This window comes from Thalassophryne amazonica, chromosome 9 (assembly GCF_902500255.1).
Source record: "Thalassophryne amazonica chromosome 9, fThaAma1.1, whole genome shotgun sequence".
Lineage (NCBI taxonomy): Eukaryota > Metazoa > Chordata > Actinopteri > Batrachoidiformes > Batrachoididae > Thalassophryne > Thalassophryne amazonica.
Window position 1 is genome coordinate 22,221,039 of NC_047111.1, and position 72,089 is coordinate 22,293,127.

The 72,089-nt window shown below is 40.0% G+C and overlaps 2 protein-coding genes across 2 annotated transcripts in view; both read left to right on the forward strand.

Annotated features, from left to right (window-relative positions):
- Nucleotides 1-18,873: 18,873 nt before the first annotated feature.
- On the forward strand, nucleotides 18,874-44,236 carry tmem248 (transmembrane protein 248). Its single transcript, XM_034177758.1, has 7 exons — nucleotides 18,874-19,203; nucleotides 30,459-30,617; nucleotides 30,789-31,077; nucleotides 37,664-37,814; nucleotides 38,792-38,975; nucleotides 39,330-39,470; nucleotides 43,093-44,236. The coding sequence occupies exons 1-7, from the start codon at nucleotides 19,201-19,203 to the stop codon at nucleotides 43,111-43,113; spliced, it is 948 nt and encodes a 315-aa protein (XP_034033649.1). The 5' UTR covers nucleotides 18,874-19,200; the 3' UTR covers nucleotides 43,114-44,236.
- Nucleotides 44,237-70,922: 26,686 nt separating this feature from the next.
- doc2b (double C2-like domains, beta) overlaps nucleotides 70,923-72,089 on the forward strand; it is a 327,887-nt gene continuing 326,720 nt past the window's right edge. The window contains exon 1 of the mRNA XM_034179040.1: nucleotides 70,923-71,514. Coding sequence (XP_034034931.1) covers nucleotides 71,178-71,514 — 337 coding nt within the window. The 5' untranslated portion in view covers nucleotides 70,923-71,177. The remainder of the gene's footprint in view (nucleotides 71,515-72,089) is intronic.

A 72,089-nucleotide genomic window follows, 5' to 3' on the forward strand; every position in this document is an offset into this window, starting at 1 on the left:
AGTCACTATTAATAATTTCTTATGTGTCCAAACTCGTAGGTTGATCGTTAAAATTAAATTCGTTAGTTCTAAAAGCCATCATAATTATTTGTAGGAAAACGTTGTATTTTTATTTCTCAAAAAAATGTTTGGGCCTGAAAACAGGTTGGTCTTATTTTTCTACTAAGCTTTGAACTTTGAGAGTGTTTACACACAAGAGAAAAGTGAGAAAATGTTAATGCCTGCTTGAGAAAAGTGTATAAAGTGTGTAGTGAGGGGTTTTACAGCCTTAAAACGTCTATAATAATTGTAAAACAATAACGCTGACTACTTCGCGGATTTCTCTTATTGCGGGCTATTTTTTGAACGTAACTCCCGCGATAAATGATGGACCACTGTATAAGCTTTTTTGTTTTTTTATTAATTTTGTTTTAACTTCTGTTTTAGGACTTTGGTGGCAACCCTTCATTTTAATGAAAATGCAGGGAGACAACAAAAGCAGACAAAGCAAGGGAGACCAAGGTTCAGAATATACTTTTCTTAGCGTAAAAGAGGAGGATTCACAGTGAGAAAGTTAGCCACATATCCTACATGTGGTATGTGGAAAATGAAAAAAAAAAAAAAAAAAGATTATTTGTATATTTTTATATGGCATGATAAAATGAATAAAAATACAATTTCACATGTTTAACATTGTTTCATTCAAATGAGAAGTGTTTTACAATTTGTTAAAAAACATTTTATTCAGTCTATATGAGTGACTTAGCAAAAGAGGTTCTTCAGATCTGCAAAACACCAAACCGACCAGAAATCCTCACCAATGATCCTCCTCCAATGAGCAGCCAACGTGAACGGACAAAGCTGAGGCTGATGCTGCCAAGCGGACCAGGTACCACCGATGAGCCCAACCACTCACTCCAGAGGAGGAAACTGGAAGCCAGTGTAGTCGGATGATGGTGATGGAAAAGTACTCATTTTGAATACAACACAAGCTGGTAGTGGCAACCTTCTGTGCCTTCCCAAATGTCCCCAGCACAACCGCACAAATTGCCGATGCGATATGAATGATACTTTCTGCAACAAAAAAATATCATGGATTTATGTTCAAAACAACAGTTCATTCTTTTTGTATTTGAATATTTTTTACCTTTTTCTATAAACCATGTAAATGAAACTTTCTAGCTATTTCATGTGCTTACTCGTACTGTGGAGCACCATGTAGGCATAGTGTGCCACTCTGAGGACATCTGCATCCAAACACACAATCGAGAAACTAGCCAGCTGTGTGACACATTGAGGATTTTCGCCACCGCGTTGCATCTCCACCAAGACTGCAGAAATTTCCCTGCAACAGCGAGACTCGATCACGAGTGGCATCGGCTGACTGTGTTCACATGAGCACCTGAAGAAAAAAAAAAAGGAAAAAAAAAAAAAAACATTGACATTTTTGTGTTTTCCAAATATACATATGCATGTAAACTGAACAGCCTGTTTTTGTTCAGACTGTTCATTCAAAGTAGATTAGATGTGATTATTTGATTACAGATGTTCTTTCTGTATGTGTATTTTAGACAGGAAAGTCTCCATTTAGCATAAACATTTTTCTACAATATTATGCCAGATAAAATTTGACAACAGATATAGAAGTAAAATTTTCTTTTATTTAGAAATCTTTTTTTCCCCCATCTCATGTGGGTCTACAGCTTTTCAGATAAAGATTTGCAATCATTTGCTTTGAATAAAATGTGAATAATTAGCAATCACAAGAAACTGACTTATAAATGATTAAATATATACAGAATGTACAGAAACTTTATTTTCAGTGATTTTAGAACAAACTCCTGAATTTAAGCACGCTGTGCTGCTGAAAACTTTTTTCATACACATACAAACACACCGCAGTCCAGGTCCAAATTGATCAAAATGCAGGTGGAACTGCCAGGAATAAATGATCATTAATAAGAAAAGGTGGTGAGTGAACAAACCATTCTGTGTTCTGAAAGCGGTTTATATCCTCCTCCACAGTGCCTTCGTTGTTGTTGTCATCCCGACAGCTGCGCTTCATCCTCGTCTTCTGTCGCATATAGCTCAAACATATATGACCGGAGCGCCTCATTATTTTCACCGTCGCTTCGTTCATAAGAAACATCCTCATCTTCTTCAAAAACAATTGATATGTCACTTAAATCTTCGCTATACAGTGGTCCCTCGTTTATTGCGGGAGTTACGTTCTAAAAATAACCCGCAATAAGCGAAATCCGTGAAGTAGCCAGCGCTATTTTTTGCAATTGTTATAGATGTTTTAAGGCTGTAAAACCCCTCACTACACACTTTTCTCAAACAGGTATTAACATTTTCTTACTTTTCTTTCCTGTGTAAACACTCTTTTTCTTCTGGGCGAGAAGATTATAAACACATGCAGAACTCTCCCTTCGCTCACTGCCTCCGGAGGTATGGATGAGGGACCCACAAAAAATCCAAGTCCTCTCTCGGTGGCCACGGAGCTCTGCGGCTGCGGTCAACATCCGCATCAAAACAGCGAGCGTAGTCTCTGGACCTGTTGCCAGATTTGGCACAGCTCCACACAGCAGATGGGAGGGCAGTGTGAGTGGCCCGCTGCTGCATTTACCGAGCCTGCAGAAAGCGCATTGGAGGCAGTGAGAACAATCGCGGTGATGCCGACCAGTGCCGCGACCGGCCCGCCTGATAAGGACGCAGAACACAATGCGCTATTTAAAAAAAAAAAAAAAAAAAAAGCATGCAAAATTGCACTAAAAAAAAATCTGTGAAACTGCGAGGCCGCGAAAGGTGAACCGCATTATAGCGAGGGACCACGGTAATCGCTCACTATGCCTTCGCTGTCCATGTCTGCCGGACTGGTAAACAGAGCATCGCTTTGACACATTTACTCGGCTGACGTCACATCCGTCACAGCGATAAAGTAGGTCAACTCGGAGGCGGAAAATACAAATTCTCAGATGGGTAACGAAACGTCTAAATCCTTGTTCAGTGTAATTTTATGGTAAAAAAACAAAACAAAGACAACGTGGAAAAAGCTTTTTTTATTCTTCAAGAATATGTAAAAATGTCATGGCATGGCAGGGACTCTTTAAATTCAAAACTATTAAAATTAACAGAGATAGTAAAATTCCAAACAGCACAAATCTTGTACAAAGCAAAAAATAACCTTTTACCAAAAACATACAGAAATTGTTCAGGGATAGAGAGGAGGGATATCAATTAAGAGGGAAAAACAACTTCAAAATTAATAAAATCTATACAAACAAGATTCTGCATTTCATTTTCTGGGGTGAGACTGTGGAATGGTGTGGGTGAGGAGTTAAAGCAGCATCCAAACCAGTGTAAGAGTCACTAGGTGTTCACAGGAAACGGTTATTTATTTCTATATTTATTTATGTTTACTGTTAGTTGGTTTTATCTTTTCTGTTGTGTTTTGTTTTATCAGTTCAGACATGCGTGAGTAATCAAACAGTAACAGACTGAATTCACATGAGTTGTTGCTTTGTAGCATCTGTTGGGACTAGTTTTCAGTGGTGCTCAACCACCTGGTACAGCAGTTGTTGCTGCTCGTCACTTTTAGTCAGGATTTCATTGAAATCAGCTGCACCTTTTGTAGAACCCTGAAAGAACAGTTAGCAAATGTTTTAGATTATTACAATAAACACAAGTGATTATATACTAAGAATATTATTATAATAATTTGTACTTCACACTAACATTCCGAAGCATTGAGCACTTTAGTAGTGTTCAATGATTAAGTATGATATTAAATAAAATATGATTTTCATGTCCATACCTGCATACTGCTTTGTTATGTGTGACCTCTGAATGTCTATGCTTTCTTCATGAAAAAGACTGTGGTTGCAATATCAAGCATGGATCTCTTCAGATGGGTAGGATACACGGTGCACTTCAGCTGGGAGGTTGGATTCCATGGAGAGTCAGCATGAGCTCTCACGCTGTGCATGTGTGTGTGTGGTCCGGCTGATCACCTACCGAACTGTTCCAAATCTTTTATGCTTGAGACTGGATCTCTTGAAGTGTATTTGAGCTTTACATTGAGCTTTTGAGAGATGATTTTGCATCAGTTTGTAATTGATAATTTACAGACCTAAACTGACCTTTTGTGATAGTTTTGGACAAAGGCTTCATATGCGCCAAATCCTTAAAATTTCACAGGCATTGTTTTTTTTTCAATGATTCTCACAAAATAGGGGGTGTGCGATATCAAATTAAAAAAAAAAAAATTCCTATACATTTTCTGGCCACCCTAGCACACATTTACCAGACGCACAAAAAGGTCCCGTAACGTCGTGGTGAAATGTCAACAGGACGTTGGCCATTTTGAGGTAATTTTTGACATTTTTGGCCATTTCCTCTACTTACATATGAACGAACTCGTCCTAGCGATTTCATCCAATCATCTTCAAATTTGGTACACATCATCATGACCCCATGCTGATCAAAAGTTACCAAAAGAATTTCTGTAGGTCAAAAGGCGAGACTGGTACAGTTCATCAAACTTTGGCGAGTGTTTCGGAACATGCCGTTTCACTTCAAACAGCTGTCACGGCCACATACTTCATCGTAGATCCTTCAAACTTGCTGGACATGATGAGGGCTCCGCCCTGAACATCCCCATATATTAACTTCCCACCTAACTCATAGCGCCCCCCAGTGGTAACAGGAAATGTCTGATTTATACTTTAACAAGTACAAATGTCACATAGTTAACTCCATCAACTTCATTCCACTTCTAAAACATCCAGAACAAGTTGGTGAACTGTACATGATGATCGCTGTGAAGCTACAGTGACGAAAATAAGTATTTGAACACCCTGCGGTTTTGCAAGTTCTCCCACTTAGAAATCATGGAGGGGTCTGAAATTTTTATCTTAGGTGCATGTCCACTGTGACAGACATAATCTTAAAGAAAAAAAAAATCCGGAAATCACAATGTATGATTTTTTTTTTTTAATAATGTATTTGTATGTTACTGCTGCAAATAAGTATTTGAACCCTTACCAACCAGCAAGAATTCTGGCTCTCACAGACAGACCTGTTAATTTTTCTTTAAGAAGCCCTCTTATTCTGCTCTCTTTACCTGTATTAATTGCACCTGTTTGAACTTGTTACCTGTATTAATTGCACCTGTTTGAACTTGTTACCTGTATAAAAGGCACCTGTTCACACACACACACAATCAATCACACTCCAACATGTCCACCATAGCCAAGACCAAACAGCTGTCTAAGGACACCAGGGACAAAACTGTAGACCTGCACAAGGCTGGGATGGACTACTGGACAACAGGCAAGCAGCTTGGTGAGAAGACAACAACTGTTATGATTATTTATTAGAAAGTGGAAGAAACACAAGATGACTGTCAGTCTCCCTCGGTCTGGGATTCCATGCAAGCTCTCACTTTGTGGGGTAAGGATGATTCTGAGAAAGCTCAGAACTACACAGGAGGACCTGGTCAATGACCTGAAGAGAGCTGGGACCACAGTCACAAAGATTACATTAGTAATACATGATGCTGTCATGGTTTAAAATCCTGCAGGGCAGCAAGGTCCCCCTGCTCAAGCCAGCACATGTCCAGGCCTGTTTGAAGTTCATTAGTGACCATCTGGATGATCCAGAGGAGGCATGGGAGAAGGTCATGTGGTCAGATGAGACCAGAATAGAGCTTTTTGGAATCAACTTCACTTACCATGTTTAGAGGATAAGAACAACCCCAAGAAAACCATCCCAACCATGAAGCATGGGGGTGGAAACATCATACTCTGGGGGTGCTCTTCTGCAAAGGGGACAGGACGACTGCACCATATTGAAGGGAGGATGGATGGGGTCATGTATTGCGAGATTTTGGCAAACAACCTCCTTCCCTCAGTAAAAGCATTAAAGATGGGTCGTGGCTGGGTCTTCCAGCATGACAATGACCCCAAACACAGCCAGGGCAACTAAGGGGGGCTCCATAAGAAGCATTTAAAGGTCCTGGACTGGCCTGGCCAGTCTCCAGACCTGAACTCAATAGAAAATCTTTGGAGGGAGCTGAAACTCCAAACCTGAAAGATCTAGAGAAGATCTGTATGGAGGAGTGGACCAATATCCCTGCTGCAGTGTGTGAAAACGTGGTCAAGAACTACAGGAAACGTTTGACCTCTGTAATTGCAAACAAAGGCTACTGTACCAAGTATTAATATTGATTTTCACAGGTGTTCAAATACTTATTTGCAGCAGTAACATACAAATAAATTATTTTAAAAAAATCATACATTGTGATTTCTGGATTTTTTTTTTTTTTTTTTTTAGATTGTGTCTCTCACAGTGGACATGCACCTAAGATGAAAATAACAGACCCCTCCATGATTTCTAAGTGGGAGAACTTGCAAAATCGCAGGGTGTTCAAATACTTATTTTCCTCACTGTACGAGTAATGGCGTCCGTGTGGCGGCAAGCCGAATATCGGTCCTTCGCCATTAAATTATGTTATTCTTTTGATGGCTTTAATTTTGTCATATTATCATGAAAACTGATACACAGGTCAAGCATAACAACCTCTTACAGGTGATAGGTGCGTTGCCCTTGGGCGGAGCAAACTGCCTCTATAGCACCCCCTTAAAACTTTCAAAAAACCCTCTCCATAGGGTTATCTTGCAATAGGGAGATGAAAATTGGTACACGTGACTTGCATAGACGTATAAAAAGTCTCTTGCACCATTATATGCTTATCCTTACATATGCTATCCACCACGATATGCTTTTCCTTTTTTATCAATCTGTGGTGGTCAGTGCTGTATTGTTTGCTGTTGTGTGTTGGGGGAACAGCATGTCTGTCAGGGACAGTAACTGACTGGACAAATTTGTCAGGAAGTGTGTGTCAGTGATGGGGAGGAAGGCGGTCTCTGTGGATAAACTGACATGGATGAGGTGTATTATGAATTCTATTATTAACAACAAATCTCATCCTCTACACGAAACTGGTTGCTCAGAAAAGCAACCGCATTGACAGACTCCTCTCCATGAAATGCAGGAGTGAGAGGTATAGAAGATCATTTGTCCCGGCCGCGATGAGATTGTTTAACGCCTCTTGTTAATGTACGAGGTCTGTTAGAAAAGTATCCGACCTTTTTAATTTTTTCAAAAACCATATGGATTTGAATCACGTGTGATTGCATCAGCCAAGCTTGAACCTTCGTGCGCATGCGTGAGTTTTTTCACGCCTGTCGGTTGCGTCATTCGCCTGTGAGCAGGCTTTGTGTGAGCACTGGTCCACTCCTCTCGTCGTTTTTTTATTGCGAATAAATGTCTGAACGATTTGGAGCTTTGCTGCATCAATTTTTTTTCCAGAAACTGTGACAGACCTCCAGGTGGACGCTGTTTGGAAAATTAATATGGCTTTCAGGGACGATTTTATGGGGATTACACAGATTAAGGAGTGATCCAGATGGTTTAAAGACCGCCCACAACTGATGAGAGCGCGCTGCGCTCTGAGCGCCGATCGACAGGCTCAAACCCCGCTGAAACAACCAGATAATTTCCAACGTGAAGGCTTTGTTGATCTGGGACGTCGTCTGACTTTCACAAAAAGGCAGAAGGCGTGGACATCAGCACTTTTCGGCACATTCCACTGTTACAGGAGTTTTTTTCATGGAAAGAAAAGCGGAGGGACGCGCCACGGAGCCGTTCATTACGCGGCACAAAACCACCTCCGTGTTGGTCTCACAGGACGGCTTTCAGGTGGATTTCAGACGGCTGTCGGTTGCTTTTCAGTCATGTGATTATCCGAGAAATTGAGCATGAGCTGGACATGCCCCAACATGTCCTGTGAAGCTTCATCACGGTGTTGCTTTACGCCATGCGGCTCCACCGCGATGCGCGGAACTCCGCTCCTCTTTCCATGACAAAAACTCCTGTAACAGTGGAATGTGCCGAAAAGTGCTGATGTCCACGTCTTTTCACAATTCCTGTGCTAGTCAGACAACATACCAGATCAAGACAGCGTCCAGTTTAGAAATGAATGGCACATTCATTTCATATATATATATATATATATATATATATATATATATATATATTTACGACCATTTCATTTCTAAACGGATGGCTGTCTGGATCCGTGACCATCGTGTGCCATTTCTCTGGTTATCACAAGAGCTGGACATCAACCATTTTCCGGCAGATTTCACTTTTAACAAGAGATTTTGTCATGGAAAGCCTAGCGGAGGCTTCGCGCGTCACGATGGATTCGCTACTGGAGCGAGACAAAACCACCTCCGTTTTGGTCTCACAGGACGGCTTTGAGATGGCGTTCAGACAGCTGTCGAGTGATTATCCGAGAAATTGTGGATGTGCCTGGACATGCCAGAACATGTCCCGTGAGGCTTCATCACGGCGTTGCTGTGCGCCATGCGGCACAGCCGTGACGCGTGAAGCCTCCGCTCCTCTTTCCATGACAAAAACTCCTGTAACAGTGGAATGTGCCATTAATTTCCAAACTGGACGCTGTGTTTTATCCGGGACGCCGTCGGACTAGCACAGGAATTGTGAAAAGACGTGGACATCAGCACTTTTTTCAGCACATTGAGACAGACGTGCGGAGGAATTCCACGCGTTGCGGCGGTGCCGCATGGCGCACAGCAATGCCGTGATGAAGCCTCACAGGACATGTTCTGGCATGTCCAGGCACATCCACAATTTCTCGGATAATCACTCGATGGAAAAACCACCGACAGCAGTCTGAACGCCATCTCAAAGCCGTCCTGTGAGACCAAAACGGAGGTGGTTTTGTCTCGCTCCAGTAGCGAATCCATCGTGATGCGTGAAGCCTCCGCTAGGCTTTCCATGACAAAATCTCTTGTTAAAAGTGAAATCTGCCGGAAAATGGTTGATGTCCAGCTCTTGTGATAACCAGAGAAATGGCACACGATGGTCACGGATCCAGACAGCCATCCGTTTAGAAATGAAATGGTCGTTCAGCCTGTCGATGACGGCTTCGGAGCGCGGCGCGCCCCACAGCCGCTGGGGGCCGTCCTTAAAGTGACAGTAACACTCCTTATTCTCTACCAAGACTGTAACATTTTCACCGAAAGCCAGATACATTTTTCTAATGGTTTCCAGCTGCCAGTCTCTAACAGTTTCTGAAAAAATTCTGATGGAAAAAAAAGCCCAAATCATTCCGCCATTTCCTGACAATGAAAATCCGACGGGGGGCTAGGACCACTCCTCACTCAAAGCCTGCTCACAGGCGAATGACGCAACCAACAGGCGTGGAAAAACTCACGCATGCGCACGAGGGTTCAAGCTTGTCTGACGCAATCACACGTGATTCAAATCCATATGGTTTTCGAAAAAAATAAGGTCGGATACTTTTCTAATAGACCTCGTATACATATATATACACTCAACAAAAATATAAATGTAACACTTTTGGTTTTGCTCCCATTTTGTATGAGATGAACTCAAAGATCTAAAACTTTTTCCACGTACACAATATCACCATTTCCCTCAAATATTGTTCACAAACCAGTGTAAATCTGTGATAGTGAGCACTTCTCCTTTGCTGAGATAATCCATCCCACCTCACAGGTGTGCCATACCAAGATGCTGATTAGACACCATGATTAGTGCACAGGTGTGCCTTAGAATGTCCACAATAAAAGGCCACTCTGAAAGGTGCAGTTTTGTTTTATTGGGGGGGGGATACCAGTCAGTAGCTGGTGTGACCACCATTTGCCTCATGCAGTGCAACACATCTCCTTCGCATAGAGTTGATCAGGTTGTCAATTGTGGCCTGTGGAATGTTGGTCCACTCCTCTTCAATGGCTGTGCGAAGTTGCTGGATATTGGCAGGAACTGGTACATGCTGTCGTATACGCCGGTCCAGAGCATCCCAAACATGCTCAATGGATGACATGTCCGGTGAGTATGCCGGCCATGCAAGAACTGGGACATTTTCAGCTTCCAAGAATTGTGTACAGATCCTTGCAACATGGGGCCGTGCATTATCCTGCTGCAACATGAGGTGATGTTCTTGGATGTATGGCACAACAATGGGCCTCAGGCTCTCGTCACGGTATCTCTGTGCATTCAAAATGCCATCAATAAAATGCACCTGTGTTGTTCGTCCATAACAGACGCCTGCCCATACCATAACCCCACCGCCACCATGGGCCACTTGATCCACAACAGTGACATCAGAAAACCGCTCAACCACACGACGCCGCACACGCTGTCTGCCATCTGCCCTGGACAGTGTGAACCGGGATTCATCCGTGAAGAGAACACCTCTCCAACATGCCAAACGCCAGCGAATGTGAGCATTTGCCCACTCAAGTCGGTTACGACGACGAACTGGAGTCAGGTCGAGACCCCGATGAGGACGACGAGCATGCAGATGAGCTTCCCTGAGACGGTTTCTGACAGTTTGTGCAGAAATTGTTTGGTTATGCAAACCGGTTGTTTCAGCAGCTGTCCGAGTGGCTGGTCTCAGACGATCTTGGAGGTGAACATGCTGGATGTGGAGGTCCTGGGCTGGTGTGGTTACACGTGGTCTGCGGTTGTGAGGCTGGTTGGATGTACTGCCAAATTCTCTCAAACGCCTTTGGAGATGGCTTATGGTAGAGAAATGAACATTCAATACACGAGCAACAGCTCTGGTTGACATTCCTGCTGTCAGCATGCCAATTGCACGCTCCCTCAAATCTTGCGACATCTGTGGCATTGTGCTGTGTGATAAAACTGCACCTTTCAGAGTGGCCTTTTATCGTGGGCAGTCTAAGGCACACCTGTGCACTAATCATGGTGTCTAATCAGCATCTTGATATGGCACACCTGTGAGGTGTGAGGTGGGATGGATTATCTCAGCAAAGGAGAAGTGCTCACTATCACAGATTTAGACTGGTTTGTGAACAACATTTGAGGGAAATGGTGATATTGTGTATGTGGAAAAAGTTTTAGATCTTTGAGTTCATCTCATACAAAATGGGAGCAAATCCAAAAGTGTTGCGTTTATATTTTTGTTGAGTGTATATATATATATATGTGTGTGTGTGTGTTCAGTTATGTTTATTATAGATGTAACATCTCTTCATAATCTAATTTCAGGTTCAGATTATGACACGTTGACACACAGTGTTTTCGAATAGGCTGCACAATGCTCATGACGAGTTCACGCATGAAATTTGTAGCATGAAAATTGAAAAGTGGCATGAAATTATGCATGCCAGAAACTGTGAACAATTGAAAATTTTCTTTGTGCACTGTCACACAGCTGCACACCGTTTACAACAGTTTACGGCGAGTTTACTCAATGCCACACAATCTTGCGTGGCAGTGCAGGGATCAAATTTGTGCCAGTGTCAAGGTGCCTTAAGATCATATATTACAGGGGCCAAAACAGCTTGTTTGTTCCCCTCATCCCACAATGCACTCCTATGATGCAACGCGGTCAAAACAAATATGGTGGTTGGAAAATGGAAACCACACATGGACACAGGCAGAAGTCTATATTTAAAAAAAAAAAAAAAAAAACGATGACTGTACGAGTGTAGGGCTAATTGAAACTACAATTTAAATGTTCACTTGTCGCTCGTCAGGCTAGTAAGTCATCTGTAAGAATATATATTTTGATTTGCAACTGCGAAACCACAAAAAAACAACTTTACGACAACAAAGGTGAAACGAGAGTAAATGAAATATAAAAAAAAAAAAAAAAAAAAAAAAAACTTACCGTCTAGCTCGTACTGCCCTTTGCCCAGAGCCTTCCTCAACACCCTCTTCTGGTTTTTACTAAAACCAGCGGGGTAAGCGCCGTCCGACAAGTACAGTTTAATCGCCTCCATCTGTTCATTCTGATCACGAGCACTCTTTCCGTCGTCCACGGCAACCTTCAAAGCTCTCTTTGCAGTGGCATCCATGTTCACTATATATCGAAAGCAGATTACTCCGGCAGCAAGACGAGAAGTGATTGATTTTACCGGAAGTAAACACTACGCCTTACCATTATTGCGCGCATGCGCACTATGCGAGAGAGAACTGATCAGACAGGGGAACCGCTCCCACCGCAACACCGTTTTAACCACTTCCAAATTGGCGACAACGCAGCCTCACGCGCGCCACTAGCTCGGGCAGCGGCAGTGGACTCTCTCGTTTTGGCCGAACAACGATATACCGTTTCTGTATATTCTGTGTTAGTACGCGACCGCGGCCGACATGCTTGATGAATTCCTGCGCAAAAAGTAGTTCCCAGATAATTGTGAGATATTCCTATGAGTTAATGAGTATGTCTCATCTAAATCAATTCTAAAATTTACCAGTAATAAAATTAGAAAGATTACTGAAGTTTTAAGAGTGTCCGTAATAAATATTTACGAAACTTAAAGTTTTGGAGCAATTGACACAATGGAATTTGATGCGGAAGAGTTCAGAAATATACGATTGGAATGGTTTGGTTACCATTTACAGTTGGCGATGAAATACTTGGGTGTTAAAGTAGACCTGCACTGAAATAAATGCAGTCAGATCTTTGGACCAAAAAATGACTTATATTTACACATAAGATCCTTCTGAATGTAGTAAAGTAAATCTGCAAGCCCAGATCTGTCATTCAACGGAGAAATCTTCATTTAAAAATGAGAAATTTACAACTAAAATTTAGCCCTCCGCAAAACTGTCAGCACATCCGGGACGCTGCCGAGACGTCAGGGAGAAGACCCTCTCCCAGCATGCATTGCGCGCGCCAACTGTAATTTGTGGATTTACATCAGTTTGCATCTGCACCTTTTTATTGTCTTATACGGAAGGATCTACTTTTTTAAAACTTCATATTGTCTTGCCGTACGCTTGGCGAGTTCACACTTCTTTTATTTGTGCTTGAAAATTATTGTTGGGGACTTTTTCATACACCCGTTTGATTGAGTGGTGTCGCATTGAAAATCTACTGTCTTTCGCCTCCGGTGTTACCGTCGCGGGGTATGGAGGCAGGACCAGCAAAGAATTCAAGTCATTAAAAAGATTTAAACCTCTCTCAGCGGCCATGGAGCTCTGCGGCTCCGATTACCGAGACGTGCGGCACTGCGGATTTTGCTGCAAGAAGTCTGTCCTTGCGAGCAACAGGTGTCACCGGCCGCTCCGCATCAAAACGGCGAGCGTAGTCTCTGGACTTGTGCCAAGTTGGCTGCACCTCCATTCAGTAGACAGAGCCGTGTCTGCGGCTGCACAGCAGACACGGGGGTGTGAGTGGCCCGCGGCAGCATTTAACGAGCGCATGCACTCAGTAAGCACATCGGAGACAGTGAAAGCGAGGCGTCGGGGAAGAACGGCGCCCGCTGTCGAAGCCGCCGCTGATCTGAGCATGCAGAGCTGTATCTCACATTCATTGCAGCTTACTTTTGGATGTTGAAACCAGGATGTGTATAACAGTAACATTACTAACAGATAAAATCAATTTCAATGCGGGATCGGACTGAAGGCGGGAGCGCGTCATCTTGTCCCCGACGTCATGGAAATGACCCGGATGTACAAACTGTTTTCGCAGAGGGCTAAATTTTAGCTGCAAATTTGTCATTTTTAAACAAAGATTTCTCCGCTGAATTACAAATTTGGGCTTACAGATTTACTTTGCTGCATTCACAAGGGTCTTATAAATACATATCAGCTATTTCTTTCTGAAATCTGACCACATTTATTTCAGTGCAGGCCTACTTTAACTTCTGTGTTAAAGTCAGGACAAGAAGCTGCACTGAAAGAGCTCTGTCTGAGAAGGGACACATCCTGCATGTTACCCAGAAGGCATTTGCTTCGATTTGATTTAATTTTCACCAGGAAAATCCTAATCATATGTGTAATACATACACTACTGCAATGATACGTAACCAGTTTTCTTGCATTGGGCTTTGTGAAAGTTATCGCTGGAGTGGGTTCGGCGAAAGTAGTCCGGCCAGCTATCCCACAATGCCAAAATAGCAGTGATGTCGCTCCCAAATCTGTGGACGCTCCAACAAGAGCACCACGCTGAGCGTTAATGAACAAATAAGTCTGATGCAGAAATTCTGCAAACTTTCATGGGCCTTTTTCCCTCAAATATCAGAGACAGATTTGTTTTCAAATATTTACTGCCCCCCCACCCCATCCCCGAAAACCCCCCTAATGAAAATGCTTTTAATATATAATGGGGATGTGTTGGGATGTCATCGGTTTCCACGCATCAGATTTACACAGTGGTTAAATAGCACTGACCCCTGTGACCACACTGCCATCTGCTGTGCTGGAGGAATTAAAAAGAAAACTTTGCTGAATCTGAAGAGAATTAAACTTGGACATACGTACAATGAAACTGCTTGCAGCAGCATTGGTCCAGAGTCATGTAGAATTTGTTGCAGGCTAGCAAGAACAAACTACAAGTATGTCCAAACAAACTTATCAGAACTGTACTCCATCTTCCTGCCAGAACTAACTTTGCTCAACTTGATTGGTTACCAGTAGAGAAACGTGTAACTCAGTTTAATTTAAGTAATGTTTATCAAATTGTTCATAGTAACTGTCCTAAATATTTCCAGAACTATTTTTGTTATGCCTCTGAGGTACACAACAACAGAACTTGATCGAGTCACTCATCATTATTTTATCAGTTGTGATCATCTTAACTGTTTAAAGAGAATAGTAAAGTCATTTTGTTCAACAGTGTTTTAGAAAGCCAGTCGAGCCAATTTGTGCAAATTTGTCTTATTTTAATTGCTTCCCTGTTTTTTAGTTTTTGTTGCATTTATTTTACTCTTTTATTGTATATTCATTTTTTAGTTTATCTAGATTTTATTCACCTTTGCTGCCTATTGTTTTTTTTTGTAGTTGGTTTATGTAAGGACCAGAAAGGAAATAAGTCTTTTGACTTTTTTGTGTTACCCTTGAAATTCCATGATAAATGTATTGTAGCGATCGCCGGGCCGGTCGCTGAATCTGAGCACTGTAATGCCACAGAGCATCATGGGAGTACAGGGTTTGGGGGTTTTAAAGCACTGTTTTTGTCTTTCATAGTTAGTTTAATAGTGTGGTTGGAGTTATTGATTTAGTGTGTTCAACTGCCCAGTTAGGTTAGTCAAGTTTAGTTAAGTGTTCTGTTGTCACCATAAGCAAAAAGTGTATTACATTTGATGTTTTCCTCTATTTCCATGTTGTGAGTTGAACAAAAATAAAGCAGCACTTTCTGCAGGCAGAGTGCAGCTGAAGTGCCAAGAGACTCATTCTTCCACACTGCTTGCCACATTGGTGTCAGAAGTGGGATTACCACTTGCCACTGGTTTTATGGTCTTACCGGTCCGCTGTCCAGGAATGTAGCCAGTGTACACCTGCTGCTTTCATGTTTGGGAGAGAGCTCTGAACACCAGGGTTTGGTGCCCTGCCGGAACCTGAGGTTGCAGGGGGGAAGGAGATGGACTACTTTTGCAGACTGAGAGAGCGTCTGCATGCAGTGCATGACTGCACCCGCCAGGTCCAAGCAAACTCCGGAATCCAGCAGAAGAGAGCCTACGACACCCATTGCAGAGGACGGGCCTTTGCACCAGGAGACAAGGTGTGGGTGTACTGTCCTGTCCGCAAAAAGGGGATTTCCCCCAAGCTTCGCAGCAACTGGCAGGGGCCAGGTGAGGTGGTGGACCGCTTATCCGAAGTGGTGTATCGAGTACGGATGCCTGGCAAGGGATGCCTAGTGGTGCTGCACCAGGACAGGCTCTCCCCGTACCATCCCCTTGTGCCGCCCACCATGAATAAGGAGGATGATGGCAGAACTCCATGCCCTGACCAATGTGACCCCTCACCAGTCGCGATTATGCATGGACCTGGCCAGCCCGCTCGCCGTCGGAGGTGGCCTGGACACTTGTGGGACTTCGTATTGGGTGATGGGGTCGCCGAGGACGACTGACCCCTCAGGTGGGGGCAGTGTAGCGATTGCCAGGCCAGTCGCTGAATCTGAGCACTGTAATTCCGCAGAGCATCATGGGAGTACCGGGTTTGGGGGTTTTAAAGCACTGTTTTTGTCTTTTATAGTTAGTTTAATAGTGTGGTTGGAGTTATTGATTTAGTGTGTTCAATTGCCCAGTTAGGTTAGTCAAGTTTAGTTAAGTGTTCTGTTGTCACCATAATCAAAAAGTGTATTACGTTTGTTTTCCTCTATTTCCATGTTGTGAGTTGAACAACAATAAAGCAGCACCTCCTGGTGGCAGGATCCAGCTAAAGCTTCAAGAGTCTTGTTCTTCCACACTGCTTGCCACAGTATTACACATGGTATTTTGCTGTACCCAAGGTTGGGTAGGATTACTTTGAAAGAATACATGTGGATTACATGTATGTATGTATGTACATACATTTGGATTACTTGTAATCTGATTACTTTTGGATTACATTTCAAAGTAATCCTACCCAGCCTTGTGTACATCTTACAAGGAATTTCTAAATTAATCAGTTGATCAATCAATCAAATGAAGTCTAAATACTCACTAACTCAACTGTGCTCAAACTAGAGGAAAAAGTGCAAGCATTTATAAAGAGCATCTAATGAAAATCAGTGTTGTATAGTAACGAAGTAAAAATACTTTACTGTACTTAAGTACGTTTTGGGAGACTTTGTACTTTACTTGAGTTTTTAAAATTCAGCTTACTTTCACTTTTACTTCACTACATTTCCGACCTTAATTGCATACTTCTACTCCGATACATTTTCTATGCGCCATGCCGTTACTCGTTACAAAAAAACACACACGAAAAAAGTTGTGTTTTCACCCAGAGACACCACTGATTACTAGTGACTGCAACGAAGTCAGGCCGATTTGTCATGAGGCATGTCTGGTAGGCTTTTTTGCAGTTGTGCACTTGGGGCGTGTTTGTCAGGAAAATGATAATTTCTCTACATTGATTACAGACCTGCAGCGGGTCTGTAATCAACTTTTCTGCAGCGCGGCTTTGCTTTGAACCTTGAACCAATCGAAGCAGTGATTCGCAGGTCGAAGCAGTGCTTCGATCTACGATTCATGGATTTTATTTCGCTTTATATAAATTTTTTCCCGCTAAAACCCTGAAGACCATATGTCTGTGAGTAATATTTAATATTTTTATGTTAAACCGACCTGTTATGGTCTTCTGAAACAGTTTATAGATGTATTTTACAACTTAAAAATGGGACCGATGCTAACGCATTAGCATGTCTATGGCATTTTCAATGTTAAAGGTAGCATTAAGCTGTTCGCATCAGCACGTTTGTGTTGATTTGTGTTTGTTGTAAAAGAGTCGCATTGTAATTTTTTTAAATTTATTTTTATTCATATATTATAGCAACAACAATAATAGTCTACATAGTAGACAATAATAGTCAATAATAATAGACTAATGTTACAATACAATTTTAGACAGACAAAAAAGAACCTAGTGAAACAAAATGCAACAGAAAAAATAAAACCATGTAACAATGAAAATAAATAAATACATACAGAAATAAATAACTGTTTCCTGTGAACACGTAGTGAGTAGCCTACGCTCGTTTAGGTTTTGAAACCTTGTTTCTGAAGTGTTTTTGTGTGATGTGCACAATTTTCAGTGTTTTGACTAATACTACCAGTCATTTACAAGCCTAGATAAACTTTTATAAAAAAAAAAAAAAAATCAGTCCATCTTTGATTATTAACATTTACTTGTAATTTTACTTTCAATACTTGAGTACATTTAGTTGTACATTACTTGTCATACTTAAGTACAATAAATACTAGATACTTTAAGACTTTTACTTGAGTAGCATTTCAATTGGTTACTTGAACTTCTACCAAAGTCATTTTTTAATGGGTATCTGTACTTTTACTTAAGTGCGATTTTCCGGTACTTTATACAACACTAATGAAAATTTTAAAAGACAATTTGTCCATTTATTTATTTGTGATCCTCACTGCAGTTGTGAGGAAAATGCTGCTTTAATATGAATGATAATGACTTTATTCATATTTCATCTTTGCATTCTGAAATGCATCTAAACATTCTCCAAGTTGGGCTAAACATACTTAAAATGGCTTTGTTTTACAGTGACTAAAAGAAGTCTTGTTTTGATTTATTAGCTAAATCAACTCACAGAGATTTTAACCCCGTAACGCCTATCGTCGCATATATGCTACAATATTTGACTCAAATATGCAACATACCAAATTGACCAGTATGCCTGTTGTCGCAAATTTGCAACATACCATTATTATTATTATTATAACATTATAACATAAAGTCATTACCAAAATACCAAAATTACTATTTATTTTTTGTGCAAAAGTGAAATTAATAATCTCAACATTATTTACCATCTACTTAAAGGCAAAAACACACACAAAACATTTTTTTATATACAGCTATATAAATTCAGGCGTTAAGGGGTTAATATCGTTTATGTGGAGTGAAACATCTTGTCCACATGGTTTATCTTCGGTGTGGTATCGCTGCTGTTGGTCATCCTGCTCAGCGTGCCGCTCTCGTTGGCATTGTGGGATAGCTGGTCCACAGATTGAGCTCGCCGGACTACTTTCGCGCTTGACCCGGTTTCTGGTTGTTTGCAAAATGGTGCTAATTTGCCGACATGAGAAGATGCTGCTGGATGAGTGTGAGTATTGACTTACGATCATTTAGGCATAAAAACACACAAGATACACAAGTTCCTGTGTGAAATATCACAATTATCTGGGAACTACTTTTTGCGCAAAAATTCATCAAGCACGTCGGCCGCGGGCACATACTAATACAGAATACCCAGAAACTGGCTAGAAGTTCGGCCAAAACGAGAGTGTCCACTTTTAGCTTGCCATAAGTTAAGCTAGTGGCGCTCATGAAAGTTTGGGTGTAAACAGCAGCAGATGAGAAGAAGAAGAAGAAGAAGAAGAAGAAGTGGGAGGACTCGGATAGATGACGGATGTTTATTCCAGCCTGTTCAAAGGAGAAGTTTATACTTTAAACAGCTCAGAATTAAAAGCAGAGAATGGGAAAAAGGATTGACGGTGGTTGTTACGCTGAAACCCGGACTATCTCCACCGAACACCGACTTTTGTGTGTCAGCGGGACATTCGGCACGGACTAGCAAACGGATTAGCATACGGGCTAGCTCGTTGCTGTTTGTGGCCCTCAGTAAAAAAAGGAAATTAACTGTCCCATATCATCTGGTGTTCATGAACCCAAAGAAAAATGGTAAGAAAAAAAAATCTGATTTAAACATGTTGTGGCTATATATGACATTTATGTGGCAGGTTACTGGATTTAGTTCTGTGACGGCCAGGAAGCTAATGTTAGCTTGATTTTCTTAGCATCTGTCACCTGGCTGTGAGACAAACATTTGACTAATTGAACTCTCTCGCTCTCTCTCTCTCTCTCTCTCTCTCTCTCTTTATCTATCTATCTATCTATCTATATATATATATATATATATATATATATATATATATATATATATATATATATATTAGGGTTAACTCCTGTTTTTATGGAAGTGACTAACCTGCTTATCAACAGAAAAAGGTTCACTATAATAAATGATTCAGTAATTTATTAAATGTCAAATACTAAGCTTTGGTCTAGGCTTCTCAAATACGAGTGTTTACTGTTACTCTCTGTTGTAGTTAATTTTTAACCTGGTGTTATAGCAGTGATTTATAACATTTGCAGTTGTTGAGTTGTTGAAATGGTATTGAAGCTTTATGTTTTACAGTATAAACTTGAACTTTTATTATAAAGTGCTAAAAATATAACCAACATACAACCACTGTATGCCACGCTGCCTTCACCAAGATTGGCAGTCGATGTGTCAGATCACTCAGCATTTGCATATAATGGACTTCTTGTGTATTTTGGCGCTATCTATGTGGCGGCATAGCAGCCATTTGTCTTATCACTGTAGAACACCCACTCTGATTGAAAACAATCAATCAATTTTATTTATATAGCGCCAAATCACAACAAACAGTTGCCCCAAGGTGCTTTATATTGTAAGGCAAGGCCATACAATAATTATGTAAAAACCCCAACGGTCAAAACGACCCCCTGTGAGCAAGCACTTGGCGACAGTGGGAAGGAAAAACTGCTGGGACTGGTTGGGGCTGAGGGAGAGAACCAGGAAAAAGACATGCTGTGGAGGGGAGCAGAGATCAATCACTAATGATTAAATGCAGAGTGGTGCATACAGAGCAAAAAGAGAAAGAAACACTCAGTGCATCATGGGAACCCCCCAGCAGTCTAAGTCTATAGCAACATAACTAAGGGATGGTTCAGGGTCACCTGATCCAGCCCTAACTATAAGCTTTAGCAAAAAGGAAAGTTTTAAGCCTAATCTTAAAAGTAGAGAGGGTGTCTGTCTCCCTGATCCGAATTGGGAGCTGGTTCCACAGGAGAGGAGCCTGAAAGCTGAAGGCTCTGCCTCCCATTCTACTCTTACAAACCCTAGGAACTACAAGTAAGCCTGCAGTCTGAGAGCGAAGCGCTCTATTGGGGTGATATGGTACTATGAGGTCCCTAAGATAAGAAGGGACCTGATTATTCAAAACCTTATAAGTAAGAAGAAGAATTTTAAATTCTATTCTAGAATTAACAGGAAGCCAATGAAGAGAGGCCAGTATGGGTGAGATATGCTCTCTCCTTCTAGTCCCCGTCAGTACTCTAGCTGCAGCATTTTGAATTAACTGAAGGCTTTTCAGGGAACTTTTAGGACAACCTGATAATAATGAATTACAATAGTCCAGCCTAGAGGAAATAAATGCATGAATTAATTTTTCAGCATCACTCTGAGACAAGACCTTTCTAATTTTAGAGATATTGCGTAAATGCAAAAAAGCAGTCCTACATATTTGTTTAATATGCGCTTTGAATGACATATCCTGATCAAAAATGACTCCAAGATTTCTCACAGTATTATTAGAGGTCAGGGTAATGCCATCCAGAGTAAGGATCTGGTTAGACACCATGTTTCTAAGATTTGTGGGGCCAAGTACAATAACTTCAGTTTTATCTGAGTTTAAAAGCAGGAAATTAGAGGTCATCCATGTCCTTATGTCTGTAAGGCAGTCCTGCAGTTTAGCTAATTGGTGTGTGTCCTCTGGCTTCATGGATAGATAAAGCTGGGTATCATCTGCGTAACAATGAAAATTTAAGCAATGCCGTCTAATAATACTGCCTAAGGGAAGCATGTATAAAGTGAATAAAATTGGTCCTAGCACAGAACCTTGTGGAACTCCATAATTAACCTTAGTCTGTGAAGAAGATTCCCCATTTACATGAACAAATTGTAATCTATTAGATAAATATGATTCAAACCACCGCAACGCAGTGCCTTTAATACCTATGGCATGCTCTAATCTCTGTAATAAAAATTTATGGTCAACAGTATCAAAGCAGCACTGAGGTCTAACAGAACAAGCACAGAGATGAGTCCACTGTCTGAGGCCATAAGAAGATCATTTGTAACCTTCACTAATGCTGTTTCTGTACTATGATGAATTCTAAAACCTGACTGAAACTCTTCAAATAGACCATTCCTCTGCAGATGATCAGTTTGCTGTTTTACAACTACCCTTTCAAGAATTTTTGAGAGAAAAGGAAGGTTGGAGATTGGCCTATAATTAGCTAAGATAGCTGGGTCAAGTGATGGCTTTTTAAGTAATGGTTTAATTACTGCCACCTTAAAAGCCTGTGGTACATAGCCAACTAATAAAGACAGATTGATTGTATTTAAGATCGAAGCGTTAAATAATGGTAGGGCTTCCTTGAGCAGCCTGGTAGGAGTATTTAAGATCGAAGCATTAAATAATGGTAGGGCTTCCTTGAGCAGCCTGGTAGGAATGGGGTCTAATAGACATGTTGATGGTTTGGATGAAGTAACTAATGAAAATAACTCACACAGAACAATCTGAGAGAAAGAGTCTAACCAAATACCGGCATCACTGAAAGTAGCCAAAGATAACGATACGTCTTTGGGATGGTTATGAGTAATTTTTTCTCTAATAGTTAAAATTTTATTAGCAAAGAAAGTCATGAAGTCATTACTAGTTAAAGTTAAAGGAATAGTCCGCTCAATAGAGCTCTGACTCTTTGTCAGCCTGGCTACAGTGCTGAAAAGAAATCTGGGGTTGTTCTTATTTTCTTCAATTAGTGATGAGTAGTAAGATGTCCTAGCTTTACGGAGGGCTTTTTTATAGAGCAACAGACTCTTTTTCCAGGCTAAGTGAAGATCTTCTAAATTAGTGAGACGCCTTTTCCTCTCCAACTTACGGGTTATCTGCTTTAAGCTGCGAGTTTGTGAGTTATACCACGGAGTCAGGCACTTCTGATTTAAAGTTCTCTTTTTCAGAGGAGCTACAGCATCCAAAGTTGTCTTCAATGAGGATGTAAAACTATTGACGAGATACTCTATCTCACTTACAGAGTTTAGGTAGCTACTCTGCACTGTGTTGGTATATGGCATTAGGGAACATAAAGAAGGAAACATATCCTTAAACCTAGTTACAGCGCTTTCTGAAAGACGTCTAGTGTAATGAAACTTATTCCCCACTGCTGGGTAGTCCATCAGAGTAAATGTAAATGTTATTAAAAAATGATCAGACAGAAGGGAGTTTTCAGGGAATACTGTTAAGTCTTCAGTTTCCATACCATAAGTCAGAACAAGATCTAAGATATAATTAAAGTGGTGGGTGGACTCATTTACATTTTGAGCAAAGCCAATTGAGTCTAATAATAGATTAAATGCAGTGTTGAGGCTGTCATTCTCAGCATCTGTGTGGATGTTAAAATCGCCCACTATAATTATCTGAGCTAAGCACTAAGTCAGACAAAAGTTCTGAAAATTCACAGAGAAACTCACAGTAACGACCAGGTGGACGATAGATAATAACAAATAAAACTGGTTTTTGGGACTTCCAATTTGGATGGACAAGACTAAGAGTCAAGCTTTCAAATGAATTAAAGCTCTGTCTGGGTTTTTGATTAATTAATAAGATGGAATGGAAGATTGCTGCTAATCCTCCGCCTCGGCCCGTGCTACGAGCATTCTGGCAGTTAGTGTGACTCGGGGGTGTTGACTCATTTAAACTAACATATTCATCCTGCTGTAACCAGGTTTCTGTAAGGCAGAATAAATAAATATGTTGCTCAATTATAAGGCCAGTAGAGAACATATCTCTACTGGCCTCTACTGGTGGTTGGCTCTCACTGCGGTATTGTATCACTTCCTGTTCCGGAGCACAGCGGTGTTTTTCTGTATCTGTTAGCTGTTTAATCTGCGCAGTTAGATTGATCTAGTTATCTAGATTACGATTTGTTTCCCAGTGTAATCTTTGCGTGCCTTAACTAAAGCACTCCTTCTGCTGAATCACCTCTAAATTATTTACACATTATTCACTTTGCGTGTTTTTAGGAATCCGCTAGCTTAGCGCAGATACTAGCTCTTAGCCGATTTAGCATGGCGGCTTCTCCTGTCTCGCCCGCACTTTTCTGCTCTGGGTGTGAAATGTTTAGTTATTCCTCGGCCTCCTTTAGCAGTAATAGTACTTGTAATAAGTGTAGCTTATTCGTAGCTTTGGAGGCCAGGCTGGGCGAATTGGAGACTCGGCTCCGCACCGTGGAAAATTCTACAGCTAGCCAGGCCCCTGTAGTCGGTGCGGACCAAGGTAGCTTAGCCGCCGTTAGTTACCCCCTGGAAGATCCCAAGCAGCCGGGAAAGCAGGCCGACTGGGTGACTGTGAGGAGGAAGCGTAGTTCTAAACAGAAGCCCCGTGTACACCGCCAACCCGTTCACATTTCTAACCGTTTTTCCCCACTCGGCGACACACCCGCCGAGGATCAGACTCTGGTTATTGGCGACTCTGTTTTGAGAAATGTGAAGTTAGCGACACCAGCAACCATAGTCAATTGTCTTCCGGGGGCCAGAGCAGGTGACATTGAAGGAAATTTGAAACTGCTGGCTAAGGCTAAGCGTAAATTTGGTAAGATTGTAATTCACGTCGGCAGTAATGACACCCGGTTACGCCAATCGGAGGTCACTAAAATTAACATTAAACCGGTGTGTAACTTTGCAAAAACAATGTCGGACTCTGTAGTTTTCTCTGGGCCCCTCCCCAATCGGACCGGGAGTGACATGTTTAGCCGCATGTTCTCCTTGAATTGCTGGCTGTCTGAGTGGTGTCCAAAAAATGAGGTGGGCTTCATAGACAATTGGCAAAGCTTCTGGGGAAAACCTGGTCTTGTTAGGAGAGACGGCATCCATCCCACTTTGGATGGAGCAGCTCTCATTTCTAGAAATCTGGCCAATTTTCTTAAATCCTCCAAACCGTGACTATCCAGGGTTGGGACCAGGAAGCAGAGTTGTAGTCTTACACACCTCTCTGCAGCTTCTCTCCCCCTGCCATCCCCTCATTACCCCATCCCCGTAGAGACGGTGCCTGCTCCTAGACCACCAATAACCAGCAAAAATCTATTTAAGCATAAAAATTCAAAAAGAAAAAATAATATATATATTGTGATTTGGCGCTATATAAAAAAAAATTGATTGATTGATTGATCAATTATTACATCATTTACTAACAGGGACTTAGAAGAGAGAGACCTAATGTTTAATAGACCACATTTAACTGTTTTAGTCTGTGGTGCAGTTGAAGGTGCTATATTATTTTTTCTTTTTTAATTTTTATGCTTAAATAGATTTTTGCTGGTTATTAGTAGTCTGGGAGCAGGCACCGTCTCTACGGGGATGGGGTAATGAGGGGATGGCAGGGGGAGAGAAGCTGCAGAGAGGTGTGTAAGACTACAACTCTGCTTCCTGGTCCCAACCCTGGATAGTCACGGTTTGGAGGATTTAAGAAAATTGGCCAGATTTCTAGAAATGAGAGCTGCTCCATCCAAAGTGGGATGGATGCCGTCTCTCCTAACAAGACCAGGTTTTCCCCAGAAGCTTTGCCAATTATCTATGAAGCCCACCTCATTTTTTGGACACAAATGGCAGCTGGATGCTTTGCCTCTGTCTGTTGTAGCTAATGTGATCAAGGGGTGATGGGGTCCCAGCCATGCTTGACAGCATTGTAAATAATGCCATCAGAATGCCGTCTGGTGAACAGACTACATAATGACACATCCAAAAGTGGTTTTCTGCATTGTTTATTCAGCCAATTAAATTTTGGGCCTACCAATATATTGTTCTGGCTCTTCTTTTTTTGTACTATAATCCTTTACCATGAGCAATAATCACATTCATGCATTCGGCAAAACCCAGCAGCAAACTTTGAAAACGAGCAGTGGGATTAAACCTTACACACCTCCAACATGAACGAAGTGTCCCAGAAATGTCTCACATGCTTGTCTTGCATGTTTAACCTTGCTACAGTTTATTTATATCCGGTCATTGCTCCTTATTAAGAATAATCATTTAAAATCTCATGGCTATCAGTAATTCAGGCTGGGCAGTGATGGGCTGAAGGGGACCAAAATTGGATACACCAGACAAATTCTGCAAAAAACATGATTTTTAATTTTCATGATGTGAGGTATCTCAGTGGGATAAGTCCCAGTCTGGGCTTAAACTCACAGTCCACGGGTTGGGAGGTAACCACGAGGGTAAAATCTATGGGCTCTAATGTCTGTCGCTAGAGTGTGTTTTGACCTTAAGGAGTGAAGCTTATGTAACTCCATCTGTACGGCACCACCTGCTGGCTTCTGTTACATTCATACAGACCTCGGGTTGAGTCCAGGTGTGTGTGTGTGTGTGTGTGTGTGTGTGTGTGTGTGTGTGTGTGTGTGTGTGTGTGTGTGTGTGTGTGTGTGTGTGTGTGTGTGTGTGTGTGTGTTTCTGGCTATCCGGCTGTGTCCTTGGATAACATACTTGATCTGCATCATCCTAGTCCACCCAGCTGTAATTGGGTACTGACCTTGGCTTGGGAAGTAAGTGCAATGGACGGGTGTCCCGTCCAGTTCCATGTGACCGCACAATGGAGGAATTGCTCATGTTGGAGACACCTGTTGTTTGTTATAACTGCAGCAGGACAGAAGTCTGGCTGTTCTAGGAAAACAGCGTGAGACATTTTAAAATAATTACAGGAAGTTGTAATCTTTTAAAATATGAACATTTTATTTTTTCTTGTCATGATTTACACTGCATTTCCACCGTGTTGTTCAGAGTGCGAGTGGTCCATGCGACATGAACGAAATTAATAATTTAAAGACGATGTCTTTCAAAAATAAACTTTGACATTTTATTTATTATAAACAAGCTGCTTCTTCCCCCACCATAAGTAGCACGACAGTCAGTGGCATGTTGCATGAATATTTTGTAAAGATGCTAAAACAGATGAACATTTATTCAAATATTTTTATTGGGTTTTGAATTGTAAACAATTATACAACAACTAACAAATCCCCAAAACACCAACCCCAACACATACAACAATGAAGTGACAATTACAATAGCAAAAAAAAAAAAAAAAGTTACAGAGCCTGTGAATCCATTATGTCCCAGTGTCTCCACCATCAAATTGTAGGGAAAAATAATTTTGAAATGGCTGCCAGACCTTATAAAATCTCTGAGTTGATCCCCTGATCGTGTGTTTCAGCTTTTCCAGTTTCAAGTGTGCCATTACATCCTGAACCCAGCACCTGTGTGTAGGAGGCATATCTGATTTCCAATTATGCAAAATAAGACGTCTGGCCAATAAAGATGCAAAAGCAATGGCATCTGATTGTGCCCCAGATATCGCTATTCCAGCAGGAACCACACCAAATATTGCAATTTCAGGAACAGGGCTTATCTCTCTATTGCACATATAAGAAAAGGTATCAAAAATTAACGACCAGAACTGTATCAACTTTGGGCAAGCCCAGAACATATGACAGAGAGTAGCCGGAGACTGACATCGGGAGCAAGTCGGATCGACATCTGGATATATCCTGGGAAGCCTACTCTTAGATAGATGAAGCCTGTGGAACACCTTAAACTGGAGCAGACCATGTCTGATACAAATTGAAGTTGAGTATATTCTCCTGATTGCGCTTTGCCAGGAGGCATCCAACAAATTGAACCCTAGTTCCTCCTCCCACCCCGCCCTAACATGGCTGTGTGATGGGGAAGTGATGATCTGAATATCCTCATATAATCTGCTCACTCTTCCCCTTTGATTTAAAATTAGATTCCCCTCCAACCACTCATCCATCCAGTCATTTGGTGAGAGTAGTGGGAAGGAAGGAAAATGTTTCCGAACAAAGGCACGCACCTGCTGGTATCTGAAATAATGTGAACCAAGGATATTATACTCATTTACTAGCTGCTCAAATGACATGAACACACCATCTCTAAAAAGATCCTTCACCCGTTTCAGGCCATTTCTGAACCACAACTTAAATGCTGTATCCATGAGTGAGGGTGGAAAGAGTGCGTTGGCCGAAATTGGGAGCGAGGGCATAGCCTGTCTTTTTTTGAAGTGTGTCCTAAACTGGGACCATATTCTAAGCGAGCCACACACAATAGAGTTATTCGTGAGGCATTGTTTACTGAGCGGCAAAGGTACACATACTAAGGAAGGTAGGGACACCGGAAGAGCGGAATGTTGTTCCATTTCAACCCATACAGGTCCACCCCCCTCATAAGAAGCAGAGATCCAGTGCACTAGTTTATAAATATTGGCTGCCCAGTAATATTGTAAAAAATTTGACAATGCTAAGCCTCCAGCCTCTTTCTGTTTCTCAAGATGTGCCCTCCTAATTCGTGGGATGGTCTTATTCCAGATAAAGGTGGATATGGATTGATCTAACTCTCTGAAAAAGGATTTTGGAATAAAAACAGGTATTGTATGGAACAAGAATAAGAACCTAGGCATTATTGTCATCTTGACAGACAGATGAACATTTATGACTAAAAAGTTGGTGACTGTAGTCGGAGGTTATTGCATCTGTTGTACGGCTTTTACGACGTTACCCTGGACTCTTCTGACAGGGATTAAAGGACATATCACACTGAAAACACAATTTAGATTTAGTCTGTTAGTGACCATCCGATGATCCACCAGGATTACTTTGTGCACTTCTGTGACCTGTTTCAAAGTATACGGCATTCGCAGCAAACAGCTACGGAGACTTACGAAAACAAAGTACTCGTGTTTCCGACACCGGTGACGTAGCTTTTAGAGATGTCCCAGCACACGCTTGAATGGACTGTATCTGCTAACGTTAAGAAATGAGGCACAGATTAATTCCAGAGTTTACGTAAGTATGATGTTGTGTTATGATGACTCATTTTAAAGTGATGACTGTTAATTTTGATGCACTCACTGTAAAAGCAGCAGCCGTGAGAATATTTAGTGCACCTGCACGGCCATTAGACATAAATGCAGCCTGTTAAAATCAGAACAGAACACTCATAAGTGTTGTGTATAACTGCGAAAATCTAAAAAATACATCTGTGTGATCAGGCAGCCTGTGAAAAACAACGTGGAGATATTAAATGTCTACATTCATAGCGGCAGTAAAACAGCCGATAGGTGCATGCCGTTCTGCAGTTCGTATGGGTCGGTAAATGTTAATAAAGCCAGTTAACAAAACAAAGGCTGGATAGTTCATGACAACGTGCTGTGCTGCGCACACACACATCAAGATCCAAATTCCGACAGAAGTAAATTAAAAATAAAGCCTCCTGGCTCCACTGAGGAGAACGTTACAAAAGAGGAAAAAAACTGAGCATGCCACTCACCCAGTTGTAAAGATGTCCAAATGTAAAGTCCACACCTTCAAAGAAACCCCCACACATGCATCACACACGCGATCACCAATCTGAGGACATGTCCAGGTACACTATAAGTCCTCACACAGATTGCCGGCCAAAAAACATGTACTGGTCCACTAGTCCTCAGGTACAGATCACGCGCGATCGCTAGCCAGAGAATAATGTCCAGGTCCACTATAAGTCCTCACACAAATCACCAGGCAGAAAATAACATCCAGGTCCACTCTAAGTCCTCACACGGATTGCCAGCCAGAGAACATTTACTGGTCCAGTGGACCTCAGGTACGGATCATGCGCACTATCGCCGGTCAGAGAATGATGTCCGAGAGCAGCTCTGCCTTCAGCTCTGTCATGATTGTGGCATATTGTCCACTATCTCCTGAAAATAATGTATTTTGACTTTTTCCAATGTAAAAAAAAAAAAAAAATACATCTGTGTCCAGGCAGCCTGTGAAAAACAGCACCTTAAGTTCCAAAATCTGACAGATGCGGAAAAGTTAAGTGTTTCAGGGTGAAGCCCTACACTTCTTCACACACACACACACACACACACACACACACACACACACACACACACATATATATATATATATATATATATATATATATATATATATATATATATATATATATATATATAAAAAATAATTTTTAACAACTGAAATGTTTAAATGAGTATTACTCTGGGACTGTTTTACTGTAGTTCCAGGCTAACTTTAATGAATTGATGACCTATAAAAATAAGTTTCGTTAATTTAACTTTTCTGCATGACTAAAGTGGGATGTGAAGCAGTAACTTTTTTTTAATGTAATGTCTAAGCGTGGGCTTTACTGGGTCTGTTTGGGGTTCTAGCTTTAAAATCAGGTCAGGTGGGATGAGGGAAGCCAAAAATATGAAAATGATTATAGCTCTTGTGGTTAATAATCTAATCAAACAAACATGTAGGTTGTGATATTCATTTTGGTAAAAGTCAAAGAAGTAGTGAAAATGTGCAAAACAAAATACAAATACACACATAAAGCAGTACAACTAAATTGGTGAGGATCTGGGTGAGAAAATGATAATCAAAAACCTTCCAGAATGTATCTCTGGACATCAAAAACCCAAGATTTTCAGACCCCCTGCTGACAAAAGTCTGCTTTCACCAACAAAGAGCCCCCCCCCCCCCCCCCCCCTTAAGATCCTGGCTGCAGGCCTCACGTTTTAATTGTTCTTGAATGATGTAAAAGCTGTAGAAAAGTTGTTCCCTTAAAATGTCTTTATCCTGAAGTATTTAAGTAATATACAAATTTTTTTCCTTTTAACTATTTTCTCAAACTATTAATTAAAATGAAAATATATTTATAACAAATTGAAAAACAAACTTTAGATTCCCTTCAAAATTCAATTCAGTACTCTTTGTTTGTGACTAAAGTGACGTTCACATTACCACCAGAAGTGAACCGAATATGATTTTATGCCCGTATGTGGTACAGAGGGGCTGTTTTGTGTTAACTTTTACATGACAGACTTGCGTTTCTAAATGAGCTGCAGGTGATGCGAACTGATGTCAAAGCAGTTACACCACACAAAAAAAAATTTATTTGGATTTCAGATTTTCCTCAACACCAGCATCAGATCTTTGTGGTGGTCACTTTTAATGAAAGTGAAGCCATGCTTGCTGCTGCTAAAATGGGGGTGAAATGTGTTCATTTGCAGGTGTACCTGTTAAATCCTATAGAAAACCTGAGAAACTACATCAACAACCGTCCTCCACTGGTCCTGTTTATGGTCAGCGTCAGCGCCGTGGCCATCGCCTTCCTGACCATCGGCTATTTCTTCAAGATTAAGGAGATCAAGTCTCCAGAGCTGACGGAGGTAAGGCACAAGTCATTTCTGGAAATGGCCCCACCCACTCTTTAGCTCCTGATGCTAATTGTTTATTTCGTACTTTGCAGTGGTTTTGGATTAAACCTGTTTTTGACTTCCTGTTGTAAATGCACCTTTTTGAGCTGCTAAATTTATTTTTTGTGTGGTGTTCTTTTTCAGGACTGGAACACTTTTCTTCTGCGCTTCAATGAGCTGGATTTGTGCGTGTCGGAGAATGAAACTCTGAAGCACGGACTGAATGAGTCAACGACGTCCGAGAGCATGGTGGTGACCAGCGGCCAGGCACGTTCCAGCACCCAGCCTCCCCTCCTGCTCGAGGACTCTGGTCCCATCAACATCTCGGTGTCCATCACCCTCACCCTGGACCCACAGCACCCGTTTGGGGGATACTCTCGGAACATCACTCACCTGTATGCCACCGTGCTTGGACAGCAGCTCGGCCTGAGCGGTATGTTCACGGTTTTTAAATTCCCTCCTCTGGATTCTTTGTTGGCTTAGACGGGGGGGGGGGGGGGGGGGGGGGGTGGTGGTGCCAAGAAAATCATGTTCACCTGTTCTTAGGAAACCTTTATTAATCTTTATCTCCGTTATCTCAGTGCTGTGTGTCTGAATGCTTTAATTTGTGAAACGCATTCAGGAAGATGAATTGTGAGATATTCTTGAACTCAATTCACATTATTTGTAGTTCTCAAGAATTCCAGCTGTCACGGTCTCCTTATTTGTTTACTTATTTTTGAAGACCAGTTTAAGGCAGTCCTGCTTTGTTTAGTTTCATCTGCTGCTGTTATTAGTACTCACCAAAAAATTGCGAAGGGCTTTGCACGAAAAAAAACGAGGCAATCGGAAACAAAGAGTGCTCATTATTGCACAACGGTAGACTTGGTCGTCTCACAAACCATCACTCAAACCCTGTTTAAAAAATCAGTTTATTCTCTCTCTCTCTCTCTCTCTCTCTCTCTCTCTCTCTCTCTCTGACATATTGGCTTTAGCAGTACAGGTGTCTTGGCTGTCTGTCCATCTGTCCCTTTCGAAGTCCCTGTTATAGGTTGGTAACATGCATATTATCATGTGGTTTAAGTTGGGCCCATTTTACCGGAGTTGTGGCCCTTGGTTAACAAATCTATACTCTGTCAGTTTCACAAGTGTGTGCCTGCATTGTGAAATCAGCTCTTCTCACACTTTTGGGGGGAATTTTGTGAAATTTGGTACAAGTCTTTCGTATCGGTTGGTAATATGCATAATATCGTTGGACTTAAGGCGCATCATAGAAGATTCCTTTTCACTTAAACTTTTCAGTGCAGAGTCTGAATCAACAGGTTAAGTTTGAAAAGTAATATATTTATTATTCCGTCCTGTGATTCATTAGCAAGAAATGTTTCTCTTGATTTATGAAAGAAATTCTTCAATATAATTAGCTCATTTTATGCAACCCCTGGCAATAATTATGGAATCACCGGCCTTGGAGGATGTTCATTCAGTTGTTTAATTTTGTAGAAAAAAAGCAGGTCACAGAAATGACACAAAACTAAAGTCATTTCAAATGGCAACTTCCTGGCTTTAAGAAACACTATAAGAAATCAGGAAAAATAATTGTGGCAGTCAGTAATGGTTACTTTTTTAGACCAAGCAGAGGGAAAAAAATATGGACTCACTCAATTCTGAGGAATAAATTATGGAATCACCCTGTAAATTTTCATCCCCAAAACTAACACCTGCATCAAATCAGATCTGCTCGTTAGTCTGCATCTAAAAAGGAGTGATCACACCTTGGAGAGCTGTTGCACCAAATGGACTGACATGAATCATGGCTCCAACACAAGAGATGTCAATTGAAACAAAGGAGAGGATTATCAAACTCTTAAAAGAGGGTAAATCATCATGCAATGTTGCAAAAGATGTTGGTTGTTCACAGTCAGCTGTGTCTAAACTCTGGACCAAATGCAAACAACATGGGAAGGTTGTTAAAGGCAAACATACTGGTAGACCAAGGAAGACATCAAAGCATCAAGACAGAAAACTTAAAGCAATATGTCTCAAAAATTGAAAATGTACAACAAGACAAATGAGGAACGAATGGGAGGAAACTGGAGTCAACGTCTGTGACCAAACTGTAAGAAACCGCCTAAAGGAAATGGGATTTACATACAGAAAAGCTAAACGAAAGCCATCATTAACACCTAAACAGAAAAAAACAAGGTTACAATGGGCTAAGGAAAAGCAATCGTGGACTGTGGATGACTGGATGAAAGTCATATTCAGTGATGAATCTCAAATCTGCATTGGGCAAGGTGATGATGCTGGAACTTTTGTTTGGTGCCGTTCCAATGAGATTTATAAAGATGACTGCCTGAAGAGAACATGTAAATTTCCACAGTCATTGATGATATGGGGCTGCATGTCAGGTAAAGGCACTGGGGAGATGGCTGTCATTACATCATCAATAAATGCACAAGTTTACGTTGATATTTTGGACACTTTTCTTATCCCATCAATTGAAAGGATGTTTGGGGATGATGAAATCATTTTTCAAGTTGATAATGCATCTTGCCATAGATCAAAAACTGTGAAAACATTCCTTGCAAAAAGACACATAGGGTCAATGTCATGGCCTGCAAATAGTCCGGATCTTAATCCAGTTGAAACTCTTTGGTGGAAGTTGAAGAAAATGGTCCATGACAAGGCTCCAACCTGCAAAGCTGATCTGGCAACAGTAATCAGAGAAAGTTGGAGCCAGATTGATGAAGAGTACTGTTTGTCACTCATTAAGTCCATGCCTCAGAGACTGCAAGCTGTTATAAAAGCCAGATGTGGTGCAACAAAATACTAGTGATGTGTTGGAGCGTTCTTTTGTTTTTCATGATTCCATAATTTTTTCCTCACAATTGAGTGAGTCCATATTTTTTTCCCCTCTGCTTGGTCTGAAAAAGTAACCGTTACTGACTGCCACAATTTTTTTTTCCTGATTTCATATAGTGTTTCTTAAAGCCAGAAAGTTGCCATTTGAAATGGCTTTAGTTTTGTGTCATGTCTGTGATCTGCTTTTTTTTCTACAAAATGAAACAACTGAATGAACATCCTCCGAGGCTGGTGAGTCCATAATTTTTGCCAGGGGTTGTAATTTTTGCTTGAAGTGCAAATAGGTGATGTGTGTTTACAAAACAAATGTTATCAGATACCTTGAAAAGGTATCAAAATGTACCAAAGCAGCACTTGCCAGCGGGGGATATTGTGCTCTCAGAGCACTCATGTTGTGTCTTTGCTGTAAACAGCATGTTTTTGAGGATGGAGATTTTTGTGTTTGTTTTTTTCTTTTTTTGTGCGTCTGCTTTATTTGGATGTGAGCGAACAGTGGTGGCATTGTGTAACACTAAGCTGATCCTGCTCAGTCCTCCTATAGCTTTCAGATTTAAAGGTTCCAGTAGGCAAAGTGAAAACGTGATTCCTCTGATGTGCTTCACAAACTGCTAGGGGCAACAATGGTGGCTTTGTGTCTGGTTCAAAGCTCATGAAGGAAGCATGAGTGAGTGAACCAGTGTAATGTTCTCACCAGGATTTTTTCACAGCATAGGGGAGAACTTGGCGCAAAATAGGCGCACTGCAGTGCTCCATATGGGGTCTTTTGCCCCCATGTGGCTGCTGCTGTGCAGAACCCTGACGTATGAATTTGAAATGGAAAAGTGTGATACAACCCCTGGCAAAAATTATGGAATCACCGGCCTTGGAGGATGTTCATTCAGTTGTTTAATTTTGTAGAAAAAAAGCAGATCACAGACATGACACAAAACTAAAGTCATTTCAAATGGCAACTTTCTGGCTTTAAGAAACACTATAAGAAATCAAGAAAAAAAGATTGTGGCAGTCAGTAACGGTTACTTTTTTTAGACCAAGCAGAGGAAAAAAATATGGAATCACTCAATTCTGAGGAAAAAATTATGGAATCACCCTGTAAATTTTCATCCCCCAAATTAACACCTGCATCAAATCAGATCTGCTCATTGACATTGACCCTATGCCATGACATTGACCCTATGTGTCTTTTTGCAAGGAATGTTTTTGCAGTTTTTGCTCTATGGCAAGATGCATTATCATCTTGAAAAATGATTTCATCATCCCCAAACATCCTTTCAATTGTCTAAAATATCAACATAAACGTGTGCATTTATTGATGATGTAATGACAGCCATCTCCCCAGTGCCTTTACCTGACATGCAGCCCCGTATCATTAATGACTGTGGAAATTTACATGTTCTCTTCAGGCAGTCATCTTTATAAATCTCATTGGAAAGGCACCAAACAAAAGTTCCAGCATCATCACCTTGCCCAATGCAGATTCGTGATTCATCACTGAATATGACTTTCATCCAGTCATCCACAGTCCACAATTGCTTTTCCTTAGCCCATTGTAACCTTGTTTTTTTCTGTTTAGGTGTTAATGATGCCTTTCGTTTAGCTTTTCTGTATGTAAATCCCATTTCCTTTAGTCGGTTTCTTACAGTTCGGTCACAGACGTTGACTCCAGTTTCCTCCCATTCGTTCCTCATTTGTTTTGTTGTACATTTTTCGATTTTTGAGACATATTGCTTTAAGTTTTCTGTCTTGACGCTTTGATGTCTTCCTTGGTCTACCAGTATGTTTGCCTTTAACAACCTTCCCATGTTTGTATTTGGTCCAGAGTTTAGACACAGCTGACTGTGAACAGCCAACATCTTTTGCAACATTGCGTGATGATTTACTCTCTTTAAGAGTTTGATAATCCTCTCCTTTGTTTCAATTGACATCTCTCGTGTTGGAGCCATGATTCATGTCAGTCCACTTGGTGCAACAGCTCTCCAAGGTGTGTTCACTCCTTTTTAGATGCAGACTAATGAGCAGATCTGATATGATGCAGGTGTTAGTTTTGGGGATGAAAATTTACAGGGTGATTCCATAATTTATTCCTCAGAATTGAGTGATTCCATATTTTTTTCCTCTGCTTGGTCTAAAAAAGTAACCGTTACTGACTGCCACAATGTTTTTTTCCTGATTTCTTACAGTGTTTCTTAAAGCCAGAAAGTTGCCATTTGAAATGACTTTAGTTTTGTGTCATGTCTGTGATCTTCTTTTTTTCTACAAAATTAAACAACTGAATGAACATCCTCCGAGGCCGGTGATTCCATAATTTTTGCCAGGGGTTGTAGAAATGCAGTGCAATTACCAGAACGGTCTGTTCTCATAGAAACAGCTGCATTATATTTTTTTTGATCATGATAGTTCAAAACTGGAAATTTGTCAGAAGTTTGTCTTTTTTCAGTGGAATCTCGTGGCAGATGGAATGGCTCGGTTGACGATCACATAAATGAGTTCCGTTTCTTTGTCTGTACAGGTTCAATTGGATAGATTTTATTTATTTCCCAGTAGGTTTTGTCTTTTTCTTTGTTCTTTTTGTACTTGTCTGTTGTTTTGTGGTTTGGATGCTTTACTGAGTCAAGATACCACATTTTATTCTTTGCATTAAACAAAAAAACAAAGCTTTTGTTCTCGCTGTGTTATTGTAAAAGCAGTGTTCCCCCTGTTCTTTATGACTTTGTTTTTGGTCAAACAATGCCTCACCTGTTCCAGGCTCAGCTGTTCTGCAGCCACATCGGCCTTTATCTCTGAATTGTAATGCTCTTCCATGGAAGTGCAAAGTCAATAGATCCTGTGCAAAGTTTTTTTTATTTTTTATCACTGTCTGAGTAAAGATTGTAAACCTGAAGAGGGATTATGGTCGACCATAATGACAGTCAGGAAGCAGCAGCTTTTGGCACTTTTCCTCTTTGTCCTTTTTTAAAAAATCTTAATTTATTGATATTTAACACACTGCAGGGGTGGTGGCCAAGTGGTTAATGCACTTGGTTTCAGTGTGGATGGTACCTGGTTCAAATCCCACCCCTGCCACATTTCTTCATGTAATGTGGAGTTACGTGAGGAAGGGCATCCGGCGTAAAACGTGTGCCAATTGAACATGCAGGTCCACCTTGGATTTGCTGTGGCGACCCCCAGTGCAAAACAAGGACGCAGCCGAAGGGACTTATTGATATCTAACACACTAAAAATTATAAAAATGTTTTTATACTTTTAAGATTTATGATGCTTTTGTCTGGTTATTATTAATTTTGAAGAATTTTTGAAAAGCTCAAACTTTTAGTAAAAATATTGTCCAGAAAAGTTTTCTGGGTGTAACAATGGAGACATGGTAGAGATCATCACGAAAATCTAAGTATTTTGAGAAAAATTTTTTTTACAAGTGGCTGTCTAATAAAATGTCCCTGATATACTTGGATCATGGCCGTCCTTCAAATGGTGAAATGTTGCAAAATGAATAGTTTTTTTTTATTTTATTATTATTTATTTATTTATTTTTATATTAATCAAATTTGTCAGTTGTGGGCACACATACTTATGGAACCAAGATTTTGACTGAACATTTTTTAAAATTATGGGTATATGCACCGGAAAAACAGCAATTTCTAAAATCTCTATTTCTTTGTTTTACACAAAACTTCAATCATGTTTACATCAAAAATGACTTCCTTTTTTGTTTGTTTGGTTTTTGGTCCTTCAGTGTCACATGTTTCTTCTTATACCTTAGGTCAAACAATTTGGGAAAAATTTAATTTTGGATGGGAACAGATCAAAGGCAGTAATTTTATTTTATTCCCCCCCACTTCAACCTTTCTGAGGAATACCGGTGGAATATTTTAGGTGAGAAATTAGATGAAAACAATTTTCATAATTACTGCATGAAAACCAATCAAAAAAAAGTGTATGTGTGCTGTCAGAGGTCTGACCCACATACAGTGTGTTGTCTAAATCCTGCTTCGACAGAAATCACTTTATTTTTGCCATAGTTTTGTTTTGATAGTTGGCTGTAACTGCCTTCATGTAGACATCTTTCCAAAAACACGTACATGCTTAAATGTAATATTTTACAAATTCAACCCCCTCCATCCCTTCTTTCTTTACTAATGTCTTTGTTGTGGTGTAATTTTGTGTTTGTGTAATCTTGTCTGTAGGCCGGGAAGCCCATGAAGAAATAAACATCACTTTCTCCTTGCCTGTTTCCTGGAACTCTGATGACTGTGTGCTGCACGGTCACTGCGAGCAGGTGGTGTTCAGCACGTGCATGACCGTCACCGCGGCCACTAACATCTTCCCCGTCACAGTGTGAGTCCGCCTTGTTTTCAACAAGCTATTCAAGCCAAATGTGGAGGGGTGGAAAAACCTGTTCAGATTTTTTTTTTCTTTTCTCTCCATTATGCAGATTCCCAGCATGCAAGTCTCAATGAAAATGTGTGAATTAAAAAAGTCTTTCAAAATGCTCAATAATAAAACATAATTCTCTGTATCTTGTAAATATAAAAATCTTTTACTGTCAAACCAGAAAGAATTTGGAGCCCCCCCCCCCCCATACACACACACACACAAACTAATCTGAAATTTTGAATTAAAATCTCTAATTGTAAGTATGATTTTAGCGCTCGGAACACGAGCTGCTCCCCACTGCAGTGAAGATGTGGTTTATAGATGATTTTTGATTTGTTGCAAATAAGTGCATGTAAGAGATGCTCCTGACTTCCTGCAGTGTCAGAAAGTGTCGCATACGTTATCTTTTCCGCGCGCTGGTCTGTCCCTGGTTGAGCATCAGTCCACCTCCTTTTTTGAACAAAGTTGGCTAAACGCCCACCTGAAATTAAGCCGTTTTTATTAAACACCCATGTGTTTTCACAGTGTTTGTCTTGTTTCTTCCACGTCTTACCTGTGACCATGTTATCGGTGTCACGTTACAGAAGTTTATTTTTAAATGTGCTCTTATTTTGAAAAACTCTTCAGCAAGGAGATAGGACGTGTTTCGGGACAATGATTAGTTTTGTGACGTTTAAGACGGGATTCTGCTCTGATGGTTTTATGCTGCAGGAGCGAGAAACTTAACGTCGACTGGACGTCCACTGGCAGGCTATAAAGAAGTACAGGACAAAACAACCGTATGGAAAGTTCACTGTCTTGTCCGCTCAAAGTTTCAGGCAGAATTTCGAGCAGAACAACCTGGGCACTCTTATGCATGAATACAGTATTTTTTTGTTTGTTTTTATCAAAATGTCATTGGTTGAAGGTGACATGTTGACGTGTGTTTGGACTTGTAGGCAGCCGCCGCACTGTGTGCCGGAGACGTACACTAACGCAACGTCGTGGTATAAGGTGTTCACTACAGCCCGTGATGCAGACACCAAGTACAGTCAAGACTACAACCCCTACTGGTGTTACAAAGGAGCCATCGGCAAGTTGTACCACGCCCTCAACCCAAAGCTCACCGTCATTGTTCCTGATGTGAGTCCTCGGATTTTTCCAATCAGCACTCAGATTATTTATTTTTCAGCGTTTTGTTGGGACTATATTTGCTAGCAGTGGTACTGTTAGCTACTCTGACCAACATGACTGACATAAGTTTCTTTTATTTTATGAAAACCACGCGGCAGGATTGAGAGTCATTCCTTTACTGGAGACAGAAATGAAATTAAAATCTTACATTGACTATACCATACTGGTCTAAAGAGATGTTTGAGTTCTTCGAAATTCTCGTCATGATTGTGCTGTTTCCAGGGAAGTGCAGACGCAGTGAGACTTGAGATTATATTGGAGGACTGAGTATGCCACTAATAATTTATTTAATTTTTTGCCCAGGATGACCGTTCGCTCATCAATCTACACCTGATGCACACAAGCTACTTCCTGTTTGTGATGGTCATCACTATGTTCTGCTATGCAGTCATCAAGGGACGGCCTGGCAAAGTGCGGCAAACCAGCCCCGACTTTGCTGAGAAGGTACCGCACTGTCTCCACAGACTAGTATGGTTTATCTCATGTGGTTACGGTTGGCAGCATTCCTGGTGCAGCTGTTTTTATTTCACAGCAACCTCACGTGAAAACTGCACGTCAACACCTGCAGCCTTGAAGCTGCTGTTGCACAAAGTTATTATAAAACAATGTGCTCAATTGTCTAACGAATCGGTGAAGAGGATCAGTTTTGTCCAACAAATCCGGACCAGTAGCTTCTGAACGTTGTTTGCACCTGGCTGCTGCTTTGACCACAACATGAACAGACATTTACAGACCCAAACAGTCGGTGTGGTTATGCTACTTTCTACACTTTATATGCACTTTTATAAGCGCAATCTTTAATTGGTTAATGAATGTACAACATCATCAGTGTTGTATTAAATAAAACCAGGTCAACACATACATGATTGAGATATATAAGCAAAGTATGTATGAAAACGGACTTTCCAGAATTCACTGTCAATAAAAATACATTTAAGAAGAAAGGGGGGCAGGGTCCTGCCAGTTCATTCATATCTGAAAGCAAAGTTGCCAAACTTGTTGCATGCTGTGTCACTGACTGGTAAAGAGTGGTACAACAGTATCTGGGTTGCTGCGCAGCAGCACCCTCATTGGGTTATTGGTGATTTATATTTTTGAATATACAATCATGTTTTACCAACTTAATACACCTCCTGAGCTCTTGTGAATCTTGCTTTTTAGTGTTTTTAATACATTTTTAATGTTTGCAATATTTAGTGTATTTTATCATTAGGTTTGCAAGTAAAATTATTTATTTTAGTTACATTGCCTTTACAGCCGATTTTTACCACCCCATAAACTCAGAATAAAAAAAGATGTATGTTTACACAATAATTGCTTAAAAAAAACTTTAAACTCGAAAGAAATACAAGGCTCTGCAGTATCATCTAAATTAATTATGAAACTGAAAATAATTTAATAACTAAGTCATGTCTTCTGAAGTCACATAATTGGTAAAATGGAGATTAGGTGTTTGTTAGGATACACTGTATAAAATGCAAAGCAAAAGTCCATTGCCTGGGTCTTTGTCACTATCTTACGGACGCGTAAAGTGAGCACAGAGATATACAGTGTGTGCAGAGAGGTTGGGTTTAGTAGGATCATTCTTCGTGGGCATGTTGTAGCTATGTCACATATCCACCAGTCACAGTGGCACCACTACTGGGGTATTGTGAAATAAGACACAAGTCCAAAGTTTTCTGGCATATTAATGGGTTATTGCCAAGTTGTCAGGGTGCACCAGTGAAACGCAGCCACCAGAGCTCCCTGAGGTGAAGCAGTAAGGCAAAGTTTTGTGTTTTTAAATGAGTGTTTACTGTTTCTTTTTTTTTTCCCCTCTTTCTTATTTAATGGATTTTTTTTCCACTTTGAGGGAGAGAGCAAGAGTGTGCAAGGTGGAAGGAAAGGGGGAGTGTCTCTGTTAAAAACAATGTTTCCTTCCTCCCCTCACAGTGGCCAAACTAAGCTGTCTTACTGATGCACCATAGCAGGCCACTGTTGATGGTATCTGCAGGGAAGCAGGGTGCATGTGTGTTATGAACCCCGTTATGTAAGGTGCATCTGCATGTTGCACTCTTTAAATGCATTTAAATGAGTTTAGACCTGTTTTTTTTAATAATGTGCAAGTGCTTTTTTTTATAACTGACTAGATAAACACCTCAGCTCTGCACGACTTGACGTAATTTTTAGACCATAATGCCCACAGACATACAAAAAAATGACGACACCTACATTGTGCTTTACACTATATTGCACCAGGTGGCAGATGTGGTCTGAGGTGTCTTAAAATAATATAAGGCCTAGTTCAAAAATAATGAAGCCAAAGTGTGACATAACCATCAAGATTTAAAAGTGGTCTTTTTTTTGTGAAATGTTATCATTTTAGGTAAGTAAGTAAGCTTTATTTATATAGCACTTTTCACAGACCAAGGTCACAAAGTGCTTCACACGATATAAATAGACAATAAAAACAACACATACAAATATAGAACAATAAAATAAATTGACACTAAAATGCCAGTTTAAAAAAATGTGTCTTTAGTTGCTGTCTAAAAACATCCACAGAATCTAGTGAACGAAGAGAACAGGGAAGCTCATTCCAGAGGCGAGGTGCCACAGCTTTAAAAGATCTGTCCCCTCGAGTTTTAAAACAAGTTCGGGGAACCATCAGCAGGTTCTGATTGGAAGACCTCAAACTCCTGCTGGAAACATAAGGCTGGATCAGGTCCTTAATGTATTCCGGTGCCTGCCCATGTAGAGCTCTAAAGGTCAGCACGAGGATTTTGTAATTTATCCTGTAAAAAACAGGGAGCCAATGTAAAGACTTGAGGACAGGTATGGTTATATATCAGAGTTTCAATATTTCTATTGGTCTCGGTTCAGTCATTGCTAGAAATTATCAGTGCATACGTATATACTATAATGTGCAAGAGCGTAACGCTTGCGGCAACAGTTGGAGGTATCTTCTTTAGTCTGCAGAAGCCTGAAACAAAGAAATTCTGTCCATTAGTTCCTGGTATTATTGAACAAGTAATATAATTATTCTATTGAAGCAGAGTAGGAGATATAGCAAATGTTTTGACACAGATAAATCAAGGACTTATTCTCAGCGTTATGCTTGCGACAGTTTTACCTTGCTTTAGAAACATGTTTTTTCTAGGAAATGACATTTCTGCCTTTACAAAAATGTATTACTGTGTTAATATGAAGCACAAACAAACTGACAAAATACAAGGTTATTTCTTTAACATTCAACTTTAAATGATAATGCTAAATATCAATGTCACACAAAATTGATGAAAAAAGTGCTACATTGGGGGTAATTTTCGTGCATATCTCTGGACCCGTGTGGAATTTTTCCATGAAATTTTCACTACCTGTCAAAGAGACTATAGGCAACTCACAGATAAATCTGAATGGTGCTAAATAAAATAATGGCTTTTTCATGACAAATGCAATGCAGATCAGCAGTTAGGCTTCATTATTTTTGAACTAGGCCATAATATAAGGATTGTAATTTAAACAGTCCTGAATCTGGATGGTTAAACTTTTTTTCATAAGAAATGTCAATATAAAAATGTTTGCATCAAGAAGCTTGAATTTATTTAAATTTAAAACAAAACACATTAAAGCTGAAGAAAGTACTGTATTTTCCGGGCTGTATATCTACTGAAAATGTGCCATTTTGTGGGGGGGTGCTTAGCGATCAGAAGCTATTTCATGTTATTATATGAGGCACAAAGACGTAAGGAGTGAGCGGCTTCTTGTGGCCACTGAACAGGTAAAAATGGCAAAGAGCTAAACGTGCATGTTTACCTCACTAAATATAAATTTTAAAAATGATTATACATTTTTAAAACATAGTTAGCCTTAGTTTAGTCTCACAGTCATACGAGCCAAACAAATTAAAAAGTGCAACGTATATTCCGGAAAATACGGTAAGTTCTCCTAAATGTACCTCTTGGTACTTAGCACATTTAAATGTGCTTCCTGAAGAATTCCATTGTTTGGATTCTCCTCTTGAGTTTAAGTATTTGCTGCCTCTGTTTTCTTGAATACGCTATTAAAATAATTTCTTCTTTTGCAGGTGGCGTTATCAGAAGGTTAGACCAAAATCAGGACTTTCCTGTAATTTGGACAAACACACAAATAGAAGAAATTAAAATACCAGTTGCCTAGTGAACCCTGGAAATACAATAAGGTGCACAAACACTCTGTGAATGCATTATTCTTGCAACGTTGGGAGTCTCCAACCAAAGATATACAAGTGCCTGTATCTGTGGTGTAAATATTTGTAGGAACTTTTTTCTTTTTGTTCTTTCCTTGTTCGTATTTTTGCCGGGGTCCCCTGGTGCCATGGCAGACTTACTACAGTAACGCAGGGGGCAACATGTCCATTTTCCATTTTATTGGAAATAAAGCCTTTGAAAAGACAGAGAAGGGGTTTCCAAAAGAATTCTGTGGCATTTATCGCAGATGTCAGGTTAGCATTTTGCTCTCAAAGTTGGAACATCTCCAAAGGAAATACGTACAAACCAAGTATCTCGCCTGTGAATATAGCACGATTGTTCATGTTTAAATAAGTGATAGTGGATTAAAATATTCTTGAATTGTTTGAGACTGATGTTTGCTTGAGATTGAGATCATTTGTAGCAGTCCTTGCTCATTGCAAGGACTGCTACAGCAGGAAAGAGAACAATTGTATCACATCTGTCTGAATTTGGCACAAAATATCAAATTAAATGAAAATTCTATTTAAAAATGTCATCATGTATCGCTTGTTTAGTCATGTTTGACTTTTTGGGCCACTGGTGGCAGGTTGTTGTTGTTTGAAAGTTTGACAAGTAATGCGAAAAAAGAAATTCTCTCATGGTGCAAATAAATACAATTGCAAGAAGTTATAATTTATTGATTACATTTACAAAGGGTTGAACAAGTTTTGTGATGTGATTGACATAATTTATAGAATAAAGTTGCTAAATTTCAAGAAGAAAATCAGTTTCTGGTGAATATTCATCAGAAAGTAAAAAAAAAAGAGTTTATGAAAATGTCATATGACACAATTAGTTGTCTTTTAAAAATGTTTTACTTTGCATGGCAAAGAACAACTCTCAGAAAACGTATGTTCTTGAGAGTAAAATTTGCAGTGTTTCAAAAGACGAGTTGTACATTTACCATAAATGCGTTGTGAAATTAGGGAAGAGAAATTACCAGAACAAAATAGTATTTTTGTTTCAATCCAAATTTGATCAGAACTTTGGGTATTTCATTAACAATTTGTGATATATATATATATATATATATATATATATATATATATATATATATATATATATATATATATATATATGAGAGGGAGAGAGAGAGAACTATCATCTAGACACAGTTGCAATGTTTAAGTTGTCTGATTTCAGAAAGTAAATGTGAGTATAAAGTAATTCTTGAAGGAAACATCTTAGAAATATTTACAAAAAAAAAGTCTAATTTGATTATTCTAAGAATACAAAATAAATTAAAATGTTGCAACTTCATTTTCAAGCATTTGATATTTCTCATGTATCTGTTTTGAAATTTCCTCAAAACAATTTCCACCTGTGGCCCGAATGTCCTGACCAACATCTTACTCCATTTTAAGGACAAATGTCCTCCCAGATCTCCAGTTTGTGTCACAACTTTCTCTTGGTTTTGTTTGAGACCACAAATTTTTAGGCTTTTATTTTTGAAATGTTAGTCTCATCTTTGACTTGCTTGAACTTTTAGCTTCAGGCTCATGGGACCTATAGCGTAGCCGTCTTTGTTGGACTGGGACAAAGCAAAGCATTAGCTTGCCTTACCTACGATTTTAAAACATTTTGTAGGGGATTATTTTCTTGCTTATTGCTCTCTTTCCCTTTTTGCCATCCCCTTACTTTGTTTCTTCCACTCCATTGAGCCTGTGGTTTGAAATATCTCTCTCCCTCTCTCTCTCTCTCTCTCTCTCTCTCTCTCTCTCTCTCTCTCTCTCTCTCTCTCTCTCTCTCTGCCTCTGTCTCTGTCTGTCGCCTGGTTGTTGTAATTGTAAAGTTATTTTCAAAAAAATGTTGACATGCTTTTAATTGCCTTGACTTGTAAATCATTCATTATCAGTTGCACATATTGCTTTTTACAATTATTGCACCTTCAGATTTCTTGCACATTTTGTCATTTCTGTGAATCCTCACAAAACATTTTTTTTTTCCCCTTTCTGCATCATAGTCAGACTTCATTCATTCTTGGGCATGGGTGTTTTTACAGTGAGTTTTATTTAAATGCAAATCTTGGATTTGCTCACAGGATGACTACATTTATATTTCATGTTCAGTTAAACTCGTAACTGAATTTCTGCCACTGCTGAGTTTTGAGGCGACGATAATAAAAAAAAATTTGTATGGAATATGAACTGCCAATGTTTTAGCTAGTTATGTCACTAAAAAACTTTTATAAAATCTGACTGTTCCAAAAGGAGGGAGATATTTTCTGGAAATTCTTGAACGTCAAGACCGTATAACACACAAATATTCACTCATTAACTTAATATCTAGAAATTAGCTGAGCTAGATATATAGCCACACTGGCTCAGTCACTGCATTGGTTCAATAAGCCCATTAGCTTGTTAGCAAGCTAATAATATATGTATTTACAGTGGCATTACATTGCTACTGCTCAGTTCCTAAATAAGCTTACAGTTGTAACAATTATTTCATGATAGTTGTTGCAGAAACTGATTTGCAAAAAAGTCACAAATTCGCGAGTTTTCTGATCTTTCACATCTTGCGAGACGAAACATACAATTAGCTTTGCAAATCCTTAGTGTGTCTGAGCGGTTATATTTTAATTTGAGTATACTGTCATTCATTTATTTTCTATTAAGGTAAAATACCAAACTTGGTTTGGTTTTACTTAATTGGAGATTAAAATACCGTTTACTGAAGATTAAAATATCATTTGATTTTGGTATGTTGAGAGTTGTGACATTGTGATGGATATTTTTCATTCAGCTAAAATAATTAACATGTAATTAGGTGCAGCAGAGAGGAAACGTGAGTTATTGGGAAGGCAAAAGTTTCAGGTAAAAAAAAAAAAAAAAAAAAAAATCCAACTTACTTAAATGTCTCAAATGGGCACGCATGATAACAAGATCCAGATTGATACTAGAGCTGGTACCAGTGGGTTTCAGAGGCTCGGGTATCTGCTTTGTGCACCCTGTTCCATTCTTGATTCTTTGTTTTGATAGTTTGGGCATTCCAGACATATGTAGTGCTGCCACTGCTGTTGTAATGACTCGCTTTTGTACCATATTTTGTTGAGTATAAGTCAGTCCTGTTAGAGAAAAAAAAAAAACTCTTGAAGAGGGAAAAACCCATACATAGTTCGCACTTCAAGTTGCTCCTTTTTTCTGTATCATCAGCTCTTAAATTAAATTTTTGTACATTGTTGTAGTGTACTTTTTATTATTGACATTTATTCTTTTAGTATTAGATTATTTTGTTTAGTGCTTTGATTCCTGGGAAACTCTTACATAAACAGTAGTAGTAATAAAACAATAATGCTAAATGTGTGCAGCCTCCTTGAGGTCGCAACACCTCCCAAACTAGCAAAAAAAAGCAAAAACATTTACTCCAGAAAATATGGTAATAACTGTTACAGTGACAGGTAAAATTGCACAGGAAACTCAAACAGTATTGTAATTATTACAGTAGTGTGCAAAAACACACCACTAACCCAACCACAGTCTTAATACGTGTTGGTTACGTCATTAATGCCTCCTTCCATCAATATAAGATTCTGTCTGTGCAGTCACTTTTATAATAATTGTTACATTGGTGGGTGAAAGTGCACCAGAATCTTTGGCGCTATTGTTGTAGTTATTAGTAAAGTGAACAGAATCTGTAGACTCTTATGTTCATGGAAAGTGGCATTAGTGACTTCACTAACTTTTGTCAAGCTTGTGATTCGTCATAATGTCCTTCTCAGTGGGACTAACCGGGTTAAATAAAGTTTTAACAAAAAAATTGTAATTGATTGTAATAATTAAATGCTAACTGTTATTACATTGGCAGTTGCAACAGCACAGCATGAATAGTACGCTAGTGTACAAAACCGCTCTTGCACACTATTGAGGGCAAATGAGAAGATGCACGCTGAACATAGAGGTGGCCTAGCTTTGTTTGTTTTTTTGGTTGCCTATGTCATCTTACCGTTTTCATTGATCGATTTTAGTGTTAATGTGGTTTGAATGTGAATTGGGGGCTGAAGTGTGTTGATCGCCACATGAACTCATCTGGTTTGTGGAACAGTGGCAGTCGCGGTCAACGTATGAGACGAGGTTTATCATTGAATACAGAATCCGCAGGGATTTTTTTGTTCGCGGAGAGTGAAAGCGTTAGATAGAAACCATTAAGAATACTTTACTACAATTATTCATCAGTAATTATTGTCATAATGTGATCTTTATTGATGATTCACTTTTTTTTTTTTTTAGTGTCAGACGGGGAATTGGATCGGTGACCAAACAAACGCAATCATGAGTTCCCTAATTTGAGCTTTTACACCACGTGTGGACTCTGTTTAATAAGTTTTGTTTACGACCACTAAAGTGTGCAGAAATTCATTTAGTGCGGGAAAAACTATGAGCTTAAGTGATTTAATGTTTAACTGTGGATTTATGCTGCAATTCAGAGAAAATTCAACAGTTCAAAAAAATGGCGTTCAATCTCGGCGACCGTTTCCTAGTTTTGTGTTGATAGTCATTTTAAGGCTAAAAATCAGACTTTATTAAAATAGCCAATTTGGCACCAAATATTTTAGGATTAAAGGCAGTTCAGCAGATGTGTGTGTCCGCCGTGCTCTTACCAAAATATTTTCAATATTTCCAAGTATGCATGAAAGGTTTAAACGCTCTCAATTCAGAAAAGTTACAAAAGATAAAATTCCAAACCCTCAAGAAAAACAAAAATCATAAAATAACAGTCTTAAGGTTTTTTGTTTTTCTCTCCCTGTATTAAATACTGAAGTATTGTGTTATAAATATGTTGAGTGACCGAGGTACCTGTTGAATGTACTTTTCTTTAACATAATCAGTCTGAGGTGTACTACGATGCTGCTGGCTTGACAAAAGAAAATTTCTTATTTAAAGGGGTTGAAATTTTTTTTTTTTTTTTTTTTAAATCTGCAACATAAAAAAAAAAAAAAAAATGTAAATGCAAATGTTGGATTGAAGGTCAGTAGTACAACCCCTGGCAAAAATTATGGAATCACCGGCCTCGGAGGATGTTCATTCAGTTGTTTAATTTTGTAGAAAAAAAAAGCAGATCACAGACATGACACAAAACTAAAGTCATTTCAAATGGCAACTTTCTGGCTTTAAGAAACACTATAAGAAATCATGAAAAAAAATTGTGGCAGTCAGTAACATTTACTTTTTTAGACCAAGCAGAGGGGAAAAAAATATGGAATCACTCAATTCTGAGGAAAAAATTATGGAATCATGAAAAACAAAAGAACGCTCCAACACATCACTAGTATTCTCTTGCACCACCTCTGGCTTTTATAACAGCTTGCAGTCTCTGAGGCATGGACTTGAGTGACAAACAGTACTCTTCATCAATCTGGCTCCAACTTTCTCTGATTGCTGTTGCCAGATCAGCTTTGCAGGTTGGAGCCTTGTCATGAACCATTTTCTTCAACTTCCACTAAAGATTTTCAATTGGATTAAGATCCGGACTATTTGCAGGCCATGACATTGACACTATGTGTCCTTTTGCAAGGAATGTTTTCACAGTTTTTGCTCTATGGCAAGATGCATTATCATCTTGAAAAATGATTTCATCATCCCCAAACATCCTTTCAATTGATGGGATAAGAAAAGTGTCCAAAATATCAACGTAAACTTGTGCATTTATTGATGGTGTAATGACAGCCATCTCCCCAGTGCCTTTACCTGACATGCAGCCCCATATCATCAATGACTGTGGAAATTTACATGTTCTCTTCAGGCAGTCACCTTTATAAATCTCATTGGAACGGCACCAAACAAAAGTTCCAGCATCATCACCTTGCCCAATGCAGATTCGAGATTCATCACTGAATATGACTTTCATCCACTCATCCACAGTCCACGATTGCTTTTCCTTAGCCCATTGTAACCTTGTTTTTTTCTGTTTAGGTGTTAATGATGGCTTTCGTTTAGCTTTTCTGTATGTAAATCCCATTTCCTTTAGGCGGTTTCTTACAGTTTGGTCACAGATGTTGACTCCAGTTTCCTCCCATTCGTTCCTCATTTGTTTTGTTGTGCATTTTCGATTTTTGAGACATATTGCTTTAAGTTTTCTGTCTTGACGCTTTGATGTCTTCCTTGGTCTACCAGTATGTTTGCCTTTAACAACCTCCCCATGTTGTTTGTATTTGGTCCAGAGTTTAGACACAGCTGACTGTGAACAACCAACATCTTTTGCAACATTGTGTGATGATTTACCCTCTTTTAAGAGTTTGATAATCCTCTCCTTTGTTTCAATTGACATCTCTCGTGTTGGAGCCATGATTCATGTCAGTCCACTTGGTGCAACAGCTCTCCAAGGTGTGATCACTCATTTTTAGATGCAGACTAACAAGCAGATCTGCTTTGATGCAGGTGTTAGTTTTGGGGATGAAAATTTACAGGGTGATTCCATAATTTATTCCTCAGAATTGAGTGAGTCCATATTTTTTTCCCTCTGCTTGGTCTAAAAAAGTAACCGTTACTGACTGCCACAATTATTTTTCCTGATTTCTTATAGTGTTTCTTAAAGCCAGAAAGTTGCCATTTGAAATGACTTTAGTTTTGTGTAATGTCTGTGATCTGCTTTTTTTCTACAAAATTAAACAACTGAACGAACATCCTCCGAGGCTGGTGATTCCATAATTATTGCCAGGTGTTGTATATGAAGGCTACATTGCAAAACCACAACGGGGTAAGGAAAAAAAATGTTGTGCTTTTGCTTGGACTCAGCGATCTGATATTAAAACGTGCCTGAATGGCAGTTATTAAACAAGCGGCTCCCACAAACACAAAAAAAAAAAAAAAAGGGGGCAAAACTTGAATATGTTGTGTTTAACTGGATGCTGCTTTGCAGTAGTTTTTAAACTGGCCGCTGATACAGACTGACATGTAGTGGCCAACATGAGATGACTCAAAGTCCATGCTGCAAATGTCAGTATGAAATGTGCAAAAAAATTTGGCTATAGCCATTTAAAATCATTTTCTTGGGGGTGGGGGGGAGGGTCAATGTTCTTTTCGCAAAGAAACATTTCTGATTTTTGAACATCAGTTTTTCTTGTGCTGATGTAAAATTTTTGTTATTGTCATGGCAGCAGCACTGTGCTGCCCTTCAGGATTTTAAAGTGATTTTTATTCAGATATAAGTTAGAATTTTTCAGTTTGAAAGGCTTTACTTGAACTGAGTTTTAGTTAAAGATGTATTCATATTATAATTATCTTTTTGTGACAAATGAATCTATTTTCACATTATTGTATAAAAACAATTGTACATTTATGTTGTTTTTTGTTTGTTTGTTTGTTTGTTTGTTTTTGTGAATGAATGGAATTGTTGCATTTATGTCCTTTTGGTGGTGAAGCGGGGTCGTTATGTTTTTTTATTTATATATATATATATATATATATATATATATATATATATATATATATATATATATATATATATATATATGTCTCTCCACTTTTAAATCATTCTTGAAGTCTTCCTAATTCTGATGTGTATTTTTTTTTTTTTGCCACTATCATCCCACATGGTATTGTTTAAAAAAATATATATATTTGGTAATGTGATTGTAGCTCTGTGGTAAATGTATTATCTATTATCGCTCATAAAACAAAATAAATTTGAATGTGTTTATTTTTTTAAATTGAAATTTTGGATTAAAAATCAGGTTTTGAAATATCACTTTCAGATTTATGCTCTTTACAGTGTTATGAACTCTTTTTTTCAGACTTTGGTAACTTGTCTGAAAGACATTCAGTAATTACTTTTTCCAAAGTATTTGTGAGAATTTGATGTGTTCTTTTGGTTTGCTGTTGTACAGTTCAGAGTCTCACCATCCTGAAATTCTTTCAAACTCTCCAGAGGAAATGCAGAAACTCCAGTTTGGAAACTGGATGTTGATTATTGGGTTATCTTTATTTTTATTTTTTTCCTCTAGTGGCCAACTGTGGTACTACAAATTTGCAGATTGTCTTTTCTTTGTCAAAAACTTCTTTATTTTGTCCCAGGTGCTGAGATCAATTGGGACCAAAGTGTAAATGATGTCCAGCACAAACCCATTTTATGGCCAGAAATTTATTTTCGTTTTTTGAATATCAAAAATTAAATCTGAAATCTAAGTTTGTGCCAGAGATCCAAACGACTACACGGTTTTGATATCTACTTAGTTTTGGCGAAGAGATAACTGGAATATTTTTTGTTTTTGTTTGTGATTTGTCATAATGTCCTTGACCTTTGACACCCCCCTCCGTGTGACCTGTTTGGTGAGACGTGAACCCGACATTTGCAGGATGCCTTAACGTTGTCCACTTTGCTTTCTTTGACACGTCTCATGTTGTACGAGGTGCCGGCTTTACATAAACAAACCCAAATGTTTTTATCGCCGACTGTTCAGCTGAGTGACGTGGCGCTCGTTCTGCACACTGACGAGTCCTGGAGTAAAGAAAAAAAAAAAGAGAAAAAAGGAGGTGCCATTGTCCTGATTTGCACCATCAGCAGCATTTTATTATTTTATTTTATTTTTTGCATTGCTGTAGTAATAAAAAGCTGCCGTTTCACTTTGTGACGCTTTGTGTCGTGTTGGCAGTGACGAGTATTCAGCCAACTCTGTGCCTTCTGCATCGTCGAGCTGCATCCTCTGACCTGTACAGACAGAAGATCCAAGCGTAGTTTTCATGTGAGACAAAATAAAATCCTTTTCCTTTCTAATGGAACTGCTGTAAATGTGTTAAAGGTTAAATAAACTGTCCTCTGAAGTTGACTTTGTCCTGATTTTCTTCCACTGTGATCTGAGAGACATTGTTTCTCTTGCATACCAATGCTTTGAATTGTTGAACTCACTTCAGTGCTGATTCATAAAGTTGACCATCTGCAGATATCTGCTAGAATAATATTCCCACCACGTTTGGTGAAATTCCAGCCAGCCATGTTTTAGTTATCTTGTTCACTCACAGAACCGGTTACCCTGCTTCATTGGTGCACAGGGTAACAATTTCACCACTTAGATAACACGTCTTATAGTGAAGCAGATAAGTAAGACTTTTGGCCAGAATTGTTCACTTGGTGATACAAGCATCAGATTTGGCATGAATGTTCTCCATAATCAGTGTTTGAGAAAAAGTCCGGGTCACTTGAAAATCCAACATGGCTGCCAGGTAGGGGTCAATGAAGAATTACACAGGGGTCAAAATTCATATCAATCATATTGAGAAGTGTAACACATTTGATCACAAAGATTCCAAAAAGGTATAGCTTGGACTATTTTTGAATGTTATGGGGTAAAAACAGCAAGCATGTTGTCACAGGTCAGATTCAGTTTGTACAGGGGTTAAAAGTTGCAGCAATTTTTGAAAAATGTTATGCAAATTATTGGTTGAGTTAATAGGGTTTTAAGAAGAAATAGTTTTGCACCATGTGTCATGCTTAGTTGTCACGTTGCAGGGTGCATGCCATAGAATCCAATGTATGTAAACATTGTTTGACATTTACTTTGCTGACCAAACATTCAACATAGTCAAAACTATTCCATTTATTTATCCTATTTGTTCAACTGATAATTTGCACCATATTTTACCAAAATTGGAGCAACTTTAACTTTTGACTTCTGTACAAACTGAAATTGACAATTGACACCATTCTTAAAGTATGTTTTAGTAAATAATCACCAGTAATGTTTTTGTAATGAGCCAGTTTGATCATTTTTGCTGAGTGTGTTTGCATGTGTTTGTTTAATAAGTTTTTGGTGGATTAAGGACCACAGGTCCATCATGTTTTGCTTAAACAGAAGCCACGCTGATGTCGTTTGCTGGTTTAAATCACACTTTTTAATTTAATCATTTTTATTGGCATGAATTTCTGTCGACTTATTTTGCCAATTCTTTTACACGGGTTTTTGTGTAACCAGCAGGGGGCAGTGTCTGCATGCGTTCAGACTTTAACATTCTATTCACACGTGCTGACTTGTGCACGTGGAGGCAAAAAAAAAAAACAGCTTTTCAGCTTCATTATATAAAACATTAATCATATTGAACTTAGATTAAATTTGACATAAAATTCTGTAGCACAGGCACGAGAATAGAATAAACGATAAAAATTATGTCCAACTTCTCTTGAAAATTTTCGAATGTAAAATGGACTTGTCAAAACAAGTGAAAGCCTTCACATATGGATCACAAAAAGGGATCTGTTGAATCGAGTTTGCGCACATACCACAAAATCTGAGTTGTGGCCCAAAATGTTTGTGCCTTTTTAGTATACTGAAATTAAAGGAAAATAAAATAGTATGATTCTCATATACTGATAAAGGAAAATAAAAGTATTTTTTATATACTGAGACGAAAAGAAAACAAAAGTATAATGTTAATATACTGATATTGAAGGAAAATAAATGTAGGATGTTAATATACTTTCTATAACTCAAGTGTCTGACACCTTTTCATTCTTGTTGAAATGTATTTTCTCAGGTATTTGTCTAGTTCACTTAAACCATTTTTACTCTCACATGCACGATGGGCAGGATGATGTCACATGGTGACAGAAAGCAGATGACATAACTGAATTGTTAGACATGTTCAGGGTCACTCTCGGGTCACTGGAAGGCCTAAATCCAACCAACTGCACAAACCAATACCGCCACAAAATAAGGTTGGCATTAGTCTCCAGATGGCGCTACTACTGGAGACGTGATAAACACGAAGCAAAAAGCTGATTAGTGTCTTAGCTTTACAAAGACGTGTTGAGGGACTCGGTTTGTTGATGGCGACATGAACATGATTCGACAGTGGCTTGTCGTTACAAGATCACAGCTTGGCTTTGTTGAAAGAAATCACAGAAATTTCACTGACATAGAAATGCAAATTGCTACATTTTTGCCAAAACCTGGTTGGGCAATGACCACTTCAAGCTTCTCTTGTTAGCATTAAATAGTCTGTTCCATAGGTATTTGGACACCAACACAGTTTTTGTAACTTTGCCTGTACGCCAACACAATGAAATCCAAAGGAAGCAATCTCAATGTTGTTGGTGTTGATTTTCTGTTTTAATTCAAGGGGTTGCACAGAAATACCACATGAAACTTTTAGGAACTGTAACCACTTTTTATGCCCCTGCTCAACAAAAGTTGACAGGTTTTGTGTTTCCACCTCAGCCGTCGGGGCGTCCATCTGTAAACTTTTCATTTCCACACAGTAACTAAAGAATGCCACTTCTGACTCGAAACATTTTTGGTGGTGTTTTGAGGGAGGCGAGAGGAAGGTTACTTTCGAAAATGGTAGTCATCTTTTATGCAGTACGGGTGCTATGGGCGCCATCTTGGTTTTTGTTTCCTTGCAATAACTAAGGCCCCCTTCACACATAGTGTGAATTTGGTTGAATTGCGCGTGAAGCAGGAATCATATGCAATACGTGTAAAATCATAGCTGCCTCCAACACCTTGTAGACCTGCTGCTGCAACTATTTGCACACACCAGCGGTTGAAAGACAGAGTGTGTACCGTAAGAGCCCATCGAACACTCTCGCGGCAGGTGTCGGCCAAATTCCAGGTGACACGCACAAACATCTAATACCGCTCACATGGCACTTAGAAAATGTGTGGCCATTTGCACTGTTAACACGACAACAGCACACGATCACTTTTCGAGCTGGATGTGAAAATTGTCTAAGTGCCCCCACGAGTGTGGCTTTGCAAACAGACAGTGACACGTTGGTGTGTGGTTGGTGGTGCTTCTCATTCAGGTCATTTCATGACTGTACGTCTGTGACCATGGGTCATCTACAGAGGAACAGACGGATCATACTTGTATTGTCTGCTTGATAAGAGGGATTCAATAAAATGCATTGTTTTTGTATGGTGTGTGGATTTATTTATTTTTTTAAATACGTCCATGTCCTTCTTGATATCAGACATTTTCCTGCACCTTTTACAGGACAGTGATGGTAGCTCAGTGGTAAAGTTTCTGACTGGCAATCAATTTTGGTAAGTGCAGGTTGGAATCCCGTGGGTGGCATGTATTTTTTATTTTTATTTTCACAGCTCGCACTCGTGTTCCCGCATGCCCGAAACTGTTGCAGCATGTATTTTTTTAAGTTATTTTTCTTCACAGCAGCTGCTCGCACTGTGTTCCCGCGTGCACAAACTGTTACAGCGACATCGTGCACGCTTGCCCATCAGCTCAATGTTTTCGTGGTTCACTCATACGAGCTGTTCGGCCGTAAGTCACCCTGAGTTGTATTTATTCATACTGTGTGTGAAGGGGCCCTAAAGAATGCTGCATCTAATTCAATACATTTCTTGGTGGTGTATCGGAGGAGGTGAGAGGAAGGTTCCTTTCAAAAATGGCTTTTGTCCGTTATCTAGTATGACCCAACGCAGCATCACAGCAGTTCGTGATGACATCACATAAAGTGATCTAATCTATTAGATTGTGATGCTGTCACAAAATGTAATAGATTTTCATGATGGTATCATGACAAGACCGGGCCCTCATTCGTTATCCAGTATGGCCACACAGTGTTCACTTCTGCACAAATTCTAACAAAAACCTCATCGACGTGTGCGGTTTCTAGTATCACTGGATCACTGGGGTTTATTGATGTGACTGCTGATGGACGCCGCCACAGTCCAGCAGCCAGGGACCGACTCCAAATCCAGAGAAGCTGCCTCAGTTAAAGAAGCATAAACCTAATGACCTTTTATTTTAATGGAGCGATCGACACGTCCAGGGTGCCTGGCAACCATTGTGAGGTACTAACAGCACCGCAGCAGCATCACCATGTCATACCAGCATAATGATGAGCTCCCGCTGTGAGCCAGCCAAAGACATGACCAGAAATTTAATATTTGTGAAGTGAGCAGTGCTGGAATTGAACACTTTAAAATCACAGGTTTGAGGTTTTCCAGTTCGTGGGCCTGATGAATGTGAGGGCAGCGTTCCAGGCGTCCCAGTGAGCCATTATGGACATGCATATTTGAAAAGGTCACCATTACCCTTCACTTGCTCATTTGTGCTAAACTCTCGGGTGACAGAAGTGGCACAGGCTCCTTACGGCACTCGTTAAGAGACCATTAATCAGATTTCTGCAGGAACGGTGGGATTATTTGGCCTCCTTGTTGACTAACGGATCAGAATCGGTTGTTTTAGGACTCTTAAGCTACAGTAGTGTTCAGAATAATAGTACTGCTATGTGACTAAAAAGATTAATCCAGGTTTTGAGTATATTTCTTATTGTTACATGGGAAACAAGGTACCAGTAGATTCAGTAGAGTCTCACAAATCCAACAAGACCAAGCATTCATGATATGCACACTCTTAAGGCTATGAAATTGGGCTATTAGTAAAAAAAAAAAGAAAAGAGGGTGAAGGTAAGGATGAAGCCAGCACCTGTTGAACATGCTTTTCTCTTTGAAAGCCTGAGGAAAATGGGATGTTCAAGACATTGTTCGGAAGAACAGCGTAATTTGATTAAAAAGTTGATTGGAGAGGGGAAAACTTATACGCAGGTGCAAAAAATTATAGGCTGTTCATCTACAATGATCTCCAATGCTTTAAAATGTACAAAAAAACAGAGACGCGTGGAAGAAAATGGAAAACAAGAATCAAAATGGGTAGAAGAATAACCAGAATGGCAAAGGCTCACCTATTGATTAGCTCCAGGATGATCAAAGACAGTCTGGAGTTACCTGTAAGTGCTGTGACAGTTAGAAGACGCCTGTGAGAAGCTAATTTATTTGCAAGAATCCCCCGCAAAGTCCCTCTTAAATAAAAGACGTGCAGAAGAGGTTACAATTTGCCAAAGAACACATCAACTGGCCGAAAGAGAAATGGAGGAATATTTTGTGGACTGATGAGAGTAAAATTGTTCTTTTTGGGTCCAAGGGCCGCAGACAGTTTGTGAGACGACCCCCAAACTCTGAATTCAAGCCACAGTTCACAGTGAAGACAGTGAAGCGTGGTGGTGCAAGCATCATGATATGGGCATGTTTCTCCTACTATGGTGTTGGGCCTATATATCGCATACCAGGTATCATGGATCAGTTTGGATATGTCAAAATACTTGAAGAGGTCATGTTGCCTTATGCTGAAGAGGACATGCCCTTGAAATGGGTGTTTCAACAAGACAATTGTTGTGTGGGCCGCTGAAGAGGAGGTACTGCTGGCCCACCACCACCAGATGGCGCCCTGCTTGGAGTGCGGGCTCCAAGCACGAGAGGGCGTTGGAGCCGCTGGAGGTGACAGCTGTCATCTATCAACACCAGCTGTCACCCATCATCACCACTACAAAGACCGGACTGCAACTCCACCTCCTCGCCGAGAAATCAGCTACCATTCAGGTAACTTTCTCTGCTGACTCAAAACATTGAGTAATAATCTGTACTTCTTTGCAGCCGTTTTCCTGTGGTGTGTCCTTATCTGTGGGATTGGCGTTTGGTGTGATCAGCGACGGCTTCGCTTCACACTCCAACCAGATAAGTGGTTAGACAGGAGCTGCACGAGTGTGTGATTGGAGGTGGAGGTGCTCCCTCCTAACTAAACACTGACTGTGGGATTACTGAGTGTACGAACTCCCACTCATCAGGACTGTCTCTGTTTTCTGCCAGCAGTACCGGGTCTGACTGCTGAAGACAGTGGCCACCTGGGGCGCAGGGCTTGGCGGCTCCGGTGTTCTTCAGCTCCGTTGGTGGTGAAAGCTCTGTGGGGATCCGGCTCTTCTCTCGCCAGGCGTCTTCTATCGTCGAGCCTGCCCACACGTCACCTGGTGTATGATTGACAGTCCACCATATTGTTATTGTCTGTACGTCGTTGTGCGATTCACAACATTAAATTGTTACTTTTTGGCTTATCCATTGTCCGTTCATTAACGTTGTGGGTCCGTGTCACGACACTTTCACAACAACAATGACCCCAAGCACACTAGTAAATGAGCAAAATCTTGGTTCCAAACCAACAAAATTAATGTTTTGGAGTGGCCTGCCCAATCCCCGGACCTAAATCCAATTGAGAACTTGTGGGGTGACATCAAAAAAGCTGTTTCTGAAACAAAACCAAGAAATGTGAATGAATTGTGGAATGTTGTTAAAGAATCTTGGAGTGGAATAACATCTGAAAGGTGCCACAAGTGAGAATCTACTGAATCTACTGGTACCTTGTTTCCCATGTAACAATAAGAAATATACTCAAAACCTCTATTAATCTTTTTAGTCACATAGCACTACTATTATTCTGAACACTACTGTATATGCTCCTTGTGAGCTCGTTAGTGTGTAACAGATATTTAATTGCAGAAGAACACTCTGCAGAAATAATTTTTAGGTTAATAGTCAATGACAGGGACATACAGTTAGAGCCAAATATATTTGGACACTGACTTTTTTGGGGGGGGGGGGGGGTCTACTTTAGCTATTTATCACATTGTTTGAGCTGCTGCCTCCGTGACCCGACTCCGGATAAAGCGGAAGAAAATGTATGGATGGATGGATGAATATGGCCTTATTGAACAGATGATCCCGTTATTTGAGGATAATTGCATCCACATTCAGATAAACGGTGAAGAAATTACAACATTTTGTGCGTGGCCCTCTCCCCCACATTTTAAGAAGAAATAAGGCCAATACTTATGCCCAGATGCACTAATATGAAGCGAACTGAGTGACCAGCAAAGAAGGAGCGTAGTGAGGGAAGCCACCAAGATACCCATGACGACGCTGAAGGAGTTAATACATTCTGTGGTGGCACTGAGAAGAGTTTTCTTTAATAAATAAAAATTTCAGGTAGTTTGCCACAAGATAGCTGCTTGAGCCTAGATTTGGTCTGTGTTCTTTCCCAGACAGCAAATGGATCCGGGCCGGATGTAGTCCAACAGCCGGTACCAATCCTGAAAACAGATCTGGTCCAGACAATTTTTGCACCCTGGCCCAGATCCGGCACGGCTCCACTTTACAGTTCTGGAACAGATCCGGACCAGATCTGAACTGGATCTGCAAAAGACCAACCGCTTACAGCCCATATCTGGCACAGATGTGGCACCGTGGCAGGAACATGGGGTTAGCATAACGATAACCAATTTTATCTGCACTCGGCAGAAACTATCAATTAGCAATTATAAACTCAGGGCTGTGAAAACGCTGAGAATCCATGGGATGTGCGGATTTCATCATGGGGGGGTGTTAGTGTGTACTAGAGATGGGTGATACCAAGAATACCTTTAGTATTGATCCGATACCAAGTAAATACAGGCCCAGTATCGCCGATACCGATACTTTTTCATATTTAAGTGTCATAGAGCCAAAGGATCCAAAAGACCTAGGATAGAATTTCGCCAAACATTGTACGTGACAACAAAATACTCTATTATCACAATCAACATTTTTGTTAAAAAAAAATCACTCAACACAACTTAAAACAAAATCTCCTGAGGTAGAGCGCTGACAAACCACAAAACAAGGGTGCGCTGGTCCATGTTGTGTGACACAGCGCAGCGCTGTTCTTACAGAGAGTAGACTTTGATGAATCTGCGTGTGCAGCAGTCAGTGCGTGTGGGAAAGAAAAAAAAGCTTGAGTATCGATCTTTTTACACGAGGATCGTTCAATATCAATACCAGCGTTGGTATCGATATTATCGATATTAGGATTGATCCGCCCACCTCTAGTGTGTACTCTGTAATCATGATCACCACTGAGGTTTTTTAAATGCTTATCGCAAAGCATTTTTTTTCTTTATGACAAGCAAGTTTTATAAGTTTTCGTACGCTGATCTGTGTCTTACAGATACAAATCAGTTTCTTTGAATCCACGGAACTTACCCCCGTAAAACCCCTTAACAGTTCCTTAAAATTGAATGTTATCATTGAACATTTTGGGATGCACTACCTGTTTTCCCACAACAATTGAGAGAAGGGGAATGAAAGTCAGTAGGAGCAAGACTGAGTACGTGTGTGAATGAGACGGGGCCCATTGGAATAGTGCAGTTACAAGGAGTAGAAGTGGTGAAAGTTGATGAGTTTAAATACTTGGGGTCAACTGTCTAAAGTAATGGAGAGTGTGGTAGAGAGGTGAAGAAGAGGATGCAGGTGATGGAGAAACCAGCAGGACATTGACATGTGAATTTGGTGACACTACACCTTATAACAATGAGGTTATTGAATATTTTAACAATGGAAAATTCTCCAAAATTATGCAAAATCACCTTTTTCCAAACCTAGTGCTGTACTATAACAAACAGGAGACCATTGGTTTGAATTTGGTGACACTATGCCTTGCAACAATGAAGTTATTGAATATTTTTTCTGGTGTTGCTTTTCATTTTTGCACTTTGTACACGTTTCTCTCACAGCCGCCTGCACATTCAGATCAGTGTTACTTGTCCAGCTTGGAGGACGGTTTATTTGGATAAAAATAACATTGTAGCTCTTTGTCTACCTTCCTGAGGTTAGAAACTAGTGTTGCTTGTTTTTCTACAATGTTTCTCTTAAGGTTTATTGAACTGTGAACTGTGAATCTGTGCAAATCTTTCTAATGCAGCTAGCAGCTAACAGAGCTAGCCTCTTTGTGCCCACATGTGTAAAAGTGAAGTGAGTGGACAAAAGACATCAAATTAATATCTGCCACAGACATATAAAGGACTAAAAGCTACAAAGAAGACTGAATTTTCTGAAGAAATCTGATCATATAGGTAAGTTTAATTTTGTTAGCAGCATTGTAATTAGCTATGTTACAGCACTCCCCTCATTAATTATTAATAATTATAATCTGTAATTATAGATATAATCTTTTTTGTTGAAGTGTTTAACCTGGTTTGATGTCATGTCGATTTCAGCGGGTGTCACTGTCAAAGTCAGATCCCAATGTGATGTCCTGAATGTGGATTGAATTGGGTATGAATTTGTTTAGCATTTTTCAGACGCACTTTGTTTTATTTTATTGTTATCAGCTATATGAGGGTCCACACAGGTTAAAGAGATGGAATAAATTATTTATAACCTGTTATAGAATTTTTTTTTCATTGTGTTGGCTGGACTAAGATATGACCTTTAAATAAAATCCAGAATCCAGGTCTACATCGATCATCACCTAAATTTAACAGATTATGATTATTTTATTGAGATTTTGTTGAGATTGTAAACTTCCGGAGTAAATTCCAACGTAATATCCTCGATGAACATTTGACTGAAGAGATATAGAAATAACAATAATGAAAAAATTGAATTTCATGAAAGTTGTGCCCCCCCCCCCCAAAAAAAAAGAATAACTTGTTTGTAGAAAATGGATGTTCAAAGGTTTGGAGAAAGGCAGAGCCCAGAGTTTGATCAATATAATGTTTGTTGTCTATTTTGGAAAACTTTACATTATGTGATGTCAAACTGCATAAAGGGCCAAAATAAGTATTTAAAAATATATCTTTTTTATTGTTAGGAATTCGAAATATGGACTCAGACATGCACAGATATTACATTTGGGATTTGGGCCGTAAAACCCCCAACGTACACTGGATAAGAGGGGAGTGTGGTGGATGCTGGACCCACCCGTGTGTTGCTCCAGAAGCAGATGTTGGCGACTGAGATGGGAGTTCTCATTGCGTCCGGCAAGGATGTAATAAAATCATCTGCGTTTATTTATTTATTTGTCTGTCTGTTAGTAGGATTACGTCAAAAATGCATGGATTTTGATGAAATATTCACCACAGATAGATATTAGGCCATGGCAGACTCCACTGAATTTTGGAGGTGATCCGGATCCAGATTCTGCATCAGGATTCAAATTTGTACACTTCACTTTGCTGTATTTTGAGTATTATGTCAAAACTATTTAACAGATTTTCAACAAATTTTCACCACACATTGGTGTTAGGCCTCAGAAGATCTGGATCAGGATTTCACTTCGCAGAGTTTTTAGGATTACGTCAAAACTACTTCATGGATACGACATCACGATGTAAAACCAAGATCAGGAAGGCACTATTTTGTTTCAGCTTGTAAATTAAATATCAGATTGCAACATCTTGATCAGTCGGACCATACCTGGATCAGAATGCAATTATTGCATTGTGTTGGGGACTCCGGATCGAGGTAAAGTCAAGGTCACGATGTGAATCACATATCTTTTATTTTGAGTCCTTGTCAACCACTGGTAGATGTCAGAAATCTCCCATTGCTCTTGTTCTTGCTTTTGTTTTCTCATATGCAACCAACATTTTGTTAACTTCTTTAGTTGTTATTTTGTGTACAACCCCTGGCAAAAATTATGGAATCACCGGCCTCAGAGGATGTTCATTCAGTTGTTTAATTTTGTAGAAAAAAAGCAGATCACAGACATGACACAAAACTAAAGTCATTTCAAATGGCAACTTTCTGGCTTTAAGAAACACTATAAGAAATCAAGAAAAAAAGATTGTGGCAGTCAGTAACGGTTACTTTTTTAGACCAAGCAGAGGAAAAAAATATGGAATCACTCAATTCTGAGGAAAAAATTATGGAATCACCCTGTAAATTTTCATCCCCCAAATTAACACCTGCATCAAATCAGATCTGCTCATTGACATTGACCCTATGCCATGACATTGACCCTATGTGTCTTTTTGCAAGGAATGTTTTTGCAGTTTTTGCTCTATGGCAAGATGCATTATCATCTTGAAAAATGATTTCATCATCCCCAAACATCCTTTCAATTGTCCAAAATATCAACATAAACTTGTGCATTTATTGATGTAATGACAGCCATCTCCCCAGTGCCTTTACCTGACATGCAGCCCCATATCATCAATGACTGTGGAAATTTACATGTTCTCTTCAGGCAGTCATCTTTATAAATCTCATTGGAAAGGCACCAAACAAAAGTTCCTGTTGTGGCTGGGGTGCCTGGCGTGCCTGGCTGGCTTTTGTTTGTCTTCTGTTTTCTGTCTTCTGTTTTTCCTTCCAGGTGGCATGCGTTCAGGACTGAGTGGCTGTGTGGCCGAGTTATTAGGACCTCACCCTGATCACCTGAGGCTGGTCATGTGCAGCTCGTCAGGACTCACAGCTGTGGTGCATCTTTATGGATTGGGGCATGGTTGCATTTAAGTCTGGAGTACACAGTGTGTATTTGCCAGAGACTCGACCTTGTGACCAGACGGGTGAGATCGACGTCTAGAGAACCATCTCATCATCATGGATGCAGAGACCGTACCAGGTTTGATGCCATGGTCTGTGAAAGAGGAGGGGGTGAGGTCTCACGCTCGTCAGCACACTTCCTGAGGTACTTTAGGTTTTGTGACTAACATGAGTACAGTCAGTAAATGTCGTGTCCCTCACACCTTATTATATTGAGCTATTATGTTAGTCGTTTAATCAGCTTCCACTGCAGTGGAGAATTGAACTGGGTGTTCCATGCCTGCAGGGTGGGAAGCTGATTGGTGATTAAGCCAGGAAGTGTTTGCTGTTTATGTACACCTTTGAGTGGTCTCTCTGTGTGTGGAGTGGTGGACTCACATGATGGTTTCTTCTTTCACAGACTCGGTTGGTCGCGGCCACCTGGGGGGTGTCGGCGGGGTCCTTGGGTCCGAACTGTTCTGGCTCCGGACTGTTTGTGCTGCTGGGAGCGCACCATTCTTCCACCTCGCCAGACCGCGCACTTATTTGTTAGTAATTTAGCACTCACTGTTATGTTATTAAATTCTGTTATCCTTTGAACCGTGCTCTGCTTATTTTATACTGGGTCCTGTCAAATGCTGGTCGGTTCTCCGACTGCGTCCGACACATAACAGTTCCAGCATCACCACCTTGCCCAATGCAGATTCGAGATTCATCTACTGGGTCCTGTCAAACGCTGGTCGGTTCTCCGACTGCGTCCGACACATAACAGTTCCAGCATCACCACCTTGCCCAATGCAGATTCGAGATTCATCACTGAATATGACTTTCATCCAGTCATCCACAGTCCACAATTGCTTTTCCTTAGCCCATTGTAACCTTGTTTTTTTCTGTTTAGCTGTTAATGATGCCTTTCGTTTAGCTTTTCTGTATGTAAATCCCATTTCCTTTAGGTGGTTTCTTACAGTTCGGTCACAGACGTTGACTCCAGTTTCCTCCCATTCGTTCCTCATTTGTTTTGTTGTACATTTTTCGATTTTTGAGACATATTGCTTTAAGTTTTCTGTCTTGACGCTTTGATGTCTTCCTTGGTCTACCGGTTTGTTTGCCTTTAACAACCTTCCCATGTTGTTTGTATTTGGTCCAGAGTTTAGACACAGCTGACTGTGAACAACCAACATCTTTTGCAACATTGCGTGATGATTTACTCTCTTTTAAGAGTTTGATAATCCTCTCCTTTGTTTCAACTGACATCTCTCGTGTTGGAGCCATGATTCATGTCAGTCCACTTGGTGCAACAGCTCTCCAAGGTGTGATCACTCCTTTTTAGATGCAGACTAACGAGCAGATCTGATATGATGCAGGTGTTAGTTTTGGGGATGAAAATTTACAGGGTGATTCCATAATTTTTTCCTCAGAATTGAGTGATTCCATATTTTTTCCTCTGCTTGGTCTAAAAAAGTAACCGTTGCTGACTGCCACAATCTTTTTTTTCTTGATTTCTTATAGTGTTTCTTAAAGCCAGAAAGTTGCCATTTGAAATGACTTTAGTTTTGTGTCATGTCTGTGATCTGCTTTTTTTTCTACAAAATTAAACAACTGAACGAACATCCTCCGAGGCTGGTGATTCCATAATTATTGCCAGGGGTTGTATATGAAGGCTACATTGCAAAACCACAACGGGGTTGTATTTAGAAAGTCTGCATGTTGCCAATTCATGTATAAAAAAAGTTAAAATTTTATATTGTTAATTTTGATGAGCTCAGTTACTGCCCCCGAGTGGATGGATGAGAATCATGGAATTTAGCAGCCCTTGCTGGATACACAAAGTCAGAAAAGTATAATTCCCGGGCGTTGTATGGGAGTTCCAGACGAAACCATTTGGAGTATGGCGGTTTCAGTGGAATTTGGGTTACGGTTAGGGTTAAGTAACCCGATTTCCGTGATGCCTAAACCTCCATACTCCGAATGGTTTTGCCTGGAACTTCCATACTCTGCCCGGGGTTTAGTCTCACCCCCCGGAGTCCCGTCCAGTTGATTTTTGGGCTCTCTGTGTATGTCAGAGTTGAACTTGGTAAAAGAGACAGCTCAAATTTATTACACAGAATGACCACATGGGAAACACTGAATTTCTTTCCTGATCAGGAGAGAGAGCCGGTGGGCATGACCCTCGTCACCACTCGCCAGTCAGCTCTGAAGGGCCCGCCCACTCACCTCCTGAATTTATTGAAACAAAGTTGCATACAGGCAGAAGACAACACTCAAAACACAGCAGTCACACAGTCTATTCTCACACTGATATGAAATTATTATGGCTTTCCCCTTGGAATCTCACGGTCTGTTCTCAGATATGAAACAAACAACGCCAACCCTGGGCTAGTGTGCAGGCCGCAACGTTTCTGCTCAAGGCCGATCCGTTAATTAAAATGTACATCTGTGCTCAGTTAAACAAGATTTATGCTCTCACACTCCTCAAGTCAGCAAAAGGTCATTTTACCGTGTGAGTAGTTCAGTGGTTAATTTGGAAAGTAAATTCACACAAATATACATTTATATGAAAAATCAGGATAGAGACATTATAATTGGTAACATACATTTGAAATTTCTATCAGTGTATCAATCAAAAATGTGAGCTTGAATAGTTGTGTATTTTGTTACTTCTGTGATGGACAGGTGACCTGTTCAAGGTGGACTCCACCTCTTTCCCAAAGCATGCTGGGAACTGCTTCAGCTCCTCATTACCCTCAGCTGGATACATAAAAGGAAACTGACTGAGGAAAGAGCATGAAGCCTTTGTGAAGGTTTGTTGTTTGAAAACAGATTTACTTAAAAAAAAAATGATAGAGTTCATCTTGATCAAAATAAAATTTGTACAAATTGGTTCCTAACTGTCCAAAGCAATCTAAGGCAAAAACACACACAAAAAAGACCATCAGTGGATTTACTGTTAAAGAGTAATTTTACAGCAACTTGTTACAAAGGATTCCAGAGCACAGAAGTTTTAATTCTGCTAATCATGTCAGCAGGTGATTTCAGTGATCAAAAATAAAATCAGCTGGTGCAGTTTGTGGCTGAAAAACTTGGTCTGTCATGAATGTTAATGTTTCCACAGTCTGTTCTTCTAAAATTATCCATTATTTTCATATGAACATTTTTACAATCAATTGTTAAATGAAGATTTTCTATCAAAAATTCTGTGTTTGAATGAACCACAGTGAATTTTAAATCCATCCTGGACAAACAAGTGCAGCTTTTCTCTCCCTTAAAACAGACAAAAGTGCTGCCTTCTTTTGTTAGAGATGGAAAAAGCATCAAACCATTATTAAATTACAGCTCTAAAAACTGGATGTAGATCCATTAGGAATGTATTAACTTTTGTTTAACATTTATTAAATGTTTTCTTAAAGGTAGATTCTACAACAGAATAAAGAAAAATACAGGTTAATAACAGCAGCTGTATCTTCTCAGTGAAACAATTATTAATCAAATCCAGCAGCTTTTAAGTGGCTTGTAAATGTCTCATTAGGAATTCATCACAGTGAGATTAGTTTAACTGTCATCTGACAACATGACCTTGAATACAGATAAAAACAGCAGCTTGTGCTGTGTGAATGGCTGAATAGACAAATTAAAGTATTGATCAAATAGTGTCGATCGTGAAAGATGTTCCACAGATGCGTAGAACTTTACACTGAGGTGACAGGGTCCACCCAAAAAAGTAGTGGTAAATTTCACCATTGTGTATTTTTAATATAGAAGAGATAAATATCAGCACTGTGCAAGCATGAGTCCCCCCCCCAAACGTTGTCCTACATTAGTGTTTTACTGGAAAATTCATACCAAGGTAACCTTAAATATGTTTTTATGCTTTTTAAAAAATATTTTTTAAATAGTTTATGCACATTTGGTGTTATATAAAAGTATTCATATTACATTGCATTAACACTGTTAAATTTGAACATCTGTGTTATATTTATGAGCAGGTAAATACAAAATCTGGTCAAATAATTCAATAAAAAAGTACAACCCCAATTCCAATGAGGTTGGGGCGTTGTGTAAAATGTAAATAAAAACAGAACACAATGATTTGCAAATCCTCTTCAACCTATATTCAATTGAATACACCACAAAGACAAGATATTTAATGTTCAAACAGATAAACTTTATTGTTTTTGTGTAAATATTTGCTCATTTTGAAATGGATACCTGCAACACATTTCAAAAAAGCTGGGACAGTGGTATGTTTACCACCAAGGTTGGGTAGGATTACTTTGAAAGAATACATGTGGATTACATGTATGTATGTACATACATTTGATCTGATTACTTTTGGATTACATTTCAAAGTAATCCTACCCAACCCTGTTTATCACTGTCCCACATCACCTTTCCTTCTACCACATCACCTTTCCTTCTAACAACATTCAATAAGCATTTGGGAACTGAGGACAATTTCTTTCTTTCTTTCTTTCTTTCTTTCTTTCTTTCTTTATTGTTTATTTGATGAGGACAATGCACATTAATGAACACTTTGTACATTTTCATGCCTTAGTGTAAATATGCCAGATTTAGCTAAAAGCTACTTTCCATCTGTAGTCCTCAGACACACAACAACAAACAATAATTACAGTAAATAAATTAAAACAAAACGTGAGATTATGTACAATACATCTCACCTGTGTTGACAGGTTTGATTGTTTTTGAGCCATTTTTTAAGCTCATTTTTAAAAGCACTCAGGGTGGGACTGTCTCATATAATTGTTGGAAGGCTGTTCCAGTTTGTACAACCCTTCACAGAGATGGGGTTTTGTCCTTTGGCAGTTCGTCTGAGGGGCACCTCACAGTCCTCTCTAGAAGCAGACCGAGTCCTGAGGTTAGGATCTCTATGTCTAATAAATTCCTCCAGAGGAGGTGGGGCTAGGCCATGGAGCGTTTTGTAGATGAGACAAGCACACTTAAACATTATAAAGTTGTTAAAACTTAAAAGATGGTATTTCTCAAGAATTTCACAGTAATGAGTGGAATATGGCTTTTTAGCAAACACTTTGATGGCTTTTTTTATAAAGTTGCTCTAAAGGGTTTAGTACTGTCATACCACCAAATGACCATATTGTGCAGCAATATTCAATATGAGACAGGATCATACAATGAAGGTACGATGTAGCAGCATCAGTCAAAATGCAAAGCCTGATTTGTTTAAAGTTTTGAAGATTAAATTTTACAGTGTTGACAACTTTTTTCATGTGTTTTTTTGAAGGAAAGATTAGAGTCCAAGATGATTCCAAGGTACTTGAAATGGGATACCGTTTCAAGTACCTCTCCACCTATCAACACTTTGAGACTGTTCTCTACTGGCATTTTTGAAAATGTCATACAAACTGTTTTAGTTGTGTTAAGCATCAGGCAATTGTCATCAAGCCAGTCTTGTACCTTGTTTAAAATATTGGTAAGTTTGTAAGATATTATATCAGTTGTAGAACCATAGGTGTAAATGACTGCATCGTCTGCATACATTTGAGTATTGAGATCACAGCATACCTCTGGAAGGTCATTTATGTATAATGAAAATAATAAGGGCCCCAGGACAGACCCCTATGGGACACCTACAGGACAGCTACGAAAGGAGGATTTGACTCCGTCAACTGTAACGCATTGAGTTCTATTTAAAAGATACAACTCAAACCAGCAAACTGGTCCAGGTGAGAAATTAAAGTATGTGAGTTTATTAAGCAAAACTTTGTGATTGACGGTGTCAAATGCCTTCCTGAAGTCAAGAAACACTGCACCTACATAGGAATACTTATCCAATAAACACTTAACCTTTTCAGTTAACATACAGTTGGCTGTTTCAGTTGAGTGGTGTGACCGAAACCCAAACTGCATTTGATGTAGTGGTGTGAAGCCTTTATCAAGGTGTTTGATCAGTTGATTTCAAACCCATTTTTCAGCTACCTTGGAGATAGATAATTGGAAGAATAGTGATTGGCCTGCAATTGGCTACTTGAGTTTTACAGCCTGATTTAAAAATGGGAGTCACTAAAGCAACTTTCCAGGCTGTTGGGACTGTTTTATGATGAATTGACAAATTAACCAAATGAGTGATAGGTTGTACTAAGGCATTAGCGTGTGTTTTTATAAAGTTGGTATCCATACCATATACATCTTTAACTTTGGAACATTTAAATCCTTTAATAATTTTTAATACTTCGTCTTCAGTTATTTTGTCCAGTTGAAAAATGGGTTGGTCACAGTTTAGAAAACAAGGTGCAACAGAGGTGGGGGAAAACTGATTTGTTATATTGAGCACACCATTTAAAAAGTAGTCATTCAAAGTATTTGCTATTTTTTTAGACACTAATTGTGAGTGTCATGATTGGGTATAAAAGGAGCATCCCCAAAAGTCTCAGCTGTTCACAAGCAAAGATGGGGCGAGGATCACCACTTTGTGAACAACTGCATGAAAAAATAGTCCAACAGTTTAAGAACAATGTTTCTCAATGTTCAATTACAAGGAATTTAGGGATTCCATCATCTACAGTCCATAATATAATCAGAAGATTCAGAGAATCTGGAGAACTTTCTACACGTAACCGGCAAGGTTGAAAACTAACATTGAATGCCCGTCACCTTCGATCCCTCAGGCGGCACTGCATTAAAAACTGACATCATTGTGTAAAGGATCTTACCGCGTGGGCTCAGGAACACGTCAGAAAACCATTGTCAGTTAACACAGTTCGTCACTACATCTACAAGTGCAAGTTAAAACTTAACCATGCAAAGCAAAAGCCATACATCAACAACATCCAGAAACGCCGCCGCCTTCTCTGGGCCTGAGCTCATTTGAAATGGACAGACACAAAGTGTAAAAGTGTGCTGTGGTCTGATGACTCCACATTTCAAATTATTTTGGAAATCATGGATGTCGTGTCCTCCGGACAAAAGAGTTAAAAGACCATCCAGACTGTTACCAACGCAAAGTTCAAAAGCCAGCATCTGTGATGGTATGGCGGTGTGTTAGTGGCCTTGACATGGACAACTTACACATCTTTTTTTTTTACACATCAATTTTTTTGAGGGGGGATACCAAACATAAAATACTTGTATATGACTGCTTAGTTTATTTTGTATTTTGATCCAGCTCGCTCATTTACTTTGACGCTGTGGGTGGAGCTGTGCACCTGTACTGCACACCACCACTAGGCAATGAAAGAAGAATTTTGTCTTCACTCTTGTAGTGCTGTTGTGAGGTTCATCCTCATTTCCAGCTGGTGAATCCACCGGACATGCGCCGGAATGATACCTGAAGGTCCAACACCAGGGGGACGTGCACACCTCTCCACGTGCACACACATACACACCTAGCACTGCGATGAATCCTCTCCCGCTGACAGATGGACAGGCTTAATATCATAATTAAGCACCTCAGCCGACAATTCCTGTTTACCGCTCGGTTGCTAGGCAGTGACATCAGCTGATCCCTCCCTCCTTCCCTCTCTAATCTCTTCTCTCTCCCTCACACTCGCCACTCTCTCGACTCCGGCGTTCACACAGGCAGCGCGGACGTGGCCAGAGTGCGGGGGGATTGAAAAAGAGGAGAGCAGGCGGTGGATGGGAGTCCGGCTGAGAGACAACATGGTGTGAAGACGCAGCAGCACCATCCTCATGTAGACTAGTGACATCCACAGATCACCTGAACCTGTGCACCATCAGCATCCACACCTCCACACCAGGGGGAAGAGGACGACCAGGTGGTGGGAGGAGGTCTGTGCTCCCTCTTGGTTCTTGTTCTGGTTTTGTGTTTGTTGGCTGTGGGAGTGGGCTCAGGGCTGGACCGCATGCATGACACAACGCAAAGGCGAGAAACCCACCATCAGCATCCAGGAGCACATGGCCATTGATGTGAGCCCTGGACCCATCCAGCCCATCAAGCAGATTTCTGACTACTTCCCCCGGTACCCGCGGGGACTCCCCGCTGTGGTGACCCGCCAAGCGGGCCACACGGGGCACCTGCGTTCTGCCCTTTCGTCCTCCACCTCGGCCAATGCTGCCGAAAGTGAGCCGACTCGCCCCAATGAGGATAACCCAGACCGGGCTTGTGCAGGTGCGTCCGCCTCCTTGCAGGCCATCAAGAAGGACGAGGAGCCTGATGTGGAGGGATATGACTCGGATGACTCCAGTGAGTGACCGTTTTTCCCTCTTCCTGTTTACCGTTTTGGGTTTTCCTCTTGTTACCGCATCTCCATCTTTGCCACCAGTTGCCAGGCATCTCTGCAGCCGAGGGGCTTTGTGGCTTTTATGTGTCACATTTTCTTCTCTCTGTTCCCTCATCCATCTCATTCTGTCTCACTTCATCGCGTGTGTTTTGTTTGTGTGTGTGTGTGTGTGTGTGTGTGGGCGTGCACACCTGTCTGCGCACGTGCACATCTGTGATGCAGCGAACTCTTTGTCAAAAGCCAACTGTTGCTGCTGTAAAGAGCACGTCCTCCTCCGCCTCCTGTCTTCTGCTCTCCTGCAGCTGAATGGATGAGGTGTGTGATGTCTGCGTGCGTGCACGTGCACGGGCGTGCGCTCGCTCGGGTTTCCAGCCGGCTCGGGCTGCTCTGTCGATCCGTCCTGTCAGCCTCAATGATTCACGGCTTCTTGGTGAAGCTTCAAATTAGTCACAGTTTTGCGCTCGGCGGAGTCTGACTGCGCGCGTGAGCTCTTCACTCTGTTGTTGGCATTGCCGATTGTGCGAGCATATTGTTGGTC

What these genes read in the sequence shown, in the direction of transcription:
- tmem248 (XM_034177758.1), top strand. An exon ending in AACATCTTCCCCGTCACAGT is followed by an intron (nt 37,815 to 38,791) that starts GTGAGTCCGCCT and finishes TTGGACTTGTAG; the next exon opens with GCAGCCGCCGCACTGTGTGC. An exon ending in GCCCCGACTTTGCTGAGAAG is followed by an intron (nt 39,471 to 43,092) that starts GTACCGCACTGT and finishes CTTCTTTTGCAG; the next exon opens with GTGGCGTTATCAGAAGGTTA.